This window comes from Oncorhynchus gorbuscha, linkage group LG08 (assembly GCF_021184085.1).
Source record: "Oncorhynchus gorbuscha isolate QuinsamMale2020 ecotype Even-year linkage group LG08, OgorEven_v1.0, whole genome shotgun sequence".
NCBI classification, from domain to species: domain Eukaryota; kingdom Metazoa; phylum Chordata; class Actinopteri; order Salmoniformes; family Salmonidae; genus Oncorhynchus; species Oncorhynchus gorbuscha.
Window position 1 is genome coordinate 34,313,009 of NC_060180.1, and position 72,089 is coordinate 34,385,097.

The 72,089-nt window shown below is 43.3% G+C and overlaps 1 protein-coding gene across 1 annotated transcript; it reads right to left on the reverse strand.

Moving 5' to 3' along the window:
• Nucleotides 1-8,502: 8,502 nt before the first annotated feature.
• Nucleotides 8,503-33,963, reverse strand: LOC124040839 (hepatocyte nuclear factor 6-like). Its single transcript, XM_046357938.1, has 2 exons — nt 32,887-33,963; nt 8,503-10,179 (listed from the first exon to the last, which is right to left on the reverse strand). The coding sequence occupies exons 1-2, from the start codon at nt 33,944-33,946 to the stop codon at nt 9,797-9,799; spliced, it is 1,443 nt and encodes a 480-aa protein (XP_046213894.1). The 5' UTR covers nt 33,947-33,963; the 3' UTR covers nt 8,503-9,796.
• Nucleotides 33,964-72,089: the final 38,126 nt, after the last annotated feature.

Genomic DNA, 72,089 nt, shown 5'->3' on the forward strand with positions numbered 1-72,089 from the left:
TCACGAATGTTCTTCTTTGTGATCCGGACACCTCAAACTTAGATTTGTCTGTCCATTACACTTTTTTACAATCTTCCTCTGTCCAGTGTCTGTTTTGCCCATCTTACAGTTTTTTCCAATTGCTAACACACTAAAATGACATGCACAGCACAATTATTTAAACTGACAGACAGAGAGCAAAACCTCTTCTCAAGTCTCCAAAAGTCTAAACACATGTTCTGCTTAACACACATTTTGCAATTCAAAATGACACGTTTTAAATGCACTGCACACGGTTCTCTGCATAAGATACAACAATCTGACATAAAGTCACATGTTTGCCATTTCAAAACACTGCCATTCAAAATGACACTACATGAGCTAATTGGCCAATACATGTGCCACCTGGCCAAACACTTCAATGGTTAATTGTTACCACTTCAATCAGGAAGTAAGCATTATGAAAAGACCACACACCTTTTGATTTACAACAACAATGGAAGCCGTTGCAGAGAGAGGAAGAGGGAGGGTGAGAATGAGAGGGGGAGGAACAGTGACAGGTAGGGGTAGAGGAGTTAATGGCCAAAGAAGACAACAACTTTCAAATAAAATCAGAGCAACCTTAGTTGATCATGTCATCAACCATGGGCTGACAATGTGAGAGGCTGGACAGAGAGTACAGCCCAACTTGAGCCGTTATACTGTCGTCTGTGTCATTCGGACATTTAGACTGAAGTACAGGTATGTAACCAACATTTCTTTCACACTATGTAATACACCCCATGTCATAGTGTATCAGTTGGGTGCCACCTGTTTACTTCATGAATGGCTGATGTCATACACTAACTGCACAAATTTCCTGTAGAATTTACTCTACTGTGGAGGAAATATCTTTAGGCTGCATTGTCCAAGCCCTATATATATATTTTTTTTTTTTTCTAAAGGGCTGAGAGAGGCAACCATGGTGGAGGAAGGGGCCAAATGTTCACCGGGGTACAGGAAGCTGCCATCGTAAACTTGGTTTAGGAAAATAATGGATTCAGATTATGAGAAATTCAAAGCCACATCATCCAAGACAACACCATATTCAACAACATTCAACGGGTCTGTCCACATTGGCTCGCATTCTCAAGGGAAACCAAATCAGAATGAAACAACTTTATAAGGTGCTGTTTGAGAGAAACTCTCAAAGAAACAAAGAGGTCAGATGAGCATATGTGGATGTAAGTACAATATTGACTGCAGTACACTACACGCTACACACTACACACTACATGTTTCCCAGTGTACTGGATAACACCATATTGACTGCTTTTGTTCTTTGTTTTCAGGGAGTACTGGAGATGGATGCTCATGCAATCCCACATGAGTTCATCTTTATAGATGAGGCTGGGTTCAACCTAGCAAAGACCAGAAGAAGTGGGAGAAACGTCATTGGCCACAGAGCCATTATAGATGTTCCTGGCCAACGTGGTGGGAACATCACAATGTGCGCTGCCATCTCCAATACGCATGGTGTCCTCCGTAGTCATGCCAACCTTGGACCATACAACACAGCCCATATTCTCACATTTCTGGACAGACTCCACAACATTCTCATACCACCAGAGCGTATGAATGATGCAGACCATCAAAGAACTCGGTACATTGTAGTATGGGACAATGTGAGCTTTCATCGTGCAGCCCCAGTCAAAAACTGGTTTGCTGACCACCCACCATTTCTTGTGCAATACCTCCCACCATACTTACCATTTCTGAACCCCATAGAAGAGTTATTTTCGGCATGGCGGTGGAAGGTATACGACCGGCAGCCCTGTGTGCGCAGGCCTCTTGTGCAGGCTATGGAAGAGGCATGTGATGAGATCGATGTGGGTGCGATTCAGGGATGGATAAGGCACTCAAGGCGCTTCTTCCCTCGATGTCTGGCAAGGGAAGATGCTGCCTGTGATGTGGACGAGGCGTTGTGGCCAGACCCAGCTGTGCGGCAAAATGCTGCCTAATTATTTTTCTTGCCTCTTTTTTTCTGTATATTTTTTCTGTAATTTTCTTTTTGTGAGCATATTTTTGTTCAGTCCAATGTAAATATATCTGCTGTGCATATGTTGCACTGACTTGTTTGGTGAAAAATAAAGAAATACATTTTTCAACAGCATGTGTGTGTATCTGCAAATATTTCTGTGCATCTGAAGAATTTTCGACAATTTGAACTAGTTTAGTATTATGGCAAAGCATAATAAAGATGAGAGTGCTTTTCATTATGCCCAACAGTGTGTAGTTGGTTAGAAAAAAATCTGGTAATATGAATGAAGTGTGTGCCATTTCGTGCAAACGTTTGATTTTGATAATGCTATATGTAGTTTTGGTTGCAGTGCTTCATTTTGTAGGATATATGAGGTATTTTGCTGTTTGGGGGTGTGGTTTTGTGAGTTGTGTTAAGTATTTTGATAAAACCAGCCTAGTTTGCAAAATTGTGTTTTAGCAATTGCGAAAAACTGTAATCTTTTCTTTGTATTGGCCAGTCTGAGATATGGCTTTTTCTTTGCAACTCTGCCTAGAAGGCCAGCATCCCAGAGTCTCCTCTTCACTGTTGACATTGAGACTGGTGTTTTGTGGGTACTACTTAATGAAGCTGCCAATTGAGCACTTGTGAGGCATCTGTTTCTCAAACTGGACACTCTAATGTACTTGTCCTCTTGCTCAGTTTTGCACCGGGGCCTCCCACTCCTCTTTCTATTCTGGTTAGAGCCAGTTTGCGCTGTTCTGTGAAGGGAGTAGTACACAGCGATGTGCGAGATCTTCAGTTTCTTGGCAATTTCTCACATTTCTCAGAACAAGAATAGACTGACGAGTTTCAGAAGAAAGCTCTTTGTTTCTGGCCATTTTGAGCCTGTAATCGAACCCACAAATGCTCATGCTCCAGATTCTCAACTATTCTAAAGAAGGTCAATTTTATTGCTTCTTTAATCAGAACAACAGTTTCAGCTGTGCCAACATAATTGCAAAAGGGTTTACTAATGATCAATTAGCCTTTTAAAATTATAAACTTGGATTAGCTAAGACAACGTGCCATTGGAACACAGAACGGGCCTCTGCACGCCTATATTCCATAAAAAAATCTGCCGTTTCCAGCTACAATTGTCATTTACAACATTGACAATGTCTGATCAATTGTATGTTCATTTAATGGACAAAAATGTTTGCTTTTCTTTCAAAAACAAGGACATTTTAAAGTGACCCCAAACTTTTGAACAGTAGTGTACTTTACTTTACATTTGAATCAAAGGCCAAAACAAGCCAGAAAACTCTACACATCGTCTATAAATTAGAATGTGTTGCATTGACCGAAAGCATTTTTTAATTCCTCTTTCAATTAAATGAAAATCAAAGAAAGGACTACCATACAATTGTTTGTTTATTTATTTAATTACTCAAAACACATTTTACCCATACTGTTTTTTCACTTTGGGTTTTTTCTGTTACAGTCATTACTCAGTCAGGGTCTCAACAGGCGAAAATCATGAGTAACTGCATAGGCTCTCTATGCTACTGTTGAATAGAGACGGGAGAATGGCTCTCAGGCAGTGTGTGTGTGTGTATGTGTGATTGTATGGACTATATTGGTAAATACTAGAATAGTGTGTGTGTGTGTGTGTGTGTGTGTGTGTGTGTGTGTGTGTGTGTGTGTGTGTGTGTGTGTGTGTGTGTGTGTGTGTGTGTGTGTGTGTGTGTGTGTGTGTGTGTGTGTGTGTGTGTGTGTGTGTGTGTGTGTGTGTGTGTGTGTGTGTGTGTGTGTGTGTGTGTGTGTGTGTGTGTGTGTGTGTGTGTGTGTGTGTGTTGACACAGATGTCTGCTCTCATAAGTCTTGTGGATTATAGATAGAAGGGAACATTGTGGAACATTGTGGTGTTTGCAAAAAATTCTGTGCTAAAGGGAACCAGTACATGAACATTTAAAATCAATATCTAGTCACAATACACATAAGATGTGACTAGAATTACTTCTGATCCTGGAGAAACTCAATTTCTGAGAAATTGGTGGCTAAACCTAGGGCCAATCTATCAAGTAATCAATAAACCAATCAATGAATTAAAGGGTAATATGTGTTTGTTACAGGGCTTGGTATGTGAGAGCAACACACTGGAGACTCCACACTGTAAACGTGTAAGCCCAGCACCTTATTACTTTCACATATCCAGTCCACTCCAATTCAATGTGTCAGTGCATGTGCCTGTGTGTAGTGCATGAGCTTGTGTGTATGTAGGTGTGTACATGTCTTGTGTGTATTTGGGCATTTGAAAAACATCTTCGATTAAACGTCCAGTTAACCAGTCAGATTATCCTTGGGGAGAGTCCCTGGCACCTTGACCTCTGCAGCAGAGGTCAATCCTAAAGGTTGAAGGCCGAAGGGGAGGGGCCACACACAATGGCTGTTTCACCCTGAGAGCCATTCCTCCTCCTAACCCCCCATCCTGTTCAGCAGTTCTCTGCCTGCCTTTCTCCATCTTTTCTCTCCATTTCTCTCCTCTTTATTGGAAATTGATTGTCTTCTACCATCACAATGACACTTGGTTCTGATTGATTGGCAGGTAAGGGAAGAGGGAGAGAACATTTTGTACTTGGGCTGAGAGAGCGCTGGGACTCTCCTACACTCTGGAGCCAAAATGGATGCCTTACATCATATACATGAGCCTATTTCAGTAGCCTGAGTGCCAGTCTGTTTCTGCATTAGCCAACACTTTATCTTAGCTTTGGTGAATGTAAAAACAGTCAGGCACCCAGGGCACTACTTCAGGACAGTGCTGGTTTGAGAGATACACACAGGTGCCTTCAATTCAACAACATGAAACAAGCAGTGAATACGCATAAAATAATACAGAGAAAAGACCAAAAGATCACCATCATCCCTCACTAGCACACATCAGGACAGGGTTACAAAAACAACAACAGACACAACAGACCAGGAAGAAAGATGTTGGGGAGGAGGAGACAACACATACAGTACATACACACAACACATACACAACCAGCACAAACAAAATAACAACTGAAAGGAAAGAAAGCATCACATGGCATCACCAGTTTTCTTAACTTCTCTTTTCCAGCCCCAGTCGTTCTTTCCTTTTCTCGCCCTCTCCTTTACCCGGGAGTACATTTCATCCTGCAGTTTCTATACAGCTATATAATATCCATGCATATAAGAATCGCTCGCGTCGCCCCTGACAACAGAGGTGCTCTGGTGGGTTGGTTCTCTTTTTAATATGGGGATCACTTGAACACACAGGAGACAGTTGGCTTGCAAAGCTGTAGTTTTTAAGAAAAGAAATAAGAAAATAAAAAAGGAACACTATTTGTCCACAATGTGTTATCGTTGGTTTTCAAATTAACATTTTTTTTTTACTATCCTGTATTTTTTGCCATTCTTCAGTCATATCCCCTGATGTATACTGGATGTTACCTATACACCTCCACTCTAGATTTCTTACAACCTATTTCCCTTCCCCTCACACCATTCCTTATGCCCTAGAACCCTTTCACCATCCTTCCCCTATGGCCTTAAACCCACCCTACCTCCCTTATACTTGACCCTACAACTCGTACACCCTATACTTCCCCTCTACCCATAATCCTATCTTCTTACACCACACCACCCTCACACCGTACCACAATACTTCCCTATTCTTTCCACAACTCGTCAGCTTTTACTTTCTATCTTTCCCACGTTCTTCTTTACCCATCCCTTTACTTTTAGTTACAGTCAGTCTCCCTCATAACAGGATACAGAAGAATAAATCAATAAATCAACAAACCATATCAAACAGTCAAAAGTCTTTAGTACATATTCTCCATGAATAAAAACAATTATTTTAGCAGTGACTCATGACTTTCATCGCTAATAACGTTGTTATTGTTTCACCTTTGACCTTTATATTAAAGATTTGAGGTATATTGGGATGAATTGTCTACACATGCCTGCCTAGTTGCCAAGCTAGCCGGGACAGGGGACAGGTGAAGAGGGTTAGAGCCGGGTCAGGGGACAGGTAAAGAGGGTTAGAGCCGGGTCAGGGGACAGGTAAAGAGGGTTAGAGCCGGGTCAGGGGACAGGTGAAGAGGGTTAGAGCCGGGTCAGGGGACAGGTGAAGAGGGTTAGAGCCGGGTCAGGGGACAGGTAAAGAGGGTTAGAGCCGGGTCAGGGGACTGGTGAAGAGGGTTAGAGCCGGGTCAGGGGACAGGTAAAGAGGGTTAGAGTGGAGTGCGGTGGAACACTGTATGTTTTTGGGGGTAGCTGATTGGCCATTGGTTTACCCCAATGCTAGCCAGTTAAAGAGAGATATCTGAGGGTGTGGTTTTGGATAACAGAAAGTGCAGACACATCACGTGGCACACTCACACTCCCGCTATAAATTACACAAAAATATCTCTGGTAGGAGTGTGTGTGTGTGACAAAATACAGACACACCTCCATACCTGGGGCACATTAACATCCGACTGCAAGCACACATACACACTTGCACGCACTGGCGCGCACACACACACACACATGCACAAACACAGGCTCTCTGTTGATCAAACCAACACCACCCATGTCAAATATGTCAAATATGTCTCATTCAATGACCCATGTGATCCTTTGGTTAACGTAAGAATGAATAAATAATAGGAATAATAAAATGTACAAAACAAAGTGCTTTTTGAAATCAAATGGGAGTTGATTCTAAGCTTGTGGATACCGTTCCATCCTGTATGTGCCCCCCTACACCTTAGCATGCGTTTAATGAGGTGAGTGTCTATGCACATTTGTACTTCTGTGCATGTCTGTTTGTGCATGTGTGTGTTCAGAGCAGTCCAACCCGTGGTTGAAGAAAAAAGGCACTCAACTCTGTCTGCATAGCTACCACCTCCCTGTGGTCAATATGCAATGCAACTGCTCTGTGTGCGGGTTTATGATTTACAGTTTGTGTGTGTGTGTGTGTGTGTGTGTGTGTGTGTGTGTGTGTGTGTGTGTGTGTGTGTGTGTGTGTGTGTGTGTGTGTGTGTGTGTGTGTGTGTGTGTGTGTGTGTGTGTGTGTGTGTGTGTGTGTGTGTGTGTGTGTGTGTGTGTGTGTGTGTGTGTGTGTGTGTGTGTGTGTGTGTGTGTGTGTGTTTGCGTGCATATATGTTTATGTGTTATATGTATATCTGTGTGTGTTAGGATTGAGTCCTGGGTCTGGCGTCAGACCGGCAGCTGAAGTATCTTTGGTATCCGTGGCTGTGTCACAGTCCACTCTGTTCTGTGAGGTAGCCACACTGTGTATCTATCATGTCTCAAGCTTCACTTTGGATTTGAACATAATGCTTTAAACATCCTCGCTACAAACCTACAAATCTCTCCCTGGACACCTATAGGTCTCTTCTCTGCCTCTAAGTGAGACCCATCTATATCACAGGAGGCTGCTGCGGGGAGGACGGCTCATAATTAATGGCCGGGAACGGATGGAATGACATCAAACACATGATAACCATGTGTTTGATGTATTTGAAACCATTCTACTAATTCTGCTCCAGCTATGTCCACGAGGCTGTCCTCCCCAATTAAGGTACCACCAACCTCCTGTGCTCTACACCCCCCATAGTCCCTGTTCGCATCTCCACCTTAAATATGATTATCGCCCGCTAGAAGATGCTACACAAGTGGAAGGAAAAGGAACACATTGGTTTCCATGGTAACCTGGAAAAAATATGTCTTCCTGATTCCTGCCTTTTACAGTATGTCCCCCACTAGACCTCTCCAACAGGAAACAAGAGGTTAAAGAGGAAGTGGCATTGTCATTCCATCCTCCGCCCAATTCGGTGCCCCCTCATTGGAGCTTTCAGCAGAGAGGAATGCAGGGGGCAGTCCAATTCAGGGGTCAAAGTTCAGAGGTCATAAAGAGGTCCTTCGGTAAGTCCAGCTAGGAGTACATCTACTTCATCACACAAGTATTAACAAATATGCACAGTCATTCTGTTGTGTTCCGTTGTTTCGTTTGTGAATGATCAGTCTTTTCCATGAAGATCTTATTTATTTTAATTATTATTTTTTATGTTTTATGTTTTATTAACAAGGTGCTTCTTTACATGTATTTCCAGCACTACAGAGCACAATAGTCACAAGAAAGAGAAACTTTGTGTCTATAGTACTACTTTTTACCCGCATCAATATTATAGAAAGAGGGGGAGGGGAGGGGAGGGGGGGAGGGGAGGGGAGGGGAGGGGAGGGGGGAGGGGAGGGGAGGGGAGGGGGGGAGGGGAGGGGAGGGGAGGGAGGGGAGGGGAGGGGGAGAGCATTTACAGTTCATTTTCAGTATGTTTTGGTTAGTATTGATAAGATCTATTAATCCATTCTTGTGAGATATGGAATGACCACATCTCCCCATAGAGCTCGTTCTCTATGGGAGGATCTAGAATGATTTGTTGGTTGCTATGGCACTGGCCACCCACTAGGGGGCATGGTAAGGGAAGTAGTTGCACCTGCTCTCTTTGATTATCATAAAAGGGTAAATGTCATTGGCACTCAAATTATATTGTGACGTTTGACCCTTGTGTTTGGCCACTAGAGCAGGGCAGTCCCCTCCTGTTACCTCGATAGAACACTCAATAAGGTCCAGATTTTTCCCATTTGATTGTAAACTCTTCGGTACCTGAACATACCCTCCAGTAGCTACATAGTTAACAGCCATACAAAATATGGAATCTTAGTCAAATCAAATCAAAATCAAAATATGACTATGGATGATAGTCTTTGGACATGTCCTCTGTTCCCAAAACAAAGCAGTTCAGGCTGTGTGTGTGTATGCACATGTGCATACGCGTGTGCGTGTGTGTGTGTGTGTGTCTGTCTCCCCATGTTACCTCTTCTTCATCTGCACTGACCTGAAAGTGCAAAATAGGTGAAAGCAGTGTAATGATTGTTCTCCTGGTGTTTGGCTTTCACATTTCTAGGTATTTTATATCAGTGCAGATGAAGGAAAGGAGACAGTTAGACTATTGAGATGTGTGCATGGAGTCAGATACCTCCTCACTCGCAACAGTGTGCTGAAACGACCAGCAGGTGGCACTGTTGCACTTGCATGGCAGACCAGATTGCTGCAGAGAAACCACACTCCTGGAGTGTGATTGTACAAACACATTACACACACACACAAGCACACATGCAAGTACATAGCATACACACAAACACACAGTGAAATGTGTGTTTTTCTGACTGAGCAGAAGAAGAGAGGACATGTCTGACTGTTTATCCTTGCCTGTTTTACACACATGGCCACTGCTGCTGTGCAGTCAGGTCTATTGCCATGGGGTTGTCTTTGGTGTATTTGCTTGGCCCATTAGTCAAAGACTTGAGCTTGTGGATTTATCAATCCCAAAAAAAGGGAGACACAGCTATTCTGTGGGACTATCTTATTTTTGAGCTATTTTAGACTCCTGGTCTTGTTTTTTTTTGTTGTTGGTTTTTTTTTTGGGGGGGGGGGGGCAGATTTGCTTGATTTAGAGACAGATTTGCTCAAACTTAAGGGTCTGAGGATAATTTGGGACACCAATACACCATTCCGCTCTCAGACCTGTTGGTTTCTCTTTGGTTTCTGATGGACAAAACAAAATGGAGTAAAAGGTGAGATCCATCACAAAAAGAGAACACGTTCAGACCAATGGTCATAGACACCTGATTCAATTCATCAACTATTCATCAAGACCAGGAGTTGAATCAGCTGAGCTGGACAAAAAGCCTGCACACCAGGGTCAGTGACCACTGCTTTAGATCCAAACCCCTCCATCCTCTCCCACCCCCTTCCCTTCTCTCTCATTCCTTGGAGAAGGTGGTAGCAGAGGAGGTACCCGGTTGCGCCGTGGATGAACCGGCGTTGTTGTTGTTCCCATGAGTGTGCATGTGACCGTGCCCATGCACGTTCCCATGCACACCCCCGTGCTCGTTCCCCTCAACGCCTCCGGTGGACCCCCAACGGTCGTGGCAGCGTCGCCGTGCATTCATGAAGAAATTTGAGACGGTGGAGAGCTCCAGGCCCAGCTGCTGGCTGATGGTGATCTGCATCTCCTTGGAGGGCCGGCGGTTCTCCCTAAAGATAGCCGCTAGCGTGCGGCGCTGCAGGTCGGTGAATACCAGCCGCTGTTTCTTGGGGACCAGGTTCCTTTCACGACCCTGGTCCTGCTCCTTCCGCTTACAGGCTGGAGAAGGGGAAGAAAGAAGGAAAAGAGAGGGAGAGAAGAGAGGGGGAGAGTTTAGTTTCCTCCTGTCTTTCCTGCTCTTTACAAGTGTATTTCCCCCTATACTGTTGAATTTGACACTGATTTTACTGGTAATATTGATAATACAAAAGTCTATTTCAAACAGGAACGTACTATATAAAATAGTCAAAATTGAAGGAGGGATGCAGGCAGTGTAAAGAATGGGGTGGTGGATAGATAAAGTAAAGTGGGATGGATGTATGGATGGATGGATGGATGGATGGATGGATGGATGGATGGATGATGGATGGATGATGGATGGATGGATGAAAATACATATATTTCCAGGTGGAATGATGGCGAAATGGAGGGATACAATGAAGAACTGATATAGTGAAGGGACAGGGTGTTTAGGTGATGGAGAAGTGAGAGTGATAGGGTGGGAGGATTGCGGTGCATGGTTCAGCTGTTTGTTCACCTGCACCTGCTTGCAATTGCTAATAACCTATCCGCAAATGCCCAACTATATGTGATAAAGGGAAAATCTGACCCTAACCCGCAAATATAGAAAATGCACTGTAGGCTACAGAACGTTTTGTTGACAGTGAGTGCAGGATTTTTTGTTGTTGCCTAATTTACACATGTTTCTGCTTATAATTTACTCATTTTTATTGGCTATTTCAAAAAAGCTTGGGATTATAAGGTTCTTTCTGCATTTTTGTCAACATGTAGTTATTGACATTGTCTTGGTCTGTTCAATGGTCTCTACCTATATAGTACTCTAAATACCCAAATTCATGTTGATAAGTTAAAAAGAATGCAATATAAAAATTGCTGACACCATTCAAACCAATGAGGGTTCGGAATTTTAAAGCCAGTTATTTCAGAATCATCTTTTTGCAGATAGAACCTTGTAGTCCCAAACTCTCCATTTGTTAATCATCTGTCTATAATGAGATACATACAGCATCTCTTCTGTGATTATACGTTGCCCTAGAAGACTAAATAAACCCTTGATCAACACAATAATAGCATAAGTCGATATAATCAACACTTCAATCCAGTTGACATCCCGTGAAGTTTTCTCTGTCATCCACGCTTCTTTCGCGGAGTAAAGTTCTTTAGGCACCGGGGAGAAAATGCAATAACAAAAAAAACGGGAATGATTTTCTGTGCAAAATTTCAAAATGACATCAGTTTCACCAGTTGTATTAAAATAAATAGAAAGCTGTGAAAGAGACCCAACATGTTTCATATAATATTTTAGATTGGCTTGGATGCATATTTCATGTGGTTGAAATACTATCAGCTTTTATGATGCTGGTAAAGATAGAGCCCCAGCAGATGGTCCCTAACTGTGCAATTGCATTCTCTGAAGATGCTGAAATAAATAAATAATATTTGTCCACTCCTGTTCCCAGTGTCAAAATGTACATTTAGTGTATCATTTTACTGCAAGTAATACTTACGTCGGCAGGAGTTAATATTAAGGCAATGTAAGAGGTTATAGAACTACAATCGGTGTCCAGATTTCAGTTTCCATTTAAACAATCTGAACTGTAGGCTACAGTTCCCTTGAAGTGCCTTAGGCCTATTTGAAGTCCCCATCTTGTGTGACTGTAAAATGTGTAAAGCGCCTTATAATTATCACACATAACATCGCCAGCACTGCTATCCTCCTCTTTTTCCACTTCACCACATCTTTCCAAAACATTTGGGCAGGGCGGTCTGTCCACCCATCACTATGGGTGGACAGACAGATGACAATAAACTGGGGATGGGAGGAGGGGTGTTGAGTTAATTATCCAATGTAGACATGATGTGATTTTGAGAGAGACATGAGTGGGATGTGAAGGGGGCAAGGAAACTGATTTTTCAGCTTAACTGAACTAACTAATGTGTGTGTGTGTGTGTGTGTGTGTGTGTGTGTGTGTGTGTGTGTGTGTGTGTGTGTGTGTGTGTGTGTGTGTGTGTGTGTGTGTGTGTGTGTGTGTGTGTGTGTGTGTGTGTGTGTGTGTGTGTGTGTGTGTGTGTGTGTGTGTGTGTGTGTGTGTGTGTGTGTGTGTGTGTGTGTGTGTGTGTGTGTGTGTGTGTGTGTGTGTGTGTGTGTGTGTGTGTTTGTTTAGGGTTAGGTTAAGGTTTACGGTTATGGGTTAGGGAAAATTGGATTTTGAATGGGAATCAATCGTTTGGTCCCCACAAGGACAAGGACGTGTGTGTGGTATAAATTGAAGATCGTGAAAGAAGACAAATCTCAACACTTTTAATTGAATTATCACGAATCAGAGTAATCTATACAGCTTTTTCTTTTCGCATTATCACTGAGGTATGCAGGTAAAGTAACGGGTGTAGCAGCAGACTTTCTTCGCGATTTAGCCTACAAAGGTTAGTTGGCAGTGAAACCTGCATGTCATTGATAATTGCATTTTTAGTTTATTTCTATTGGTAATCACTGTAGTTTCGCCTACACCATGAGATGTTGGAACTGGACCATACTGTTTGCCTTTGCTGTGGTCGGCATTTTGTTCCTCTTTAAGCTGCATTGGTAGCTTTTGGAGCGGTGTAGTAGAGAGTATTGTATTGCTTTGTCGGGTGCAATACTAGACATAGGGTTTTCTGAGCCGTTCTGTGCTGCTGGTCTAAAAGCTGCAATGATCGATTTTCCGCGGTTTTCTCCTGAACACGTGGTCCAGTAATCAGGCTTCCCTTCCCCACCCAATTGATCCGTATTGATCTGCGAGCCCGGGTGTGTGCGCGCGCATGTGCGCCCGTGTGTGGGCGTGTGCACGCGCGCGCGTCCCACTCAAGGACGGGAGTGAGAACCTGAGCGAGCATGGGGACGGACTGCCAGTTGTGGACGGACTGCCAGAACCACTACAATACTTAAGTTAAATACAATACTGTAGAATATAATACATGACTAGAATAAAAGTGGACGGTGTATGATTGCTATCCCCATGAGCCATGGATGAGGCATGCAATGATTTAAATCCAGACCTACGACAGGCTTGGATGAGGCATGCAATGATTTAAATCCAGACCTACGACAGGCTTGGATGAGGCATGCAATGATTTAAATCCAGACCTACGACAGGCTTGGATGAGGCATGCAATGATTTAAATCCAGACCTATGATAGGTTTGAATTCGCCATGCCAAAAGGTTTTTCTCCAGGTGCATGAAACAATGAGGATATTTCCTGCGACATTTTCTACGAGAACCTATTACCAAATGCTCAATAAACATTATGTTTCTTTCATTTGATTACATTGTGAAAGATGTCTTCAATGATCACACCTTTTATATTATTATAGAAATGTGATGTTCAGTTCATTTTAATGGGCAATGCATGTGTATTGCCTAATGTGAATATAGTGTGATAGTGTAATTTTAGAGTACTCTAGCATTTGAAACATGTATCTAAAATGTTGTTGGAATAACTGATTGATATAATTGTGTTGTGTTTTGGTGATTAAACCAATGTACTCATTATATTTCACAGTAAATTTATATTTAGGATCAGTAACCAGGTTTCCATCCAACGTTTTTATGCGAGTAAAGTAGGTACATGTCGGATAAAACATTTAATGACAGTGCTGATGGAAACAGAACATTTTGTCGAAACATTCCAAATGTCAAAACAAAATAAGCTAGAGAAGGTGTGATCTTTTTGTGTGGGTAAAAGGCTATTGATATAATAACCATCATATCGAAATAACTTTGGAGTCAGTCACACAATGACATGTGTGTGGTCCTCCCACTACTATTTTATCAGCCTATATATTAAATGAATGATGATGAACTTTACAGGGTGGTGAAAGTGCATGGTAATGAGCTTGATGCTCCTTTCCAATAATTATCCAGGGTTTTATTCTATTCATTAATATCAAGGGTCATAACGCACAGTCTTTTATCCCTAACAAGTCAATCTGATAGAAATATTTCTGGTGGGAAAATGCGCATGTTGTTTTTATGCGGATTTGGATGTATACAATTGGATGTATACAAACACAATTAATGCACAATGGAAGGTTTTGAATGTAAGACTGGTTGCATTACAAGTGTTTCCAGTTTGGAGTTTAAAGAGTTTTGAAAAGTCATCACATTCTTGTGAAAATATTACCAAAGCTGTGGAACAACACAAAGGAATGCCTTTCCTCCTCTCACAATGTGTGTGTGCGCCTGCGTGCATGAGTGTGTGTGCGAGTAATGATCTCTGCAAAGTTGAGGTGCTGTGTGAAAATTATGGATGACTGAACGGCAAATTTAGACAACACCACTAAACAAATATGACTGTGTGGAGTTGATCAATGTGTGTGTGTGTGTGTGTGTGTGTGTGTGTGTGTGTGTGTGTGTGTGTGTGTGTGTGTGTGTGTGTGTGTGTGTGTGTGTGTGTGTGTGTGTGTGTGTGTGTGTGTGTGTGTGTGTGTGTGTGTGTGTGTGTGTGTGTGTGTGTGCGCTGAAACAGTGGCATGAATTGCAGATCATAAAAGAACACTAATCTCAACACTTTTAATTAAAAAATGACGAATCAGAGCAATTTATATTGCTTTTGCTTTTAACATAATCATTGAGGTGTATACAGGTAAAGTAACAGGTGTGGCAGCAGACTTTCTTTGGTTGGTCGACAGTGAAAGCTGCATGTTCGTGTGTGTGTGTGTGTGTGTGTGTGTGTGTGTGTGTGTGTGTGTGTGTGTGTGTGTGTGTGTGTGTGTGTGTGTGTGTGTGCGTGCGTGCGTGCGTGCGTGCGTGCGTGCGTGCGTGCGTGCGTGCGTGTGTGCGTGTGTGTGCGTGCGTGCGTGTGTGTGTGCGCTGAAACAGTGGCATGAATTGCAGATCATAAAAGAAGACTAATCTCAACACTTTTAATTTAAAAAATACGAATCAGAGCAATTTATATTGCTTTTGCTTTTAACATAATCATTGAGGTGTATACAGGTAAAGTAACAGGTGTAGCAGCAGACTTTCTTTGGTTGGTCGACAGTGAAAGCTGCATGTTCGTGTGTGTGTGTGTGTGTGTGTGTGTGTGTGTGTGTGTGTGTGTGTGTGTGTGTGTGTGTGTGTGTGTGTGTGTGTGTGTGTGTGTGTGTGTGTGTGTGTGTGTGTGTGTGTGTGTGTGTGTGTGTGTGTGTGTGTGTGTGTGTGTGTGTGTGTGTGTGTGTGTTTGTGAATGATTTGACTGATTTGGTCATGCGGTTGATGTGTGTGTATAGCCCTATACTGTACAGCTTTTCCTTTTCAACAATTTGACTTCAGATTCCGACGTTTGTCCAAGTTTGTCCAATATGTAAAATTCAGAGGTTTTCCCAAACATCAAATTTCAACGGTTCAGTTTGGGATAGGGTTACGGTTACAACAGAAAGAACTGTTTAAGTTGAGGTAGTCATTCCGAAGGATTAAGTGTTAAGGTTTGGGATAGGGTTACGACATTGCTAAATTGTAATTAAATTGCCTTACTTTGAAAGGTCTCCCTAATCTTAACTAAGTTGCGCACACATGATATATAATTTTTTCTATTGTGTTATTGACTGTACGTTTGTTTATTTCATGTGTTGTTGTTTGTGTCGCACTGCTTTGCTTTATCTTGGCGAGTTCGCAGTTGTAAATGAGAACTTGTTAAATACCTGGTTAAATAAAGGTTAAATAAAAGATCCATAAAAAAGGGTTACACCAGAAAGATAGTTTAGTTATTCATTCTGAATGGTTAAGGTCAGGGTTATGGTTTGGATAGGCTAATACTTTTATTTAAAAAGTATATAAACGCATGGCTTGCACTGGAATTTAACATCCGACCCTCGGGTCCGGAGCTCGTGGACTACTTGATGGTAGTGCTCACCATTTTCCCTGGTGGCAGGGTCCCTAGTGGCAACGTCCTGGGTATCTGGACGGAAGGCAATTGCCTTGGATCTTGAGCAACCTGACTGATACTGTATGTGTGTGGTCTGTGTTTTTGTCTCTGAAAGCAAAGCATGTTAACCCTCATACATCACCATTACTCCAAATGTCTTGCAATTTATTTTCTGAAATGTATTTTCCATTCAATCTCATATACAGCACATTCAGAGTATTCAGAACCCTTTACTTGTTTCACATTTTGTTGCATTATAACCTTATTCTAAAATGTATTAAATAGATTTTTCATCAATCTACACACACTACCCCACAATGACAAAGCAAAAACAGTTTCTTAGACATTTGAGCAAATTTATTTAAAAAATATTTTAAAAAAGAAATATTCCATTTACATAAGTATTCAGACCCTTTACTCAGTACTTTGTTGAAGCACCTTTGCCTCAATTACAGCTTCAAGTCTTCTTGGGTATGACGCTACAAGCTTGGCACACCTGTATTTGGGGAGTTTCTCTAATTTTTCTCTGCAGATCCTCTCAAGCTCTGTCAGGTTGAATGGGGAGTGTCGCTGCACAGCTATTTTCAGGTCTCTCCAGAGATGTTCGATTGGGTTCAAGTCTTGGCTCTGGCTGGGCCATTCAAGGACATCCATAGACTTGTACTGAAGCCACTCCTGGGTAGTTTTGGCTGTGTGCTTAGGGTCATTGTCCTGTTGGAAGGTGAACCTTCACCCCAGTCTGAGGTCCTGAGCACTCTGCAGCAAGGTTTCATCAAGGATCTCTCTGTACTTTGCTCTGTTCATCTTCCCTTGATCCTAACAAGTTTCCCAGTCCCTGCCGCTGAAAAACAACCCCACCGCATGATGCTGTCACCACCATGCTTCACCGTATGGATGGTGATAGGTTTCCTCCAGACGTGACGATTGGCATTCAGGCCAAAGAGTTCAATCTTAGTTTCATCAGACCAGAGCATATTGTTTGTCATGGTCTGAGAGTCCTTTGGGTGTCTTTTGGCAAACTCCAACCGTCCTGTCATGTGCCTTTTACTTAGGAATGGCTTCCGTCTGGCCACTTTACAATAAAGGCCTGATTGGTGGAGTGTTGCATAGATGTTTGTCCTGCTGGAAAGTTCTCCCATCTCCACAGAGGAACTCTTCCTTCTGTGTGACCATCGGGTTCTTGGTCACCTCGAAGGCCCTTCTCCCCTGATTGCTCAGTTTGGCCGGGCAGCCAGCTGTAGGAAGAGTCCTAGTGGTTCCAAACTTCTTCCATTTAAGAATGATGGAGGCCACTGTGTTCTTGGGGACCTTCAATGATGCAGAAATTTTTTGGTACCCTTCCCCAGATTTGTACTTCGACACAATCCTGTCTCAGAGCTCTACAGACAATTCCTTCAACCCCATGGCTTAGATTTTGCTCTGACATGCATTGTCAACTGTGGGACCTTATATAGACAGGTGTGTGCCTTTCCAAATCATGTCCAATTAATTTAATTTACCACAAGTGGACTCCGATCAAGTTGTAGAAACATCTCAAGGATGATCACTGGAAATAGGATGCACCCGAGCTCAATTTCGAGTCTCATAGCATAGGGTCTGAATACATATGTAAATAAGGTTATTTCTATTTTTTATTTTAATACATTGGTATAAAAATAAAAAATAAAAATAAAATGTGTTTTCAGTTTGTCATTATCAGGTATTGTGTGTAGATTGATGAAAGAATATTCTTTTTTAAATCAATTTTAGAATAATGCACATAACAAAATGTGGAAAAAGTGTCTGAATACTTTCCGAATGCACTGTATGATATCTCTCAGGTTTGTTTGTTCTCCGCAGCCCTATAGGTTAGTAATTACTTAACTAATTGTGTCTCTCCAAGTCTTCAGTTTGGCATTAACAACTGCTGACGGACCCACACATACACATCACACTTCACACTTCAACTCTATAGTGTTCCCCTTTCCTCCCTTTCCTCACCCTTTCCCCCCTAAAAGAAAAGCCGCAGAAGTCCATCCACTCCGGTCTGCTTCGTCAGTTAGCTCCCCTTGTTGTTCTCAATTGTTTTCATTTGTCCTCAGATTGATAGTCCCCATATTGATTGATCTACGCTTCAAAACCATTCCATGGAACGTTTATTCAATTCGTTCAGGCTCGGCCATGCCAAGCTCTCCCCAGGCTTTCTAAGTGACGTTCCAACCCAACTCAATACTGACTAATGTAATGACTGAATACTAGTGCTAATATACTGATACTTCAATACGTAATTCCTGTTTTCAAACAACTGCTGCTACCGGCCATTTTACAATGCCAACACCACTCTCCCCTTCCTTTCTCTCCCATTAGCTCAACCAATAACATCGCAAACACTTGTGCAGCAGACCCCAGGGTGCAGTGTAGGCCTACATTGGAAATCTTCTGTAGAATAAGTTAACACATACTTATAATGGTCAATATAATATATTATGTTTGAATTCAAAATTAATATATTAATATATCATGTTAATATTACTAAAACGAACAAAGGACTGGGAGGATTACATATTATTATATTGGCCCTACAGATGCAGGCTATATTATCCAGAGATACTTACATCTCTCGGGTTAGGCCTAATTCTAATCAACCCAACTTAATCATGCACCATTCAAACCGCGATCTGTAACTTTCAATTCCAGTCAAAGGTGCTCTCTGCTTTTAGTTTTGGTATGACTGCCAATGGGTTATTAGAATCTGTTCTAACCAGGCCGAAAATTAAACTCCAGGGTTACCAAGGCATTCAAATAACTTAGATTTTATATATCCATAAAGACCCACACTGAAGACATACTCTTCCCTACCAATGCATTATCAGTTGTTTGTGAAAATAGCAAAAGAAATAAAGTTTGGCCTCCCTTTACTCATCATAATCATCACCTTTACATGTACACGTGATGTCACACACTTAAAGGGTAGGTAACATAAACGTAACCACATGTAACATATGGACTTGCATTAGTATACACATCATAAATCCCAATGCAAAGTTATACCTCACTTTTCTATTTTTTGAGTTATTACATAAAACTGATCAGAATTCCGAAAAATACGGAGGTCATGTTGGAAAATGTTTTTCCGGGGTGTGATGTAATATGGAGGACCCTGCAAGCCAGCCTACTCCCTGTTAATGTAAACTCCAGCAGAAATAACTTCAAATGTAAAACTTCTAATGAAACCAAATCGTTTGCACTCATGATTACTAGTTTCAATTTAATTTTCAGCCAATGTACAAGCAAATATTTAATGAATGTATTATTGTTACAAATCAACTTACAAGGTTGCGATCCAACTAGCCTGCTAATATTAGCCCAACTAGCCTGCTAATGATACATTAGCACTGAATGAGTCAGCCAGCTGCTATCAACATCTAGCTCACAGCTACATTAAAGTAATCAAAAGTTTTGGAAATACATAACGCTATCCAACCAGTTATCAAAGATTGTTAGCTATAGCCAGCTCATGTTAGCTATTTAGCCAACTAGCTATTAGCCTAGCCACCCTAGCCAACCACCATGGTTATGGTTGGCAACATAGAGCCCAACTACTGGAGACCTGCTAGAACACAACTAACACAACTAAAACATAACCGCAGATTAAAAGCAAAGAGCAAGCAGAGACCATCCGATGGTAAAACTTTCAAAAGAGTGCAATCTGAGTTAGCTCCCAAAGCAAGGGGAAGGTGGGTGCTTCACTGGGCCGAAATCCAACATAGATAGATTTCAGATATCAGTTAGCTAGCGCGCTAGTGCTGAGCCAAGGTGGGAAATGTTACAAAACTCCCACAGCCTTCACAGAAAACTTCACAGAAAACATGCCAAAAAGTTGACAAAACAAAAAAAGGAGAACAGATGAGTTAGATGAGTTACTACACAATTGTTGTTCTCAACTTGCCTACCTGGTTAAATAAAGGTGAAATAAAATAAATAAAATTAGATCAAGCAGATATGATTTTCTCTTTCATTTTGAGCCCACGGCAAGAAAGCATCAGAGCCTGCCATGCCAATGGGTTTCCACTAGATAACACATCCACAATGTCCGGAATAGCGTTAAGTGTGGCTAACATTAACCAGCTTGAGCTAGCTTCCAGGCTAGCATACAAACTCGGTAGCGCAGAATAGATCCTCCATATGTAGTTGAGAAATAGAAGTTATATGGAAATAAGTTAATAAATACGTAACAACCCAAAACATAAGTGTGTTTGTACTTATAGGTAACCAGATCGTGACTACACCTAAGTTACTAAGTCTTTGACCACACTATGTTGTTAAAATGGTAAGTAAAAACTCAAGCTTCTTACCCTTTAAAGATGAGAAGGGTAGCAGGTAGTTGGTCGAATTGTACATCCTTACTGTGAGCTATAACTCTTGACAGTGTGCAGGATATGACAGAGATGTGAGAGGTAGATGGGGCATAGTTATCCAGGGCTCAGAGTGTAAGATAGTAACATAGGGCTTAGGGCATTGAGAGATGGTTACCTTATAGGGATTTCCTTTGGGCTTGGTATCATATGAGGGACATACTGTAATTTAGGATGCAGGAGGCCCAAGGGTAGGCCTACATTTAAAAAAAACATGCAAATATCGATGTTTTTGTGAAATAAAAACCCTCCATGTTCCGAGCACAGTTTTGGAGAGAGTAACTAGATTTGTATAGGTTTATACAATAGCAATTGTATAAATTGTAAGCTCATCTTAAACATTTGCATAATAGGCCTGAAAGAAGATCCAAAAAGGCATGTGCAAACTGCAAATATATTGACCGAAACGTTGGTGAGCAAGTGATTATGTATAAGCAGCAGGGGTGGAACAAGTACCCAATTGTCATACTTGAGTAAAAGTAAAGATACCTTATTAGAAAAAGTCAAGTAAAAGTCAAAGTCACCCAGTAAAATTATACTTGAGTAAAAGTCTAAAAGTATTTGGTTTAAAATATGCTGTAAGTATCAAAAGTAAATGTAGTTGCTCAAATGTACTTAGGTATCGAAAGTCAAAGTCAAATAATAAATCATATCAAAGTCCTTATATTAAGCAAACCAGATACCACCATTTTATTATTTTTTAAATTACAGATAGACAGGGGCACACTCATTCAGACATCATTTACAAACAAAGCATGTGTGTTTAGTGAGTCTGCCAGATCGGAGGCAGTAGGGATGACCAGGGATGTTCTGTTGATGTTCTGTTGTGCGTGAACTGGACTATTTTCCTGTTCTGTTAAGCATTCAAAATGTACAGAGTACTTCTGTGTGTCAAGGTAAATGTAAATGTACAAAGTACAACATTTTCTTAAGGAATGTAGTGAAGTAAATGTAAAAGTTGTCAAAAATAGAAATAGGAAAGTAATGTACAGATACCCCAGACAATTACTTTAGTTTTACTTTAAAGTATGGATACTTAAGTACTTTACAACACTGATAAACAGGTCCAGGCATATTTATTGTTTTAGGTGTGATTGTTGAAATTTGTATTTGATTAAAATGACTGTTCGCCTACTTTTTGAAGTGTGCATTATATCTCAGCCAGGTCACCCATGGTTCAAGTCAGTATTCAACGTCCATCAATGTCTGAAGACATCGGGAGATGAAGTGGAAACTGGCCACTAGGGGACAAATGAGCGCTGTGAACTTCAAGACTGTTTCAGTTTTGCTTAGGCGTTGTGGATGGGCATGGCGGATGGGCGTAAGCATCTGCCTCTGTTGCCAAACGTTGGTGCCCAAGGTTGCATGTTGGAATCGAATAATAAAAAGTTGGTTTCGAGAAAAAAATGTAACGCCTATCCTAAACCTTAACCCTTACCTTAACCATTCACAGTTAATGCCTAATCTTAAGATTTAGGAGTTAATGCCCAAACTTAACCCTAACCTTTAAATTGTGGAGCTCCGAGTGGTGCAGCGGTCTAAGGCATTGCATCTCAGTGCTGGAGGCGTCACTACAGACACCCTGGTTCAAATCCAGGCTGTATCACAACCGGCCATGATATCCAACAACATTGAAATTTGACATTTGAGAAATATGGATGAACATCTAATTCTGAGGTGAGACTGTGAGAGCTTGTTGTATATTTTGCCCTATCTGCTTTAAAAAGCAACTGCTGTCATGGCAGAATCAGAATCCTTTAGGTAACATTTATAAATAAGATGTTTTATAAATTTTTATACTTGAAGTATGCTTATGTGGGAAAGATTACTTGGGCCCAGAGAGGGGAGAGGTCGGGTTAGTCTTATCTGTGAATGTGTCTAACTATTCCTAAACCATGTGAAGGGATGGTGTGATTAATGGGGAACCAGTTAGGTTGGCTCCACAATGTCTGTGTGCCAGTCACTCCTCTCTGTAAGCCAGTCCAGTAGGGGGTTATTTGATATATGCAATTTAAAAAAGGTAATGTTTTTGGTTCTAAGTGGTACCAAGAATGAGATAAGAGCTTTGTTTAGGAGACCAAACTGAACGATAATTTATAGCTAATGCTATAAATTATGGGATACTCTTTTTTCTGGTAAAAGGTTATTTATATAATGTTCCTAAGATCTGTTATTCGTCATGTGAGTTTTGATGGGTGTGTATTGGCTATAAATGATACTAAGGACTGTTTTGTAAGCACTCTCAGAGAAATCCGTTTTTGACACAGAATTGATCTGAGAGTCACAGGGCTATGGTGAAGCTCATATAATTAAAGATGGACTTTATGATAACTCTGACTTGTGTGTGGTTTGCTTTCTCATGATTTGGTAATACAGGAAATTTCCACGACACTGCCCCTAAAAAACAACTTCTCATTTAGAGAACAGCCTATGTGGCATCGATTCAGAAACATTTATTCTACTGTCAAAATTGACTACAAAGTTTAAATAGGATAATTTTGGTTATAAAGTCAGTCTCGTCCAAAACTGAGCTATGTGAGACTTGTGGTCATGACTGCATCACAACGTAAATAAAGGTTGGGTTTGTTTCAATCCTGCCCACATGCCCGCAGCTGGCAGCACACAAGTAATAATTCATTCAAAGTGCAGATAAACACGACCTGATTTTAATGCCTGTGGTAAATTTGGAATAGAAACTACTCACACTTATTTCACATTTTGATGTGTTCCAACCTGAATTCAAAATGTATTAAAAAATAATAATTCTCACCCATCTACACACAATACCCCATAATGAAATTTTTGCAAATGTATTGAAAATGAAATACAGAAATATCTCATTTAAATAAGTATTCACACCCGAGTCAATACTTTGCAGAAGCAGCTTTGGCAGCGATTACAGCTGAGAGAATTTCTGGGATGGTCTCTAAAAGCTTTCCACACCTGGATTGTGCAACATTTGCCCCATATTCTTTTCAAAATTCTTCAAGCTCTGTCGAAATGGATGTTGATCATTGTTAAACCAAAATGTTCAGGTCTTGCCAAAGATTTTCAAGCAGATTTAAGTCAAAACTGTAACTCGGCCACTCAGGAACATTCACTGTCTTCTTCGTAAGCAGATTTCTTCGGAAGTTGATTTGGCCTTGTGTTTTAGGTTATTGTCCTGCTGAAAGGTGGATTCGTCTCCCAGTGTCTGGTGGAAAGCAGACTGAACCAGGTTTTCCTCTTGGATTTTTCCTGTGCTTCACTCCATTCCATTAATTTTTTTTTATCCTGGAAACATCCCCAGTTCTTTAAGAATTACAAGCATACCCATAATGTGATGCAGCCACCCCCATGCTTGAACATATAGAGAGTGGTACTCAGTAATGGGTTTTATTGGATTAGCCCCAAACATAACACTTTGTATTAAGGAATAAATGTGAATTGCTTGGACAATTTGTTTGCAGTATTACTGTAGTGCCTTGTTGCAAACAGGATGTATGTGTGAGGTACAGAGGTGATGTAGTCTTTCAGAAATCATTTTAAGCACTATTATTACCCACAGAGTGAGTCCATGCAACTTATTATGTGATGTGTTAAGCACATTTTTACTCCTGAACTTATAACACAACAAAATGTGGAAAAAGTCATGGGATGTGAAAACTTTCTGTGCAATTTATTGAAGGGCCCTAAAGAGTCCCGGAGATAGGCTATCCAAAAGTCAAACCAACTTTGCCACTGTTCTTTTCAACTTAAGCCATTTGATAAAATTCTCACTACAAAAAGAATGGGCAGTATATGGGGCATTAAACAGTAGACTGGTGCAGACTCTGCAACATGGAAACAGAATCAATAGAGCATCTCTTTTGGTGCTGTCCATCTATGGCTTGTTTTTGGAGTCAGGTCCAGGAATGGTTTTTGGGTCATAATATCGGGGTGTGAATGAACCTGCAAACTGTATTGTTGGGGGATTTGAAGGACCACAGTCAGTCAATAGGAAATATCATTGTACTCTTTGGTAAACATTTTAATTTTGGGGGCAATTTTGGCAGAAATGTTGCAGATGGGGAGGTTCAAGTCCCTAGTGAGACACCATGGGAGAATGGAGGGATGTATTGCAAGAGGAAATGGTAGAATGCCAATTTACTGGGAAAGATGGGGTGATCTGTGGCTGGAATTAACGAGTGTTGGGATAAATGCACAGTATAAATGTTTGAGGTCCTCCAATCAGGGGTGAGGGTAGGGATGCATTTAGTTATGTATGTTTTGTGTTTAGTTATGTATGTTTTGTGTTTTGGTTTCACACTGTGACTGGTGTGTGTGCTGGTCCTGATTATTATTGGTGCGCTCGCTTCCATGCCCACCTGGGAGTCAGGCAGAGCTTAGTCCTTCCCGCCCTTGGAAAATCCCTTTGGGCTTTGGGTCAGGGGCTTAGCTCTGCAGGCTTCTCGGGGTGGGTGGGTGGGAGCAAGCGTACCCACTGACCAGAGCACCCGCTCATGGGAGAGGCCATTTGTATAGTCTTTGTATTGTATTGTTTTTGTTTTAATAAATGCAATTGAAAATATATATTTATATATATTTGTCACTGTCACACAAAAGCCAGCTGAAGCTAATTGGAGACACCCACATCAAACCACACCCTGAAACCAGCCTAGGTTTGAATTCAGACATAGCCACAACCATTTCATAATGAACCTACTCTAAAACAAGGCCAAATCAGGAAGTTCAGTCGCCCTTTACAGTAAGTGTGTGTCTCTCTCTTGCTGTGTGTGTGTGTGTGTGTGTGTGTGTGTGTGTGTGTGTGTGTGTGTGTGTGTGTGTGTGTGTGTGTGTGTGTGTGTGTGTGTGTGTGTGTGTGTGTGTGTGTGTGTGTGTGTGTGTGTGTGTGTGTGTGTGTGTGTGTGTGTGTGTGTGTGTGCGTTTCATAACTGACCGCACCATGCTGCTATAGTGGTGTGCCCCTGAGCCTGGGCGTGCCTGGGACCGAGGCAGGGGCGGAATGACGTGATCGCGTTTTGCGTGCGGTGAGATGAGCCCTCTCCCTTACCGGCCGGACTACTGCAGGCGAGAAACAGTTTATGTCAATCAATCACTGTCGGTCACACCTCTGGGATCTACGCTCATTGGTTGTCTTGATTAGAGCCCATATATTGCTGTAAAGTCAACGGTTGGATTTCCACAAAGACATGCAATAGCAACTGTACAGCCGTCACAAAATATTACATTAGAAGCTGCCGTAATTAATAGAAAATTATTTGATTTCGAATATGAAATCCTGTGCTTTCTAATGAAGTCTACAAGCCAAGCATTATTGCAATTGAATTATCTTCTACTTGCTACACCACCATGCATTCACATTTTAGCCAACATTGGCTGTTCAATGCAGATGTTTTTTGCAAACTATAATAATGCATGTTTGGAAAAATAATTCACAATAATTCTAAATATATTCACAATTTAAAGAGCCTACTTCCTGTAGCCATTTGGTATAGGCATAGTATTCCCTGCTTATAAATTAAAAGAGACACTTCTGCTGTTTACTCGATAGGACAATACGGTTTCTGAATAGTTTAGTCTGCTGTTTATTAGTCTGTTATGTCATTTAAAAGCAGTTTATTCAAAGCAGTTTATTCGTATGGTGTTTATATGGTTTTTATAAGCTATGGGTTTGAAAAGGATATGCCTAAATATATTGCATATAGGTCACGGGTTCTGAATGCTAAATTAATTTGGCTATTGGGTTCAAATCAGGGCTTTTAGAGCCCCGAAAATTATTTCGTTTTTTCTCCAAATTATGGAAAACGTTTAAATAATAATAATTTGGAGGGAGAAAAATTCATAAATGAATAAAATTAGTGAAACAGAGAAATCGGTGATGCGTATTTATTCATACAAATGTTCATGAAAAGAGGGAAAAGTTAGTGACGTGACTATGCGGATTCGTGTCATTAAAAATACACTCAGAAATTGTATGGATTAATCCTATCATGCAGGATTGAAGTATTTACATCATAGTTGTTCCATTTATTTTTTTGTACATTTTAGTCGAATAATTGAATCCTTAAACCGGTTATATTATGCGAAAGCAATGTTGCTGTTGCCGTTGTATTTTGTTTTCGTCTTCGATTGCATTTAATTGAAGTTGTGTGAATTAAGTGTTATGATTGTACATTCTAAACCTGAGAGAAGGTGTCAACCCCACTGAAGATATTAACACACACACACACACGCACACACACACACACACAGGTTTCAAGTTTCAAGTAGCCTAGTGATTGCACTGCAGGGTTTACAAAACTGAAATGGGGAATTTGGGGAATATGGACTGGCTAAGTCAGCTTGCCAGTTTTTGAAGGGGTACAATGTTGCCACCAAATAGAAATGGTTTTATTTCGATTAATCACTTAATTTATTTTTGATGAAATCCTGTGCTTTCTAATGAAATCTACAAGCTCCAGTGAGAATGCAAATACGAATGCTGTTGTCCTTTGATGCTAACTCTGTTCAGAACCACAAACAACGCCTCGCCAGCCTACAGAACTTTTACCCAGAACTATGGACAACGCTCAAAGGTGCGAGCGCACAAAAAAATACTAAACCTTGCGTGCGCCAGTTTTCGCATAAAGATTGGTATTTATAAAATGTGAGCTTGACGCAAGAGTGTGCATTTCTCAGGCCATGTGTATGCTTGTACAACTTCTAGTGGTCCATCGATTTTTTTTTTTTGCAAGCAAATATTGTTATTTTGAGGGAAATGGAGATGATTGATGCACGGGAATTATAATAATTGTAAGGGTAATAAAAACATTCCAAAGTAGGCCTAATTATAAAACAGGTGCATTGTTGGTAATGAGATCACATAGCAGCATGTAGTCTAATGTGTTTCTTCTACATTTAGGCCTACATTTTAGTCGCTTAGCAGATGCTCTTACCCATAGCTCATTTAATAGCCAAGCATGCTCGAAAGTAATTTAGACTGGTAGCCCATTTAAACATATTTGGTATTCGTAGGCTATAGTATTGCTGTGCGATAGTAGCGGGATATCACAGACTATTTAAATTCAGCGCCCATATATACAATGGCAGGATAAACAAAATACTGAACAACATTTCATATTTTCCTTAGAAGTGTGTAGTATGCGCGGCCAGTGTTTGGCACTTGCTAAAGGCGGAATGCCTTTTTAGTTTGAAAATGGTGCAACTCAATATTAGGAAGGTGTTCGTAATGTTTGGTAGACTCAGTGTATAGTATGGCTCTGATTTATGTAACGTGCGACAGTATGATAAATCCCATTAATTTGTTGAGCACCAAACGAAAATTCTAGAATCTCCATGTATGCCAGAATTGAGTGAGAAATGTACTCTGAGGCCCCAGTCGCCCGAACAGTCTACCACAAACAGCGCGCATAGGCACTCTGAACACTCCCCCGTACCACGGACAGCGCCTCATAGGCACACAGAACACTCTTCATAACCACGGACAGCACCTCATAGGCATACCGAATACTCTTCAGAACCCCAGACAGCGCCTCACTTGCCGAGAGAAGTATGCACAGAATAACCCTTGACAGCGCCTTTCCAGCCGAACCCTTACAGCTGAGCGTGTCATTCGACCTCCATCAGAACATTATTGACCTAATCTATTCAGGTTTACTTTAATTCTCAACCTCTTCATATTCTGTGTTTGTCCACGTTTTTTCTGAATAGAACTGATCCTACCCAGTCTTTCACAACATTTTATTAGGCTACGTAATTGGACAGCATTTAGCTTTTATTTTATTTTTGTATCTAAAATTCTCAAATTAATTCCTCTATTAAACCCCAAATGTGAATATGAGACGTGTATATGTCATGCAAATATTGACTTATTGGCCTTTATATAGGCTACATGCATTGTTTTTAGTCTACTGTATGGAGGTTAATGCATTGATGTAGTGTGGTATGCTCTGTGGTCCAGTGCATGCAGGGTGTTACTAAACAAGTGGTGTTTGTTTGGTGGTAGTAGGGAAGACCATTGATGGGAGAGCCTGTGATGCAGAGGGGGCGGGGGGCTGAGGAGGAGTTGGGACAGACCTGCTCGGTTGGTGCTGCTGGTGCAGTGCCAGAGATGGAGGGAGGGAGGGAGGGAGGGAGGGAGGGAGGGAGGGAGGGAGGGAGGGAGGGAGGGAGGGAGGGAGGGAGGGAGGGAGGGAGGGAGGGAGGGAGGGAGGGAGGGAGGGAGGGAGGGAGGGAGGGAGGGAGGGAGGGAGGGAGGGAGGGAGGGAGGGAGGGAAAATCGATTCTGATTCAGAGGGAGTCAGATAAGCCTGAACAATGTATAGTGCAGACACACTCTATAACCCAATCACACACACCACACACACACACACACACACACACACACACACACACACACACACACACACACACACACACACACACACACACACACACACACACACACACACACACACACACACACACACACACACACACACACACACACACACACAGTGAAATGTGCTTGCATGCCCACATAAAGATGCATTACATACCCCATAAACCATAACAACCTTTAAAAATCTAATGACATCACAACCTTGGATTGCATTGAGGTCGATTTGCTGACATAAGCAGAAACAGATCATTACTATGGCTGACTACATACACTAGAATCCCCCTGTTAAAAAACACTGCCTTCGTCTTGTGAGGGTTATTTCTATGTAGATCTTCCTTCTTGGCCAGGCAGCCTTTCTACAAGAGATTCTTTATCATAAAAGGACCTTCAGGTTTCAATAAAAGTTCAATTAGAAAGTGTTTGAATATTAGTACGCCGTCGGAGTTAACAACACATTTAAACAGTGCATTCCCAAGTAACCCAGTTATTTTACTGTCTGAGATGTGATTTTGTTATTTTCCTACAGGTGTAAAAACCGCATGTTGTACACACTTTTGTTTGTAGCTACCACACATATGTTGGGTTGTGGTTGACGCTGCGTGTTGTTAACCACACATTTGACTTTGCTTACCCAGAAACAAATCTGTTACAAGGGCTACACCACTCATCCTTCCCTCTCTCTTCTCTTCCCATTTTCTTTCTACTCTCCTCCATCTCCCTCTCCCTCATTCTTATCAATTATTAAAGTCTCTATTGATCCTTTCTCTACCCTACCTCTATCTGCCTGTTGACACAAAGCCCAAACTCACCAACCCTCAATCAACACCTGCTCTCCCAGCTGGCTGTGTTAGGGTATGGGCGCCCCCACAACACAGAGACTTTGTATCTAGTGTTATTCCAAAAACGTATCTCTATCAATCCATTCTGTAGATCACATTTCTAATAATAACAACAACACAATTCTGAGCAGTGAACCCCTATTAATATAATCAAGCAACATCTGATGTCACGAAACAGAAACCTGGGGCCAGCTTCTGAATAAATGTTCCCAGCTGTCCGTTCAGAACCACAGCAGTCTGAATCATCAGGGCCAAGGATAGCTGCCTAACTGGCTCTATATATCCCCCCAAAAAACACTGCCTTTGTCTTGCAAGGGCTATTTCTATGTCGATCTGCCTTCTTGGCCAGGTTTCCTTTTTACTCAATTATATGAGTTGGGACTAGGCTGGAGCAAAAGCATGCCAACCCTGTAGCTCTCTAGGACCATGATTTGTGACCACTAACTGACACAGTCGCAGAGAAAGAATGAACCACAAAGGCAACTGCTTGTACACCATTGGCCGAATCCTAACTTAATATCAGTGGGCAAAAGTCAAATTCACATGTACAGACAGAATACTGCTAGATGGATTTGCAACTATTCCTACTCGCAATTATTTGCCCATTTTGTCATATTTTATCAGGTGGTTCTCCTTCTATCCTCCAGCTTTATCCCTCAACTCTTTGTCCTGCAGTGTGTGGGTTTCCAATCCACTGAAGCAGCCAGTCCAGTGCTAGCGGCATTGGCAATCATAATGGATTATAGGTTGCATTTTTGTGCAGAGGAGGGAGAGACAAAAGGAGAGAGAGAGAGCGAGAGCGAGCGAGAGAGACAAAGAGGGAGAGAAAGTGAGACAGGGGGAGAGAGAGAGAGGAAAGAGAGAGTGGGGGTTGGGAATTGGAAGCAGCTTTATTGATCTCCTATCTGCGAAGCCAGGCAAACAAGGAAAGGACAGAGCTACACTATGAATGGCCCTCCACACTGTTATGGCTGCTGGCTACAGCTATCTGTCTTGCGTTTTCACTATTTATTAAATATGCTTCCTATAAGGAAAAGGTTGCACCTGTATCCGGTCTATGGCTGTACAAGTTCAGACAGCTCTAACACTGCTTGTGATCACAACACCATGTATACAGTGTGACAGTGCAGAGGAATCAGTTATTGACTGTAACACTTGGGGAAATCATATCACGATCTGGTGGTGTCAACACCATCTCCAACAACCTGCTAGAAGCTCCAACACCTTACCAAAGTCTGTCCTACGGACCCCTGAGCTAGCCTGCTGATCCAGTCTGAGCTTCAAAACGTTTTTGTGTTGGTTCAATGGCTTTACAAATGTGTATGGTTTGATAGCGAGATTGGTGAGATCAGCATTTCCACTTAACACATGCTTGCTGACACATACACACACATACACACACATACACACGCACAAAGGCTTACGCACACACTTTTCACGAGTCTGTAACTCACCAGCCATTCAGATGTACCTGAATTAATTGAAAACTGTGGTCTGGGAGGGGCACTAAAGTCAACCCCTCTGGCCGCTATTGACAAGGGAATTTACACACGCCTACACATTGGTCAGAGTGATTTTTATTTGACAGATTAGAACAGTGAAAAGCCACAGATGTAAAGTGATCACATAGCCTGTACGTTTTGTGTGGTTTTGTTGTTTCAAACTGCCTGTTTTTGAGTAAATTGAAAAAGACATTCGAAAATATTAAAGCAATGGCCATAAACGGAAATTCCTAGTAATTTCTTAAATATAATGTCTGGACTATTCTGAAATTGTATAGGATGAGGACGATAGGGGAAGCCCATTTACTCATTGGTGTGGACTGAACATGAAGGTTTTTGCCTCAAAACACCCCCTCCTGTTTTACACTAAAAATATACATCTTCTCTGAAATACGATAACCATTTGGAAAAACAACTTTCCCTATAAATGTGGATTATTTATTGATTAAATTATTGTATTTTTTGTCTTACACTCATTTCGAATGTCTCTTGTTTTTAAACTATTGATTGGACAGTGATTAAAATGTAAAACCATAATCTGATAAATTAATCAAACCAATTAACTGCAGAGAGAAAATCTAATAAAAAATCAAATGGACGCGTTTGTGGCCTTTATTTCGATGATTTGGGGTTGGCTGGAGGGCCTGTATGCCTACTAGTATTGCCAAAAGCAAGAAATGTCATTTGAACGAAAATACTTTGTATTTTACTTGAGTAGTAGATGTGTTTCTATGCCCAAGGGATGAGCCCCATAGCATTTTAGATATGGCATGAACTAAAACCCGCGTCATCGAAGCAGAGGGAAGCCAGTTGTAGACTGACAACCCATATGTAGTCTAATTTTAGACCGTTAAGGGTCAAAATGAAAAGCCGGCGCTGCCGTGTGGTTGGCTGTCTTTCAGGTCGGATTCGAATATTGATTCGGGTGCCACATTTTAAAGGGTAGAGTGGGACGTAGCGTATTGATCAGCAGCCAGAGGTCACGCGCCGCTGACGCGCTCTCCTCCCGCGCGACTAGTTTATATGCCTCCATGTTCAAGCTGGTGGAGCACACGGGACCCATGAGAGCGAGTGACTGTGTGAGTTACATGTTTGGAACATATGGGATTCACTAGAGAGACCCACGATGGACAGGGTGACATGTTTTAGACACACACACACCCGGCCTGGCGCGTTAGTGAGCACACATTCCCCCTATCTCGAGGACCTTGTGGACATAATACACCCAGAGTCTCATATTATCCTTATATGACAATGCCCGGGTCCTCTCAGTGATTATATTTGGCTTTATGGGTACAAAAACCCTGTTAACATTAGGCTGAGGTGTAAGACAGTGCATGCAGCTGGTTTCTCTTGCAACGTGTCACAACAACATATGGTGACATGGATACCATGCAATCACTTTTACTGTAACGCAGATATCTCTCTAAAACGGTGATTTAAAGAGAGAAAGATTCGCTCTGAAGTTCTCCTGAAAAACCGTTTAGGCTACTTGGTCTCGTGAGTAACTTTGCTCGCAACCGTTTTACACTGACCGCTGTCCATGGTGCTGAATCGTTTGGAAGTTGAGGTTTTGTCTGATAAAGTTCGTTAAGTCTTTAGCATAAAACAAGTTATGTGTATAGAATAGCAAATGTATTATATAAGCCTATACAGAAAGCGAGAACGTATGCTTTTAATAAGCGCAAAACGTCAATTGGTTACGATTGACTGTTCAATACGAAGCCCACACGACATAGGCAGTGAGACCAGGTGCATCTTACCAGCCAACCGAAGGGCAGACATCCGCTGAAACTCGGGCTCCTGGAGCCACTTCCACATCCTCCGGAACGTCTCTCTGCCAGACTTGAGTTTACTCCACGGCTTGGGGTTCCGCAGGAGATCTGAGAGGGTTCCTTGGGACCGACATAGGATCCTCTGTGCGAAAATCGCCTGGGGGATGGAGTAGCGCTTCAGCTCCGCTGTTATCCGCAGAGCCACCTCCTTAGTGTTGATCTCCTCCGCCTGCCCGCCTGACCCTCCTCCCTGGCCGGCCCCAGCACCGTGCCTCTCCCGCTCGGCCAGCATCGCTGCCCCATTGGCCTGGGAGTGGAGGTGGCTGTGCGTATGGTGCATCCCGTTGAGGTTGGAGATCATGCCGTGTCCATGGCCACCTAAACTTCTGGCAATGTGCTCCTCGCTCCGAGACAGCATAGTGGCGTGGGACTCGAAGCCTGTCACGGGAGAGAGCATCTTGGCATCATTGGAGAGGTGAGCACTTGGACCGTAGGCTGAGAGCGTCTGCTGGGAGTTGTGCAAAGAGCCAAGGCCGTTGGACAGCGGGGAGAGGGACCCATGGCCCATGCTGGACATATCTTTGGGGTAGTGGCAGTATAGGTTGCCCATAGACGCCAGCCCCCGGTGGTCATCCCTCATTAACGTGAAGCTCCCGCTGACATTCCCCGCAGAGAGTCGCTGTTGGGCGGCTGCGTGGTGGTGGGAGTGTGGGTGGTGGAACTTGTCGGAGACGGTGGATATGGGAGGTAGGTGCTGGAGAGGTGTCAGGGTGGTGTAGGTGTTGCTCAGGCTCATCCCGGACTCGCACATGCTCATGGCCGGGTGAAGGTGGCCGGAGAGCGACGAGGGGTCTGTCCGGTAGTCCCCGGTACCATCCAGTATCGAGGTCATGCTGGACACCATCGCCGACCGGCCGTGCGCGTGAGAAACTAGGTTCCGGTGAGAAGGGGCGGAGGACTGCCGAGCGTGTGAGGAGCTCATCAGGTCCCCTGTCTGTGAGTGCGAGACGCCGTGAAGGTTGCCAAGGTTTTCCATTGTGACTTCCATCGCTGAAAGAATATATCTTTCCCGATCCCACCTCCCTCCCCTCCCTCTCTCTCCCTCTCTCGCGCCTTTCACTCACACACACAAACAGACAGAGGCGCGCGCTCACTCTCCTCCCTCTCGCTTTCCTGGAGCGATAATATTACCAAACAATATTACCAAATATTACCGAATTTTTCTCCAGTCAATCCAACATGATCCAACAATTTATCTTGATCCAAAGTGGTTAAATATCGAGTATAGTCCTCGTCCACGTTACATGTGTTGGTGTCCTGTGTTATAGACGACCGTAGGCTATATCTCATCCCTTGTCCAACAGCGCTTCCACTGAAAACTGGCTGAGCCGGGTGTCAGTGTGTATGTGAGCGCGCCCCCTGTGTATTTAGAAATGCGCCGGTTACGCGCATGATAGTCGTGTGGGATTCACAGACAGACCACACTGTGGTGGTGTGTGAGGAGTATATAAGGACTTCAAGGCATGCACCTGTGTGTGTGTGTGAGAGAGTGAGAGAGAGAGATTTAAATGTAAAAGTAACAATATATCTCTCTGAGTACTTCACTGCAGTATATGCACAATTACATTTGATGCACTCCACACACAAGTGCCCCTTCTAAATAAACTTTGTTTCCCACGGAGTGAATGGTTTGGCATTTATGCGCTTAGTGATAAACCTGATCAATGTATTGATTGACAGAGATTAATGACGTGGCCTGGCCCAGTTAGGGGTGGAGGGATGGAGAGGTCACAAAGTTAGGATCCTAAAGCCGTGCATGGCGATGGTAAGGAAAAAGAGAGGATGGTCTTCTGTTCTGAATCGTTTCCCTCTAATCTCCAGCCAGCATTCTGAGGTTCACTCGGCTGGTACGTAGCTATTTGTTCGTCACAAAAGACAGCATGGACATGTGAACGTAGACTTAATAAACAAGTTGGTTCTTCTATTTTTTTAAAAGAAGCTTTTTTATAGTTCTGATCTCGCGCAAAAGCACGTTTATATTGTTTTCAGATATTTTCAGAACTTGTGACCGTAAGATTCCATTCTACTAACCTTCTTTAATTTATCAGGACAGACTGGAAAATAATCAAATGTATATAATAATACAAATAATAATCATAATACTTGTTTATAGCATTTGCGAATGCAACATAACAATTGCTTTATAATTGCTTGTATTTGGGAATTTCATTTTAACCGTCCGGTTTCAGATGGTATTTTCATGATTTACAAAGGCATACATTCTGGTTACATATTTTACGGTAAAATGTGATGTGTGATTTAAAGTGTGGCAGATGGACACTGAACCAAATATAGATAGGCCTATCAGTTCCAATGGACTTTACTTATTTTGTACGTGTTGTATTTTTTGGTTGTGACAAGAACTACGTACGCCCTAGTAGACAAAATGCATATGACTACGGCACAAATACTGTAAATAACTTTTTTTTGTGCAGAATTTAGAGAAATGATACGCATATAAGGTTGCAACTATGTAAGATTGTCTCTTTGACAAAAAAATAATTTAGTTTAATAATCCTGTTCATGAATTAGATCACTTTTGATTGCACGATAGCTGCACACTTCTCTCATGTGACCATGGGCCTTCTGAAAATATATTGAATCTTTAATTTAGATGGGATAAAATGAAGTTTTATTTGAACAGTAAATCTCAAAGGAATTTGTTAGAAACACTTCATATGTACAATTGAACAACACACCCATTTTGATATCAACAAATGGTAGCTGTTGAGCGAAGATTTCCGGAGATCAAGACATCAGATTTTCCAGCTGCGAGTTTTACGGGCACCTGTTGTCAGTGTTGTCTGGCTGGTAAGATGGAACTAACCGATTTAATGTTATGTCAGGAAAACCCTTGTGTGTGGAAAATAGATAGAAAAGTCAACCAGAAGTTTGAGCATCTGTGTTATCTAGGCAATGCATAAATGTTTGGGCCTTAAAAAAAATATTTGAATTCCTTTTGATGAATATTATGACAGGCCTCCTTATTTATAAAGATCTTCCGTTAAAAAAATGTAATCTTTAATAGAATATATTTAGTTTAGATTTTATTTAGGCTAATGTATATTTTTAGAAGTCGCGAATAATACAGTGATTTTAGAGTCAACCTGTTGTTTTGAAAGGTAAAAAAATAAATGTGTATTCTATTTATAATATTATCCATATTATATCGTATTAAACATCATTTGGAATCATTATTCGTTTTGTAATAGGAGACTCAAGTTACTGATAAATACAACTGATTCACCGTTATTTTTTTAACCACACAAATCTTCATCCTTATGGGTAGTACTGGTACTTAATTATTTAAAAACAATTCAATTGATTTACTCATTCGATTTATTGACCAAATTCATACACTTCTCAATGTTCGGCATGGTTATTTCCACACAAAAAAAACAGTAAGTAAGCCTAATCCCTCGTCTTTGACATTAATTTTGTGTTCATAGTTTATTTTTATTGTTCATAGTCTAATTCCCGGAAACGGAAGTCTGTAGGTGTGTAGGGCTAGGTTGGTTGCTCTATTTATTTTGATAGGCCTACATCCGTATGATATCGAGATATTGCCTCTCACACCTTATATTTAGGCCTATAGTTATAACACAATAAATTAGCAATAATTGCGCTCTAGGTCTTGGTGGTGTCTGAAATATAAAAAACGGACTTCCACATGTTTACCCTACCGTTTCTGCTCTTCGTCATAACAGGGATTGCTATTGGAGTGCAACGACCGACGGACTGTGGGCAGAATACTGAACAGCGTGGCCTACGTCTTATCGATGTAATTGGTAATCAATACCCAGTGAATAGAAATCCAAAGGTTGTTAAATGGATCTGTTTAGGTAAACAACTCATTTGAAGTTGCTAGATTCGTTGAATAATGTGTTTAGGTTGTCTACCTAAAACTGCTGTAGGCTAAATTTGGCCGTGTGACAATAACATTGTCAAATTAATTTTGAGTTGGTTATTACAAAATGCTGATTTCATGAATTATCCTATAGGTTTATTGTTGCTTTTTATGCAACCCACAGGCTAATTGTTGGTCAAACTTTAATAGAAATATTGAGGCCTAAGCTACCCTTTTAATTATTGTGACAGACATTGGATAGGTGCAGTGTTCATTATTCGTTGAGATATGTATGTGGATGTGAGAAGGGGCCTGTACCGTTCACATAGTTAACGAAAAACCGATTTATTGGGGGGTTTCTCCAACTCGACAAAGTTAACCGTTTTTTTAATCGAATTATTTGTTCAAATGGCTTTGAACGAGATAGTTCAGGGCCTCGTTTCCAATAGCCTTCAATAATAAGATCATCGTTAGAAGCTTCTTACGATGTACAGTATCTTTAGTACAGTAATCAAGGTGTTTCCCAGAGCCTTTGTTAGTAATATGGCTCTTAATAGCCTTCGTACATCTACGAGTGACCCAGAGCACTTGTAGAGGAGCCAAAGTGCACAGTTAGATATTTTTTCCCACTCTGCGTCACTTTATTTACAGAAGATATCCGCTAAACATAGCTTCGAGATGTCTGCTTGTGATCTGATCTGTCTGATTGTGACTGCCGATACCTTCAGAACGAAGTTGCAAAAATATTTGCAATTGTTACAAACAAGTGAAGGTAAAAATTATGTTTCAAATGAAAACCCAGATGACTGAATTCCAATATGCATGGGCCTATATAGGCTATTTCAATCATATTTCAATCAATGTTATGTTCAATCAACCGAGTTCTATTTTACAACTAGGCTACTGTCTGTAATTTTTGCCTCAACTTGTGTTTCATGATGTGTAAAAAAATGAATCTGTGATTTAGTGCATTATTATTGGGTAAGCATATTTAAGCTCCATCGAAAGCCCATTTGTAGCCATAGGTACTAACATCTCTCTGGGATCTGATCCATCACTAGTATGTGGAACAATTATAATGTTGAGGTCAAATTTGATTGGAGAAAGCTGATCCAAGAGAACGCTGCTTTTCTTGTGATCCCACCAGTATTGACACATGGTCTAACATGCACTTAGCTAACATTCTCTCCAGGGGCATAGGCATGGATTGGCATGGGTGGGCGCAGGTCCACCAATCAGATTGAGCAAAACATTTGAATAATTATGCTCTACTTTTCAGTGCTCCAAACATTTACATCCAAACGGGACATTATTTGTCTTTTTACCTAAGCACAGTACTTGACTTGGGCAGGAGCTCACCGGAATTGACTACCGGCACCTCACACTTTCTTCTGCTTGAGATCCTGCTCCTCCTATAGAATATTATCTCAAAAGTACTGAGGAGTTCCTGCACCTAAATATAAAATGTACCGGTACCAAACATGAGTACTGGCACCTATTTCAGTCCAAGTCAAGCACTGGCCTAAACACACACCATCAGATAGAATTCAAAGCAGGCAGTAGGGAGGCGGTGTAAAAATGTAATGCAATTCTTGGTAAACCCCAGACACTGTTGTGTGTGTGAAAATCCCAGGAGGCCGGCCGTTTCTGAGATACTGGAAACGCCGAGATTGGCACCGACGATCATACCACACTCAAAGTTGCTTAGGTCACTCGTTTTTGCCCGTTCTAATGTTCAATCGAACAGTAACTGAATGTCACAATGCCTGTCTGCCTGCTTTATATAGCAAGCCACGGCCATGTGACTCACTGTCTGTAGGAGCAAACCATTTTTGTTTTTTTAATAAACTGGCCAATAAGTGGAAATTGACAGCAATAATGATAATAACAATAATAATACATTTTATTTGGAAGATGCCTTTCAGGACACTGAAGGACATCTCACATAAAATCTAGTGCTGTACATAAAATCAATTTAATTTACGCCTATGTAATACATTTAAAATCAAATCAAATGTTATTGGTCACATACACATGGTTAGCAGCTGTTAATGCGAGTGTAGCAAAATGTTTGTGCTTCTACATTACATTACATTTAAGTCATTTAGCAGACGCTCTTATCCAGAGCGACTTACAAATTGGTGCATTCACCTTATGACATCCAGTGGAACAGTCACTTTACAATAGTGCATCTAAATCTTAAAGGGGGGATACTTATCCTATCCTAGGTATTCCTTAAAGAGGTGGGGTTTCAGGTGTCTCCGGAAGGTGGTGATTGACTCCGCTGTCCTGGCGTCGTGAGGGAGTTTGTTCCACCATTGGGGGCCAGAGCAGCGAACAGTTTTGACTGGGCTGAGCGGGAGCTGTACTTCTTCCTCAGTGGTAGGGAGGCGAGCAGGCCAGAGGTGGATGAACGCAGTGCCCTTGTTTGGGTGTAGGGCCTGATCAGAGCCTGGAGGTACTGAGGTGCCGTTCCCCTCACAACTCCGTAGGCAAGCACCATGGTCTTGTAGCGGATGCGAGCTTCAACTGGAAGCCAGTGGAGAGAACGGAGGAGCGGGGTGACGTGAGAGAACTTGGGAAGGTTGAACACCAGACGGGCTGCGGCGTTCTGGATGAGTTGAAGGGGTTTAATGGCACAGGCAGGGAGCCCAGCCAACAGCGAGTTGCAGTAATCCAGACGGGAGATGACAAGTGCCTGGATTAGGACCTGCGCCGCTTCCTGTGTGAGGCAGGGTCGTACTCTGCGGATGTTGTAGAGCATGAACCTGCAGGAACGGGCCACCGCCTTGATGTTGGTTGAGAACGACAGGGTGTTGTCCAGGATCACACCAAGGTTCTTAGCGCTCTGGGAGGAGGACACAATGGAGTTGTCAACCGTGATGGCGAGATCATGGAACGGGCAGTCCTTCCCCGGGAGGAAGAGCAGCTCCGTCTTGCCGAGGTTCAGCTTGAGGTGGTGATCCGTCATCCACACTGATATGTCTGCCAGACATGCAGAGATGCGATTCGCCACCTGGTCATCAGAAGGGGGAAAGGAGAAGATTAGTTGTGTGTCGTCTGCATAGCAATGATAGGAGAGACCATGTGAGGTTATGACAGAGCCAAGTGACTTGGTGTATAGCGAGAATAGGAGAGGGCCTAGAACAGAGCCCTGGGGGACACCAGTGGTGAGAGCGCGTGGTGAGGAGACAGATTCTCGCCACGCCACCTGGTAGGAGCAACCTGTCAGGTAGGACGCAATCCAAGCGTGGGCCGCGCCGGAGATGCCCAACTCGGAGAGGGTGGAGAGGAGGATCTGATGGTTCACAGTATCGAAGGCAGCCGATAGATCTAGAAGGATGAGAGCAGAGGAGAGAGAGTTAGGTTTAGCAGTGTGGAGCGCCTCCGTGATACAGAGGAGAGCTGTCTCAGTTGAATGACTAGTCTTGAAACCTGACTGATTTGGATCAAGAAGGTCATTCAGAGAGAGATAGCGGGAGAGCTGGCCAAGGACGGCACGTTCAAGAGTTTTGGAGAGAAAAGAAAGAAGGGATACTGGTCTGTAATTGTTGACATCGGAGGGATCGAGTGTAGGTTTTTTCAGAAGGGGTGCAACTCTCGCTCTCTTGAAGACGGAAGGGACGTAGCCAGCGGTCAGTGATGAGTTGATGAGCGAGGTGAGGTAAGGGAGAAGGTCTCCGGAAATGGTCTGGAGAAGAGGGGAGGGGATAGGGTCAAGCGGGCAGGTTGTTGGGCAGCCGGCCGTCACAAGACGCGAGATTTCATCTGGAGAGAGAGGGAGAAAGAGGTCAGAGCACAGGGTAGGGCAGTGTGAGCAGAACCAGCGGTGTCGTTTGACTTAGCAAACGAGGATCGGATGTCGTCGACCTTCTTTTCAAAATGGTTGACGAAGTCGTCTGCAGAGAGGAAGGAGGGGGGGGGAGGGGGAGGAGGATTCAGGAGGGAGGAGAAGGTGGCAAAGAGCTTCCTAGGGTTAGAGGCAGATGCTTGGAATTTAGCGTAGTAGAAAGTGGCTTTAGCAGCAGAGACAGAGGAGGAAAATGTAGAGAGGAGGGAGTGAAAGGATGCCAGGTCCGCAGGGAGGCGAGTTTTCCTCCATTTCTGCTCAGCTGCCCGGAGCCCTGTTCTGTGAGCTCGCAATGAGTCATCGAGCCACGGAGCGGGAGGGGAGGACCGAGCCGGCCTGGAGGATAGGGGACATAGAGAGTCAAAGGATGCAGAGAGGGAGGAGAGGAGGGTTGAGGAGGCAGAATCAGGAGATAGGTTGGAGAAGGTTTGAGCGGAGGGAAGAGATGATAGGATGGAAGAGGAGAGAGTAGCGGGGGAGAGAGAGCGAAGGTTGGGACGGCGCGATACCATCCGAGTAGGGGCAGTGTGGGAGGTGTTGGATGAGAGCGAGAGGGAAAAGGATACAAGGTAGTGGTCGGAGACTTGGAGGGGAGTTGCAATGAGGTTAGTGGAAGAACAGCATTCTAGTTCCGACAGTGCAGTAATATTGTCAGAGTAGTGTGTATAGGTGGCAGGGAAGTCAGGCACAGGAAAATCAAACTTAATGGAATGGAGTTGTTTAATAACTTGAAAACAAACATAACTCCAAAACCATGAATACAATAAAACAAAGTGGGTACGAGGACATGTCGCGCACCAATACAAACAACACGAATACTGAACAACGAACAATCTCTGACAAAGACATAAGGGGAAACAGAGGGTTAAATACACAACAGGTAATGAATGGGATTGAAACCAGGTGTGTAGGAAGACAAGACAAAACCAATGGAAAATGAAAAATGGCAGTGGCTCGGGTGGTTGTTGTCCTTAATGATCTTTTTGGCCTTCCTGTGACATCTGGTGCTGTAGGTGTCCTGGATGGCAGGTAGTTTGCCCACAGTTATGCTTTGGGCTAGAAGACCGGTGACGTCGACTGCCGAGCACCGCCCGAACAAGGAGAGGCATCGACTTCAGTAGAAGTCGTGACAAATATCTAACAAGTAATCTAACAAATTCACAACGACTACCTTATACATACAAATGTAAAGGAATTAATAAGAATATGTACATATAAATATATGGATGAGCGATGGCCGTGCAGCATAGGCAAGATGCAGTAGATGGTATCAAACAGTATATACATGAGATGAGTAATGTAGGATATGTAGACATTATTTAATGTTACATTATTTAATCTGACTTGTGATACTTTTATTAAATCAATTTATTACATTTATTAAAGTGGCCAGAGATTTGAGTCTATATGTTGGCAGCAGTCACTCTATGTTAGTGATGGCTGTTTACCAGTCTGATGGCCTTGAGATAGAAGCTGTTTTTGCAGTCTCTCGGTCCCAGCTTTGATGCATGTACTGACCTTGCTTTCTGGATGATAACAGGGTGAACAGGCAGTGGTTGATAACAGGGTGAACAGGCAGGTGGTTGTTGTCCTTGATGATCTTTTTGGCCTTCCTGTGACATCTGGTGCTGTAGGTGTCCTGGAGGGCAGGTAGTTTGCCCACAGTTATGCTTTGTGCAGACCGCACTAACCCCTGGAGAGCCCTGCGGTTGTGGGCGGAGCAGTTGCCGTACGAGGCGTTGATACAGCCCGACAGGATGCTCTCGATTGTGCATCTGTAAAAGTTTGTGAGTGTTTTAGGTGACAAGCCAAATTTCTTCAGCCTCCTGAGGTTGTGGCGGCAGGTAGCCTAGTGGTTAGAGCGTTGGGCCAGTAACAGAAAGATTGCTCGATCAAATCCCCGAGCCGACAAGGTAAAAATTGACCGTTCTGCTCCTGAACAAGGCAGTAAACCCACTGTTCCTAGGCCGTCATTGTAAATAAGAATTTGTTCTTAACTGGCATGCCTAGTTAAATAAAAAAATAAAAAGAGGTGCTGTTGCACCTTCTTCACCACGCTGTCTGTGTGGGTGGACCATTTCAGTTTGTCTGTGATCTGTACACCCAGGAACTTAAAACTTTCCACCTTCTCCACTACTGTCCCATCGATGTGGATAGGGGGGATGCTCCCTTTGCTGTTTCCTGAAGTCCACCATCATCTCCTTTGTTTTGTTGACGTTGAGTGAGAAGTTATTTTCCTGAAACCACACTCCGAGGGCCCTCAACTCCTCCCTTTAGGCTGTCTCGTCTTTGTTGGTAATCAAGCCTACCACTGTAGTGTCATCTGCAAACTTGATGATTGAGTTGGAGGCGTGCATGGCCCCGCAGTCATGGGTTAACAGAGAGTACAGGAGAGGGCTGAGAACGCACCCTTGTGGGGCCCCAGTGTTGAGGATCAGCGCGGTGGAGATGTGGTGAAGTTAGGAAACAACCTGGGGGCGGCCCGTCAGAAAGTATAGGACCCAGTTGCACGGGGCGGGGTCGAGACCCAGGGTCTCGAGCTTAATGGCGAGTTTGCAGGGTACTATGGTGTTAAATGCTGAGCTGTAGTCAATGAACAGCATTCTTACATAGGTATTCCTCTTGTTGAGATGGAATAGGGCAGTGTGCAGTGTGATGGCGATTGCATCGTCTGTGGACTTATTGGGGCACTTAGCAAATTGGAGTGGGTCTAGGGTATAAGGTAGGGTGGAGGTGATATGATCCTTGACTAGTCTCTGAAAGCACTTCATGATGACAGAAGTGAGTGCTTTGGGGCGATAGTCATTTAGTTCAGGTACATTAGCTTTTTTTGTGAACAGGAACAATGGTTGCCTTCTTGAAGCATGTGGGCACAGCAGACTGGGATATGACTTGTATTTGAATTATGCTTGATTATTTACTGGAGAAAAACAAAAACAATTTGTAAAAAACAATCAGCTGATCAATTTCAAAATAATGGGCGGGTTCTGGCACGTCACTTCGCACTAATACCATTGCAGTAAACAGTAGCTATCTCTGTGTAGGCTAGGCTACACTGTGTAGGATACTCACTGTTAGCTAGCTAAGACTCACTAACCAACTTGGCTAGCAAAAACAAGTAAAATGGCCAAACAAAGCTCACTGTTCAATTTTTCCAAGAAACCGACGTTGGAGCATTCACCAAATTATTTCATATCAGTGATTTCCCAATAAGGGCCTCCAGTCCCCCTATATATCAATCACTGATTGCATTGATCTAATTGAGGGCCTTAAAAACAATTTAAGTACATTCAGAGACACTGGTTTTATTCAACACTTTTAGAAATCATGAAACACCCTTCTTCACTTAAGACTCGCACTCTCTCCCTCCCTCCGCTGAGACACGACCATCAGTCAAACAAATTATTTCAATTTATGCTCCAATGTGCCTCACTAGTAATGGGCTACAACTGGCCTATTACTAGTGTTATCATATAGCTTGAGACTCAAGTTGTTAAATATAAAGGACTCGCAAAATATAAAGGACCCGCAAAACACCAGTCTCAACGTCAACAGTGAAGAGGCAACTCAGCAGAATTCCCGTCCAGTGACTGTGTTCTTTGCCCATCTTAATCTTTTCTTTTTATTGGCCGGTCTGAGATATGTCATTTTCTTTGCAACTCTGCCTAGAAGGCCAGCATCCCAGGGTTACCTCTTCACCGTTGACGTTGAGACTGTTTCTGTACTCAAACTAGACACTCCAATGTATTTGTCCTCTTGCTCAGTTGTGCACCGGGGCCTCCCACTCCTCTTTCTATTCTGGTTAGGCCCAGATTGCGCTGTTCTGTGAAGGGAGTAGTACACAGCGTTGTATGAGATCTTCAGTTTCGTGACAATTTCTCACATGGAATAGCCTTCATTTCTCAGAACAAGAATAGACATGAGTTTTAGAAGAAAGCTCTTTGTTTCTGGCCATTTTGAGCCTGTAATTGAACCCACAAATGCTGATACTCCAGATTCTCAACTATTCTAAAGAAGGCCAGATTTGTTTCTTCTTTAATCAGAACAACAGTTTTCAGCTGTGCTAACATAATTGCAAAAGGGTTTTCTAATGATCAATTAACCATTTAAAATGATAAACTTGGATTAGCCAACACAACCTGCCATTGGAACACAGGAGTGATGGTAGCTGATAATGGGCCTCTGTACCCCTATGTAGATATTCCATTAAAAGAATCAGCTGTTTCCAGCTACAATAGTCATTTACAACATTAACAATGTCTACACTGTATTTGGTATCAATTTGATGTTATTTTAATGGAAAAAATATGGAAAGATGAGACTCTCAAGAACAAGATGGTGTTCTCCGTTTTGGGTCTTGTCTGAAGTCGGTACAGCCGATCTGCCAACTTCTGTCTGTAATGTTCGTTGGGCTACACACTAACTGTGCTAAGATGACACTCTCAAGAACATGTACATGTCGGTTGTTTTCCTCTAGGACGCCCACAGGCCTCAAAAGACTCGCCTGAAGGTCCCCCAGTACCAGTCGAAAAAACTAATGGAAGTACACTACATGGCCAAAAGTATGAGAACACCTGCTCGTTGAACATCGCATTCCAAAATCATGGGCATTAATATGGAGTTGGTACCCACCTTTGCTGCTAAAACAGCCTCCACTCTTCTGGGAAGGCTTCCACTAGATGTCGGAACATTACTGCGGGGACTTGCTTTCATTCAGCCACAAGTGCATTAGTTGGGTCGGGCACTGATGTTGGGCGATTAGGCCTGGCTCGTAGTCGGCAATCCAATTCATTACAAAGGTGTTCGAGGAGGTTGAGGTCAGGGCTCTGTGCAGAACAGTCAAGTTCTTCTACACCAATCTCAACCAACCATTTCTGTAAGGACCTCTCTTTGTCATGCTGAAACAGGAAAGATCCTTCCCCAAACTGTTGCCACAAAGTTGGAAGCACAGAATCATCTAGAATGTCATGGTCGACTGTAGTGTTAAGATTTCCCTTCAATAGAAGGGGCCTAGCCCGAACCATGAAAAACAGCCCAAGACAATTATTCCTTCTCCACCAAACTTTACAGTTGGCACTATGCATTGGGGCAGGTAGTATTCTCCTGGCATCCGCCAAACCCAGATTCTTCCGTCGGACTGCCAGATGGTGAGGTGTGATTCACCACTCCAGAGAACAGATTTTCACTGCTCCAGTCCAATGGTGGCGAGCTTTACACCACTCCAGCCAACTCTTGGCATTGCGCATGATGATTTCAGGCTTGTGTGCTGTTGCTTGGCCATGGAAACCCATTTCATGAAGCTCCCGATAAATAGTTTGTGTGCTGAAGTTGCTTCCAGGAACTCGGTAGTGAGTGTTGCAACCGAGGACAGACCATTTTTACGCACTACGCACTTCAGCACTCAGTGGTCTCATTCTGTGAGTTTTTGTGGCCTACCAATTCACGACTTCACAATAACAGCACTTACAGTTGACTGGGGCAGCTCTAGCAGAGCAGAAATTTTATGAATTGACTTGTTGGAAAGGTGGCATCCTATGATGGTGGCACGTTGAAAGTCACTGAGCTCTTCAGTTAGGTTATTCTACTGCCAATTTTTGGCTATGGAGATTGCATGGCTGTGTGCTTTATTTTACATACCTTTCAGCAATGGGTGTGGCTGAAATTGCCTGAAATAACATACTTTTGTATATATAGTGTATATAAGGAGACTGTTTAGTCACAAAAATAAGGGGTTAAACACAATGTTTCCAGATCTTTCTCATATCTCTCAGAAGAAACTCCCTTTAGATTTTTTTTGGGGGGGGACTATCTGTGAGTCTGTTATTCAATGCGTTTGTATGGGCTAATAGCAGTAACAGTTTTTCATCTAAATATTTTTTTAACTTTTTATACTTCAAGGGGTCTTAAAATTCTAAATCAAATAGCAAAATTATCCTTGCTATTACCTTTTTCCCCATCATTATTTTATCTCATCCTCAGCAAATGACCAAATATTAGAAAAAATCATGAGAACAATAGGACAATTCAGAACTGTATGTGCACGTGAACTATTTTGGCAGAAGGATTTCAATTGTATTGAATGAATGAGGATTTTGGGAGAGGGAGGGAGGGGGTATGAGAAGGGAGACTTCGTATCTTTGAACCAGCACTTCAGTATTGCTTGTCATGTCATGATCATAATTTCCTGTTGTCCTCATTAAATTGAATCAAAAAAAAATCCCCCATTTTGTCCTTACTTCATCCATCTTTGTATTCAATGATTTATTGATCTAGGCCCGGTTTCCCGATAGCAACGGGATTTAGGCTTACGAGAGTAATGATGCATCTTTCCTAACCGCCGAAGATGTTACATGTGTTTCCCAAAACATCACGCAGAGAGAAAGTGCGTCGTTGAGGCATGTGTTGCTACTGATAGGATCGAAAGAAAGGCAGCGCTGCTCTCGGATCAGCTTTCTCCATTCAATTATTCCACAATACTGACGATTGATCAGCTCCTAGGGTAGAGGAACGCTTTCCATTTGACCTGTATGTATGTCATGTCATTGGTTGCCGGTTCAATAGGTTTCTCTGTAATTTTGTTCAAAGTTGAGATCCTGTAGAGGACAGGATTCTCTGTAAAAAAAATGGAAATATATCCTATGGAATAAATAACAGTCCACACGAACAATCAATAAATATATATACCCACTTTAGAATACAGCATACTGGAGCATACATGAAGTATCTGGCGTTGATATGAATAATATCTACTTTATTTACTGAAAATACACTGGCATAAAACTCCCACAACCTTTAGCTCCACTGAGGCACTGGTTGCTAAGTAACAGAGGGAGAGATGGATTGAGACGGAATAGTCGATCGATTCTTCAGGGAGGTGTGTGTGCGCGCTTATGATTGTGTGCGCATGCTTGTGTGTGCGGGCTTGTGAGCATGCACTCATACACATGTGCACGTGTATATGAATATACAGTAAGGACTGGGATGGGGGTATGGGGTGAGGAAAGGACGATCTTCTATTCCTCCAACCATATTGTTCCCAGACAGATAGATATATACTGAGCAGATCACAACATGCCCATTCCAATGCCCAACCATACCAATTATTTGATCCCGATGGGGATATCGACTAAGTCGTTTTATTCCTATAGGTCACAGGTCATCCTCCATCTCTCCAGAGGCTTATCTGATTAGCTGTGTCTAGTTTAGGGAATATGGGAATATCTTATCTTCTCCATACAGAGGCATGGCCTAACCAGTCAGATATACAGTATCTTTACACTCCCAGCACTGCAAAGCCCAACAGGGATACATTGATCCTCCAACATCACCTGAAAATATAACCCTGTTCATACCTTTGAGTCTCACGGACCAATGAAAAGTCCTATCGTTAGATAATTGAACAGCCCCTGGCCAATAGGAGAGAGGAATGTTGACACAACTGGAGCATATGTTGAGTGAAATACAGTCCCAATAGTCACAGGGAAGGTGAAAACAATGTGGATGCTTTCTGTGGCAGGAATTTACTTTCACCATTCCGTCACATCAGTGCAGGTTAATTAAAAGAGAGGAAGCCTAGGGTAGGCTACTGAGATAGCCTACCCTAGAGCATGGTTAGGCTAGTAAGATAAAATAGGATGACTACAGTATGTGCGGTGCTGCATATTTAGGAAATTACTGCAAATACATGTAAGTCATACGAATACAGTAAAATTTCTATAAAGTGCTGAATATTTCCAATATTTCCAATACATAACATTATGTAAACAAACAAAATGTATGTTTTTTTTCGCCCAATTCCTCACACTAATCTAACATGCCTGCTCCACCAACCATTTCCCCTGGTCGGCTACTACGAGAGGTAGAAAAATATGTCTGTTTCATACGCCTATCGATTTTGCCCACAAACAAAGACAGAATGAGAGAAACGGAGAGAGGGATGTATGAAGTGAGGGAGGAGGGGGATAGAGAATGCTTGCATTTTTATTTGATTAGATAATGCATGGCCAGTTGGCCCCAGATGTGTGTTGGGCATATACAATATCTGTACTGTAAGTCTTGTGAAGGTATACATACTGTAGATACTGCCTTCCTCTTCAGTATGAGGTTGGTTTTGACACTCGGCATATATCAATGCACAAAAATCCCTCAGCATTTGATCCGAGAGCTTATAACAATGAATATGGTTGTGTAGGTATTTCCGACTGTGTGTTATGGAGAGGGAGAAATGGAGAAGGAGAGGGAGGTGGACAGAGAGAGAGCGATGAACATAGACAGAGATGGGGAGAGAGATACAGAGAGTTGGAGAAAGAGAGAGTTGGGCTGGTGTTAAGGTGATTAGTCTGGTGGGCTGGCGATAGAGAGAGTTGATCAATAACCTATTGATCTCAGCTGGCGAGTGTCAGGGGGATAGTGGGAATGAGAGGGGGATAGGGAGGGGGTGGGCCCTGGGTTGACTTTTTAAAATCCTTTACTCTGCCGATGACAAATAACCCTCTGAATTGGAAGGGAGCTGGGAAATGCTCATATTTCTGCTCTGTCTGAAATCCCATATAAAGGCACACCCAAATGCATGCATGGATGCAGCAGGCGCAAACACACACACACACCACGTGCTTTCCAGGCTACTCATGTATGTATGGGTCTGAATAAAATCGTTTTAAACTAGGAAAAGGAGAGAGAGAGAGAGAGAGAGAGAGAGAGAGTGTGTGAGAGAGATAGAGAGTGAGAGATATATGCCTTTGTTTGTTGAAGTAAATATGGTTAGTTGGTGGCACAGGTGTTTTGGCCTCTTTGCAGATCCAGTAGCTAAAATCATTTCTGTCATGAAGAGAGGGGAAAGCTATTGAATTATACGCAGAGCAGGTGCTTAACAAAGCACAGCATCACAGGATTCCTATAGACCCTAATATTCACTGGACCCAACCCTGTCAAATACCTGGTCAAATACTCCAAAGTCTGTCAGAGTCCATCTCTGAGGTATTGAAAGATAGATTGTGTATCAGATTGAAAGACAATAGGAGACCAAAAGAAAGGCTGTATTTGGGTATGCATTTAGCTTGTATTAGGGACTGGAGAGAGTGTATATGAGTAGACAACCTGGACTCAGCGGTATACATAACATAGTAAATGTAAATCCGTGACTCTCCAATTAGTATGATATGTTACGTTTCGTACGTAATGTATTCATTTTTGGATGTCCATCATCTATTTCATATGATACGTTACGAATTGAAATTCTTACAATACGTAAAAAATTTGTCAAATGTGATATGTTACGAATTCCAATTTGTTGTGGCTAACATTAGCTAGGCTAGGGGTTAGAGGTTAAGCTTAGAGGTTAAGGTTAGGATTAGGAGTTAGGTTAAAGGGTTAAGGGTAGATTTAGGGGAAGTAGTTGCAAAGTAGCGAAAAATTAGTAAGTATTAGAAAAGTTTCTAATTATAGAAAATGCTAACATTGTCCATGATGAGATTCAAACAAGTAACTTTTGGTTTGCTAGACATCCACATTGTATGCCTACCCATCCACCCCACGTTAATTTTTGCCTTAAGTAACCTTCTTTCTGTCTTATGTAGCCATAGCAAACTCAACAGATCATAATAATTTGAGTGTCCCGGAATTACGTTTACTATGTTACTTCTAGTCTATGAGACCAGGCTGGAGATGAGGGTGGTGTGTGTGAGAAGGGAAATGATATATGATTACAGGTGCAATGTTTATTATGTTGATACATTGAATGTAGAAAAAACAGCTAATTTTGATAATCAAACTATGGGACCATTTACATTGTGTGCAAGTATTTCTCTTCTTTTCCAATGAAAAGCCAATAGTCCCACCCCTCTCCCACAGCCCAGCCTGACCAGCCCAGACCCTTGACAGCCCAGAGTAGGTTTCTTACAGTGGAGGCTGCTGAGGGGAGGACGGCTCATAATAATGGCTGGAATGGAGTAAATGCTACTGTACTATTCCACTAAGTCCACTCCAGCCATTACCACGAGCCGCTTCTCCCCAATTAAGGTGTCACCAGCCTCCTGTGGTTTCTTGGTATTCTAAACAGATAGATAAGAAGATCAGGCAAAACTATTCATAACAAACAGATAGGAGGGGAGTTATATCATAAATCAATCAACCCAGGGAAGCAAAGATGACACCGGGGAGAGAGAGGAGGTTAGCTGCAAGGTTTGTCGCTCCCCAGTGTAATCTAGACCATGTGGTTGGGGTCAGAGTTGAGGGGTTAAGGGTCAGGGGGTATTGTAAAAAATACCTCTGAACCCTGGAGATGGATGTCGAGGGGATGGGGAGGGGAGGGGATGGTTATCGAGTAACCCATCAATGTTAATTGTCAGGCCCCCTGGACCGGAAGTGTTTTTACTAGCCTGGTACCTAAAAGGTCAGTGGAGGACATGGTTGTATTACTGCAGTAAAATAAGAAAGCACTTCTCCCCAATAAATCACTGTTCTCCGACATCCTCGCCCTGAAGAAGCCCGGAGATTTGATGGCTCAGAATGATGGATTTGACATGCATTTTAGCCCAGTGTTCACTTGGCCATTATCGTTAGGGATTCTGCTGAGTTCAGGCATTTCTCAAACAATGGGAGTATGTTTCTCAGACCATCCATTTGATACTTGACAAATGGGATTGAAGAGAGAATAGATTAATGTACTTTTCATCTTAACTGTTAAAAAAGTGAATACTGCCTGCAGTGTTTCCTCAATCTCTCTCTCTCAAGCCTCTTATTATATTCCCTGTGTTTCATTTAATCTCTCTCATCCTTCTTTCATTTCTCTTTCAGCCTTCTTCCCTTTCTCTGTCCTTGTCTAACGACAACTCTATTTCCTCCCCCTTCTCCCTGCATACATCCACCCCTCAGGCTCGTAACGCCTCTGCTCGGAGCTCGTCCGTGGGGCTGTATGCATCACCATGCTGCCTGTAAGATTAAAATGTTGATATTGACAAGCCATCTGCTCAGGGGGCATAAATCATCAGGAAGAAGGAAGGAAGAGGGGCTGGGATGATATCACACTGCTTTATATGGTCAGACAGGATTTCCTTTAGGTAGTAGGCTACTATGGTACCACACGTACCTGACTGTCTTGGGTTGCTAGATGTACAGTTTTTTTGTTCTGGCTCAACTGTAACAAACATGATTCAAACGAGAGACGTTTTCTGAATTGAGGAATATTATCAGTGAATCCCAGAACTGTGCACACACTGCATTCCTTTAGGACCTGAGTTGCCCACACTGCACCTGTAACCATAGTGGGTTATTCATTCACCAGGTAATCATTGAATAAAAACCTTGTATGATCACAATAGAAAAATATTTTCACAAGACACACAGACCCAAAACAGACACGTTCAACAGAAGTGCTGCAGTTGTTGAATTTACCATTCCCATAAACATTATACATACCGACTTACCCACTACACCTTAGCCCTGTAAAGTGGATAAGGTGTTATGGACAGTATACGAGTGGCCAATTGGTCAATACTGCAATTATATCGATGAGGCTATCGACAGGGCAAATGAGAGCCAATCAGTGAAGTGCTTTAACTGCTCCTCTGGCCAGTGTTGACCCCCTGACTCTTGCTGATGACCCTCAAGCCAAAGGTCACCTCTCCAGGGCTCAAAGGGCATCGCTATGGCGCTGAACAGAGTGCCGTCGCCATGGTTACCCACCTGTCCATTCAGGGATTGAAGGGGGGTATATGGGTATAGAGATAAATGACCTAGAGTGGGTTGCCATGTGAAACAAGTGATGACTAACTGGACTAGACTGGACTATAGCTCCCCCCAAAGGTTATAAACATACAGTTGAAGTCAGACGTTTACATACACTTAGATTGGAGTCATTAAAAGTCCTTTTTCAACCACTCCACATATGTCTTGTTAACAAACTATAGTTTTGGCAAGTCGGTTAGGACATCTACATTGTGCATGACACAAGTAATTTTTCCAACAATTGTTTACAGACAGATTATTTCACTTATAATTCACTGTATCACAATTCCAGTGGGTCAGAAGTTTACATACACTAAGTTGACTGTGCCTTTAAACAGCTCGGAAAATTCCAGAAAATTATGTCATGGCTTTAGAAGCTTCTGATAGGTTAATTGACATCATCTGAGTCATTTGGAGGTATACCTGTGGATGTATTTTAAGGCCTACCTTCAAACTCAGTGCCTCTTTGCTTGACATCATGGGAAAATCAAAAGTCTGGTTCATCCGTGTGAGCAATTTTCCAACACCTGAAGGTACCACGTTCATCTGTACAAACAATAATACACAAGTATAAACACCATGGGACAACGCAGCCGTCATACCGCTCAGGAAGGAGACGCATTCTGTTTCCTAGAGATTAAGTACTTTGGTGCGAAAAGTGCAAATCAATCCCAGAACAACAGCAAAGGACCTTGTGAGGATGCTGGAGGACGCAGGTACAAAAGTATCTATATTCACAGTAAAACAAGTCCTATATCGACGTAACCTGAAAGGCCACTCAGCAAGGAAGAAGCTATTGCTCCAAAACCGCCATAAAAAAGCCAAACTATGATTTGTAACTGCATATTGGGACAAAGTTCGTACTTTTTGGAAAAATGTCCTCTGGTCTGATGAAACAAAAATAGAACTGTTTGGAATTGTTAAAAACTGAGTTTAAATGTAGTTGGCTAAGGTGTATGTAAACTTCCGATTTCAACTGTATAAGCATATCACATTGCATTATGGAACTGTATAATAAAGAAGGCAGGCATTAAAGGACATAATATATTGTGAATACATTATAGCTCCTGGGCCTTCAGAGTTTGCTTGATGAAAAACAAACAGCTGGTTTCCAACATGGAGGTTTTGACCATGATATTTAACAATATGAGAAGTTTTTGGCTTCTATAGGCTAATGAGCTTGATGAAATTGGTTATGTTTCTGGATGTTTACAACGGAAATCATTATGGTGCAGACACTTTGTTTATAATGTACTTCCGCCATCTAGTGGTTTCTAACGACACATTGAACAATGCTGCTGAACATAGGCAACAATTTTACTTAATTTTTACAAATATTTTAACATGAACTTGTGATTCTAATCACTCATTAATATTATCACGGTGAATACATCAAAACAATGAAATAACACATATGGAATCATGTAGTAACCAAAAAAGTGTTAAACAAAACAAAATATATTTTATATTTGAGATTCTTCAAAGTAGTCAATGTAGATGACAGCGTTGCACACTCTCTCAACCAGATTCATGAGGTAGTCACATGGAATGCATTTCAACTAACATGTGTGCCTTCTTAAAAGTTCATCTGTGGAATTTCTTTCCTTAATACATGTGAGCCAATCAGTTGTGTAGGGGTAGGGTTGGTATACAGAAGATAGCCATGTGGTAAAATACCAAGCCATGTGGTAAAATACCAAGTCCATATTATGGCAAGAACAGCTCAAATAAGCAAAGAGAAACGAGAGTCCATCATTACTTTAAGACATGAAGGTCAGTCAGTCCGGAAAATTTGAGTGCAATCACAAAAACATCAAGCACTACGATGAAACTGACTCTCATGAGGACCACCACAGGAAAGGAAGACCCAGAGATACCTCTGCTGCAGAGGATAAGTTCATTAGAGTTACCAGCCTCAAGAAATTGCAGCCCAAATAAATGCTTCAGAGTTCAAGTAACAGACACATCTCAACGTTAACTGTTCAGAGGAAACTGTGTAAATCAGGCATTCATGGCCGATTTGCTGCAAAGAAACCACTACTAAAGGACACCAATAAGAAGAAAATACTTTCTTGGGCCAAGGAACATGAGCAATGGACATTAGACCGGTGGAAATCTGTCCTTTGGTCTGATGAGTCAAAATTTGAGATTTTTGGTTCCAACCGCCATGTCTTTGTGAGACGCAGAGTAGGTGAATGGATGATCTCTGCATGTGCGGTTCCCACCATGAAGCATGGAGGAGGAGGTGTGATGGTGTGGGGGTGCTTTGCTGGTGACACTGATTCATTTAGAATTAATGGCACACTTAACGAGCATGGCTACCACAGCATTCTGCAGCGATATACTATCCCATCTGTTTTGCATGTAGTGGGACTATCATATCAGGGCTATTTGACCAAGAAGGGGAGTGATGAAGTGCTGCATCAAATCACCCTACCTCAACCCAGTTGAAATGGTTTGGGATGAGTTGGGCTGCAGAGTAAAGCAAAAACAGCCAACTGGTACTCAGGAGATGTGGGAAATCCTTGAAGACTGTTGGAAAAGCATTCCAGGTGAAGCTGATTGAGAGAACGCCAAGAGTGTGCAAAGCTATTATCAAGGCAAAGGGTGGCTACTTTGAAGAATCTCAAATGTAAAATATATTTAAAACATTTTAACACTTTTTTGGTTACTACATGATTCCATGTGTTATTTCATAGTATTGATGTCTTCACTATTATTCCACAATGTACAAAATAGTACAAATAAAGACAACCCCATGAATGAGTAGGTGTGTCCAAACGTTTGACTGGTACTGTAAATAAATATATAAATTTCCCCAAAAATATATGGGGGATTGGAAATAATGCAGAAAATCACATTGATGGAAGCTACAATCTGCAATATTAAAGCTGATATTAACAGCTGATATTAACATTTTGACATTGTCAAAAAAAATATTGCCTACAGAAGTTCTCAGATTGATGTGTGTTGTTCGTTCGAAGTGCCATCTACCTTAGCGGGCGGTATCTGCATTCACTATGAATTCTGGACTTTGTGGTTCACTATGAGCAAACAAATACACAGGAAGTCGAAACTTCAATTCTTCCAGTGAAATTAAAATGTGCTAGTTCTAGCTTGTGATTTGGATAATTGTAATGTTTATGATGAAAAAGTAATGTTGTTAATATACAGTTGAAGTCAGAAATGTACATACACCTTAACCAAATACATTTAAGCTCAGTTTTTCACAATTTAATCCTAATAAAAATTCCCTGCCTTAGGTCAGTTAGGATCACAACCTTATTTAAGAATGTGAAATGTCAAAATAATAGTAGAGAGAATGATTTCAGTGGGTCTGACCCACATTCACAGTGGGTCAGAAGTTTACATACACTCAATTTGCTCGCACATGCTTTTTCAGTTCTGCCCAAATTTTTTTATATGGGATTGAGGTCAGGGCTTTGTGATGGCCACTCCACTACCTTGACTTTGTTGTCCTTAAGCCATTTTTCCACAACTTTGGAAGTATGTTTGGGGTCATTGTCCAATTGGAAGACCCATTTGCAACCAAGCATTAACTACCTGACTGATGTCTTGAGAGGTTGCTTCAATATATCCACATCATTTTCTTACCTCATGATGCCATCTATTTTGTGAAGTGCACCAGACCCTCCTGAAGCAAAGTAGCCCCACAACATGATGCTGCCACTCCCGTGCTTCTCGGTTGGGATGGTGTTCTTCGGCTTGCAAGCATCCCCCTTTTTCCTCCAAACATAATGATGGTCATTATTGCCAAACAGTTCTATTTTTGTTTCATCAGACCAGAGGACATTTCTCCAAAAAGTACGAACTTTGTCCCCATGTGCAGTTGCAAACTGTAGTCTGGCTTTTTTTATGGCGGTTTGGAGCAGTGGCTTCAGGTTATGTCGATATAGGACTCAATTTACTGTACCGGTTTCCTCCAGCATCTTCACAAGATCCTTTGCTGTTGTTCTGGGATTGATTTGCACTTTCCGCACCAAAGTACGTTCGTCTCTAGGAGGCAGAACGAGACTCCTTCCTGAGCGGTATGACGGCTTCGTGGTCTCATGGTGTTTATACTTGCGTACCATTGTTTGTACAGATGAACATGGTACCATCAGGTGTTTGGAAATTGCTCCCAATGATGAACCAGACTTGTGGAGGTCTACAATTTTTTCTGAGGTCTTGGCTGATTTCTTTTGATTTTCCCATGACGTCAAGCAAAGAGGCACTGAGTTTGAAGGTAGGCTTTGGAATACATCCACAGGTACACCCCCAATTGACTCAAATTATGTCAATTAGCCTATTAGAAGTATCTAAAGCCATGACAGGATTTTCTGGAATTATCCAAGCTGTTTAAAGGCACAGTCAAGTTAGTGTATGTAAACTTCTGACCCACTGAAATTGTGATACAGTGAATTAGTTTTAATGACTCCAATCTAAGTGTATGTAAACTTCCGACTTGTATGTAAAAAAACATGAAAAATATTGTAAAACATATTGAAGCTAAAAGACAGACAGTAAGTACTGATATGAATAGGAAAATATTTTTTAATTTGCCGAAGGAAAAAATTCCCAAAACAATATTTCTACGTTGTACATAACAGCTAGCTTTGACTAAATTGCATTCCTTAAATGGGCAATTCAACCCTCTGGTAGAGCATATTTTTCGAAAGTTCCTAAAATTATAAAACAACCACAATTTCATCATTCCAAACTAACGTTTTATAGGTCAACAATAGGACAGTCTTTCCCATTTTATACACAATTAGTACAACAAAAATTGTGATTAATATTCGGTTTTGCTAATGTTAATTTCCTGGTTTTAAACATCTTTGAATGTGTGTTTAAAAAATACAGGAGTCCAATAATGAAAACCACATGATAATTTACTAAAAGGCGTTGGTTGAGATGATAAAATATGTCAAACAAAAATAATATGTTTAATTTAATTTAAAATTGGTTGTCAAAATTTGCTCAACCACCCTGTTGAGCTGCCTGTTAAATGGGTTAAGGAATCATTATGTATCATTAATTAAAATGATAATTGAACTGGTAGAGAGGTTTGCTTAGATAACCTTTGCAGAGTTTTTTTTACATAGAATTAGGCATAATGATTATGACCTGGAGTTTGCCAATCATATTTGTCAAAACAGGAGATAAACAAACGCAGCAATGAAGGAAGACACTTGAAGTACCTTCAGATATGGCATTTTATGATCATATTGCATAATTATTTCATTGAAATATTATATGGAAGTTTTTTGAGTACAGTCTATGTAAGCAAGCTGTTAAATGCAGTGTATTCAAGGGTGTGGCCAACATACAGGAGGTCGGGAAAGATGAATGACTCCCACACATGTCAAATGCCGACTTTCAGCTGCTGAGGAATTCGCCAGAGTTCGAGACAATTTGTTACATAACGTTAGTGAATCTTTTAAGTTGGTAACGCTAAGTTATTTTGATAACTAGTAATAGTAAGCTAATGGTAGGCACCCATGTTGTGTAATGTTACCTTATATTCTATGTCAGAATGGCAAGCTATTCTCTGTACTCTGTTAAACACATTGTCACATCACTTTTTATACTTCAAGGTTCTCTCTCCCTGTCTCTCTCTCTCTCTTTGTGTGTGTTTGGCTACTTCTGGCAGATGCGGCTTGTTGTATCAAGGGCAAACAGATCCACAGATCATTGACTACAGCTTAGTGTTCAACACCATAGTACCCTCAAAGCTTATCACTAAGCTAAGGAACCTAAACACCTCCCTCTGCAACTGGATCCTGGACTTCCTGACGGGTCGCCCCCAGGTGGTGAGGGTAGGTAGCAACACATCTGCCACACTGATCCTCAACACTGGAGCTCCCCAGGGGTGCGTGCTCAGTCCCCTCCTGTACTCCCTGTTCACCCACGACTGCATGGCCAGGCACGAGTCCAACACCATCATTAAGTTTGCAGACGACACAACAGTGGTAGGTCTGTTCACAGACAACGACGAGACAGCCAATAGGGAGGAGGTCAGAGACCTGGCCAGGTGGTGCCAGAATAACAACCTATCCCTTAATGTAACCAAGACTAAGGAGATGATTGTGGACTACAGGAAAAGGTGCACAGAGCACGTCCCCATTCTCATCGATGGGTCTGTAGTGGAGCAGGTTGAGAGCTTCAAATTCATTGGTGTCCACATCAACAACAAACTAGAATGGTCCAAACACACCAAGACAGTCGCGAAGAGGGCACAACAAAGTCGTGACCGCAAAGCACTTCAGAGGGTAGTGCGTACGGCCCAATACATCACTGGGGCAAAGCTGCCTGCTATCCAGGACCTCTACACCAGGCGCTGTCAGAGGAAGGCCCTAAAAATGTTCAAAGACCCCAGCCACCCCAGTCATAGACTGTTCTCTCTACTTCCACATGGCAAGCGGTACCGGAGTGCCAAGGCTAGGACAAAAAGGCTTCTCAACAGTTTATACCCCCAAGCCATAAGACTTCTGAACAGGTAACCAATGGTTACCCAGACTATTTACATTGTGTGCCCCCCCAACCCCTCTTTTACGCTGCTGCTACTCTCTGTTTATCTTATATGCATAGTCACTTTCACCACACATCCATGTACATACTACCTCAATTGGCCCGACCAACCAGTGCTCCCGCACATTGGCTAACTGGGCTATCTGCATTGTGTACCACCTCCCGCCAACCCCTCCTTTTACGCTACTGCTACTCTCTGTTCATCATATATGCAGTCACTTTAACCATACCTACATGTATATACGACCTCAATAAACCTGACTAACCAGTGTCTGTATATAGCCTTGCTACTCTTATTTTCAAATGTATTGTTTTTGTTGTTTTATTTCTTTACTTACACACACACACACACACATACCTTTTTTTCCCGCACTACTGATTAGAGCCTGTAAGTAAGCATTTCACTGTAAGGTGAACCTGTTCACCTGTTTTATTTGAAACATGTAAGGTCCATGTGAAGGCTTGTGCTTTTGGAGAACATGATCAAAGATTAGAGGAAAAATACAAAAAATTGTAAGTAGCCTAAAATGTGTACATCCTCACTTGCCTTGCCTATGATATGACTGAGCAAACCAGACATAAATGAAAGTGGAACATATAACATTTATCATTGAAATTGTATTTAAGAACAGAAGTTTGTCAACATAATTTACCCATTTAAGACCAGATCAACTTTGTCAGTGTCGTGATCAAGGTTACACTTAATTAGATGTGCAGTTTACACAAAGACACATCTGTACATGGTAAGCTTGTTCGAGCTGCAGGTACATCTCCATTTTACACATTTACACATTACACATTTTCTCGCAGGAGCAGTGCACAAGCTCCAAGATGCCAGCTGGAGCTGGAGGGAGTGTCATCCAGTCGATCACCAAGAAGTCTCCCTCAATCTTCTAGCTGTGGGCCACTGGGGGATGTCTGGCTAGCTCTGTAGGCTCCTCCAGTGTATGACTGCTTAGTTGTTTGCCCGTTTTTGTTTGGTGATAGACCCCTGTCTGAGCACTTTCTGTTGCTGAACATCTGACATCTTGTATGATATACATCACTTTTTGATCACACATGAAAGCTTCTATGGCTTCATATACAGTGCATCCAGAAAGTATTCAGATCCCTTGACTTTTTCCACATTTGGTTACGTGACAGCTTTATTATAAAATTGATTAAAAAAATGTTTTAACTCATAAATCTATACACAGTACCCCATCATGACAAAGCAACACTCAGGGTCGTTGTCTTGTTGGAAGGTGAACCTTCGCCCCAGTCTGAGGTTCTGGAGCAGGTTTTTCATCAAAGATCTTTCTGTACTTTGCTCCGTTCAGCTTTCCTTCGATCCTGACTAGTCTCCCAGTCCCTGCCGCTGAAAAACATATTCATATACACCATCGAACACCTGATTGAGCTGTTATTTGACCGAATGCTGCAGTTTTGTCAGTGGTGTAAAGTACTTAAGTAAAAATATTTTAAAGTACTCCTTAAGTCATTTTTGGAGGTATCTGTACTTTACTTTAGTATTTATATTTCTGACAACTTTTACTTTTACTTCACTACGTTCGTAAAGAAAATTATGTATTTTTTTTTTACTCCATACATTTTCCCTGACACCCAAAAGTACTCGTGACATTTCATATGCTTAGCAGGACAGGAAAAGGGTTCAATTCACATACTTCTCAAGAGAACATCCCTGGTCATCCCTACTGCCTCTGATCTGATGGACTCACTAAACACAAATGCTTTGTTTGTAAATTATGTCTGTGTGTTGGAGTATGCCTCTGGCTATATAAACAAATATATATATATATATATATGGTGCTATCTGGTTTGCTTTATAAAGGAATTTGAAATGATTTATACTTTAATTTTTGATACTTAAGAAAATAAAACCAAATACTTTTAGACTTTTACTCAAGTAGTATTTTACTGAGTGACTTTCTATTAATTAAGGTGTCTTTACTTTTACTCAAGTATGACTATTGAGTACTTTTCTCACCACTGAGTTTTGGTTCCTGACTCAAATGGAATACCCTGCCATCTCCCTCTGAGCATTAATGCCGCGTTCAAAACTACTGGGAACTCAAAACTGGGAACTCAGAAATCTCAGACTTCTGAATTCCGACTTAGGGCGTTCAAGACAACTGGGAAAAATAGTTTTGAATGGTCATCCAACTCGGAATTCCAACTCTAGAACTCGGGCCTCTTTCTAGATCTCTGACTTTCTGACCTAAAGATCACTGAGGTCATGATTTGGCCATATACCTTTCCAAGTTCCAAGTTGTCTTTAAAACACCATGGGCCTCCTGGGTGGCGCAGTGGTTAAGGGCGCTGTACTGTGCCACCAGAGACTCTGGGTTCGCACCCAGGCTCTGTTGTAACCGGCCGTGACCGAGAGGTCCGTGGGGCGGGAGGGCTTGGCCGGTAGGGATATCCTTGTCTCATCGCGCACCAGCGACCCCTGTGGCGAGCCGGGCGCAGTGCATGCTAACCAAGGTTGCCAGGTGCACTGTGTTTCCTCCGACACAGTGCACGGCTGACTTCCGGGTTGGATGCGCGCTGTGTTAAGAAACAGTGCGGCTTGGTTGGGTTGTGTGACTTTCAACCTTTGTCTCTCCCAAGCCCGTACGGGAGTTGCAGCAACAAGATAGTAGCTACGAACAATTGGATACCACAAAATTGGGGAGAAAAAGGGGTAGAAATTCAAAAACAAAACCACCATAAAACTCATGATAGGCTATAGTGGTGCGCAGGTCATCTGTTTGTTCACCAGCACCCACCCGCAATTGCTAATAACTCATCCACAAATGCCCAATTGTATGTCATAAAGTGAAAATCACTACACTGCCAGGTCTCTGACCTCCTCCCTATAAGCTGTCTCGTCGTTGCTGTGTCGTCAGCAAACTTAATGATGGTGTTGGAGTCGTGCTTGGCCACACAGTCGTGGGGAGTACAGGAGGGGACTAAGCACTCACTCCTTAGTGGCCCCCGTGTTGAGGATCACCTGGTAAGGGTAGGCAACAAGTCCAGGATCCAGTTGCAAAGGGAGGTCTTTTAGCTTAGTGATGAGCTTTGTGGCACTATGGTGTTGAACGCTGAGCTGTAGTCAATGAACAGCATTCTCACATTCTTTTGTCCAGGTGGGAAAGGGCAATGTGAAGTGCGATTTAGATTGCGTCATCTGATTTGTTGGAGCGGTATGCGAATTGGAGCGGGTCTAGGGTTTTATGGGATGATGTTCTTGATGTGAGCCAAGACCAGCCTTTCAAAGCACTTCATGGCTACTGACGTGAGTGCTATGGGGCGGTAGTCATTTAGGCAGTGTCACACCCTGACCATAGTTTGATTTGTATGTTTCTATGTTTTGGTTGGTCAGGGTGTGAGCTGAGTGGGCATTCTATGTTACATGTCTAGTTTGTCTAGTTCTATGTTTGGCCTGATATGGTTCTCAATCAGAGGCAGGTGTTAGTCATTGTCTCTGATTGGGAACCATATTTAGGTAGCCTGTTTGGAGGTTGGGTTTTGTGGGTGATTGTTCCTGTCTCTGTGTTTGCAACAGATAGGGCTGTTTTGGTTTTTTCACATTTCTTGTTTTTGTTAGTTTATTCATGTATAGTGTCTTTATAAATTAAACATGAATAACCACCACGCTGCGTTTTGGTCCGCCCTTACAGAATCACCCACCACAACAGGACCAAGCGGCGTGGTGAAAGGCAGCAGGACCAACAGCAGCAGCATGAGAAGCAGCAGCAGCAGCAGCAGCAGCAGCAGCAGCAGCAGCAGCAGCAGCAGCAGCAGTGGGAGAGGCTGCACTATTTGGATAAATGGACTTGGGAGGAGATCCTTGATGGGAAAGGACCTTGGGTACAGCCTGGAGAATATCGCCACCCCAAACAAGAGCTGGAGTCGGCGAAGGCGGAGTGGCGCTGGTATGAGGAGGCAGCACGGCGGCGTGGATGGAAGCCCGAGAGTCAGCCCCAAAAATGTATTGGGGGTGGCACACAGGAAGTGTGGCGAAAGCCAGGTAGGAGACCTGCGCCAACTTCCTGTGCTTACCGGGGGGCTGGAGAAACCGGGCAGGCACCGTGTTATGCTGTGAAGCGCACGGTGTCACCAGTGCGGGTGCATAGCCCGGTGCGGTACATTCCAGCTCCGCGTATCGGCCGGGCTAGAATGGGGATCGAGCCAAGTGCCATGAAGCCGGCTCTACGCATCTGGTCTCCAGTGCGTCTCCTTGGGCCAGCTTACATGGCACCAGCCTTGCGCATGGTGTCCCCGGTTCGCCTGCATAGCCCAGTGCGGGCTATTCCACCTCGCCGCACTCATCCTTACAGGTGCTCCCGCCTGTCAAGCGCAGCTGGAGTCTCCCGCCTGTCCAGCGCTGCCGGAGCCTTCCTCTTCTCCAGCGCTGCCGGAGTCTCCTGCCTCTCCGGCGCTGCCAGTTCGCCTGCATAGCCCAGTGCAGGCTATTCCACCTCGCCGCACTGGCAGGGCGACCGGGAGCATGCAACCAGGTAGGGTTGGGCAGGCTCGGTGCTCAAGAGCTCCAGTGCGCCTGCACGGTCCGGTCTATCCGTCACCACCTCCACGCACCAGCCCTCCGGTGGCAGCCCCCCGCACCAGGCTGTCTCTCCGGCTCATCCTTACAGGTGCTCCCGCCTGTCAAGCGCTGCCGGAGTCTCCCGCCTGTCCAGCGCTGCCGGAGCCTTCCTCCTCTCCAGCGCTGCCGGAGTCTCCTGCCTCTCCGGCGCTGCCGGAGCCTTCCTCCTCTCGGTGCTGCCGGAGCCTCCCGCCTGTCCAGCGCTGCCGGAGCCTCCCGCCTGTCCGGCGCTGCCGGAGTCTGAAGAGCCCCTCAGCCCAGAGGCGCCAGAGCCCCTCAGCCAAGAGGCGCCAGAGCCCCTCTGTCCCGAGCAGCTGTCTCTCTGTCCCGAGCAGCTGCACCTCTGTCCCGAGCAACTGCACCTCTGTCCCGAGTAGCTGCACCTCTGTCCCGAGCAGCTGCATCTCTGTCACGAGGAGCTGCACCTCTGTCCCGAGCAGCTGCACCTCTGTCCCGAGCTGCCCCTCAGTCCAGTGGGGTCATTAAGTAGGGTCGCCGTGGTTCGGAGGCCTCGGAAGCAGACAAGGTGGGGGACTAAGACTATGGTGAAGTGGGGGCCACGTCAAGCACCAGAGCCGCCACCGCGGACAGATGCCCACCCAGACCCTCCCCAATAGGTTCAGGTTTTGGGCCGGAGTCCGCACCTTGGGGGGGGGGGGGTGTACTGTCACACCCTGACCATAGTTTGTTTTGGTTGGTCAGGGTGTGAGCTGAGTGGGCATTCTATGTTACATGTCTAGTTTGTCTATTTCTATGTTTGGCCTGATATGGTTCTCAATCAGAGGCAGGTGTTAGTCATTGTCTCTGATTGAGAACCATATTTAGGTAGCCTGTTTGGTGTTGGGTTTTGTGGGTGATTGTTCCTGTCTCTGTGTTTGCACCAGATAGGGCTGTTTTGTTTTTTTCACATTTCTTGTTTTTGTTAGTTTATTCATGTATAGTGTCTTTATAAATTAAACATGAATAACCACCACGCTGTGTTTTGGTCCGCCTCTCCTTCACCACAAGAAAACCCTTACAGGCAGATTACCTTTGCTATGTTGGGCACAGGTACTCTGATGGTCTGCTTGAAACATTTAGGTATTACAGACTCGGTCAGGTAGAGTTTGAAAAGGTCTTGCTCACGTCTATGGAGAGAGTGATCACACAGTCATCCGGAACAGCTGGTGCTCTCATGAATGCTTCAGTGTTGCTTGCCTCGAAGCGAGCATAAAAGGCAGTGGGAGTTGATGTGTGATAATGCATGGAAGGTCCTCCTCTCTACCTCCATCTTTTTCCTAGTAGTTCTTCTGATCGGATCTTTCTTTAGTGGTCAGCTCTCTGACAGGTAGGTTCATTCACGTTTGGCACAGATCTAGGATCAGATCTAGGATTTATTGCATGGAGATAGTCTTGCTACAGAGACTGGTTACCTCCCACAATGTAACCAATGTTCCATTCCGAGACTAGCATGGGGATGTAAATTGACCTAAGACTAACACAAACATCAACATGCAACAGTCTGCACACGCCTCTACACAAAGGGAGCCTAAACCTACCCAACCACTCTGAATGAGAAGCCAAGAGATTTGTTTTGCATGCAGGAACAGTCATATATGCTTTTTTATGTGTAGTTCAACAGGAAGCATAAACCGATATTATGATATGTGTCACGTTCTGACCTTTATGTCCTTTCTTTTGTATTTATTTAGTATGGTCAGGGCGTGAGTAGGGTGGGCAGTCTATGTTTGTTTTTCTAGGTTTTGGGTATTTCTATGTTTCGGCCTAGTATGGTTCTCAATCAGAGGCAGGTGTCATTAGTTGTCTCTGATTGAGAATCATACTTAGGTAGCCTGGGTTTCACTGTGTGTTTGTGGGTGATTGTTCCTGTCTCTGTGTTTGCACCAGATAGGACTGTTTTTGGTTTTCCACATTTATTGTTTTGTTAGTTATTTCATGTCTTGTTCCTTTATTAAAGAACATGAATAACCACCACGCTGCATTTTGGTCCGCTTCTCCTTCACCACAGGAAAACCCTTACAGAATCACCCACCACAACAGGACCAAGCGGCGTGGTAACGAGCAGGAGCAGCAGCAGCAGTGGGAGAGGCTGCACTACTTGGAGAATATGGACTATACTACTTGGGAGGAAATAGACAGGTGGGCGGTCGACCCAGGGAGAGTGCCGGAGCCCGCCTGGGAGTCGATGGAGCAGTGTGCGGAAGGTTACAGGAGAATGAGGTTGGCGATTCAAGCACGGCGGCGCGGACGGAAGCCCGAGAGTCAGACCCAAAAATGTATTGGGGGGGGCACAGGCGGAGTGTTGCAGAGTCAGGAGTCAGACCTGAGCCAACTCCCCCCGTTTATCGTGAGGAGCCAAAGAGGAGCTCAGAACCAGAGCTGGTGTTGGAGGTGAGCGAAGCAGAGACTGTGAAGGAGTTAATGGGGAAATTGGAGTAGAGAGATATGAGGGAGTTGCTGGTTTGGTGCATGAGGCATGACATTCGCCCGATGGAGCGTGTCAGGGATTTAATGGCACCTGGGTCAGCTCTCCATACTCATCCTGAGGTGCGTGCTAGGGGTCTGGTGAAGACTGTGCCAGCCTCACGCACCAGGCCTCCTGTGCATCTCCCTAGCCTTGCACGTCCTGTGCCATCTCAGCACTACAGTGCTCCTAGCAGTGCTAACCGTGGCGGGCGTGGTGCTGGTCAGGCACCGTGTTATGCAGTGGTTCGCACGGTGTCCCCAGTACGTGTGCTTAGCCCGGTGCGCTACATCCCAGCTTCCCACATCTGCCGGGCTGGGGTGAAGATCCAGCAAGGGCGGTTGGTGCCAGCCCTGCTCTCAAGATCTCCAGTACGCCTTCACGGTCCGGTCCATCCAATGCCACCTCCACACACCAGCCCTCCGGTGGAAGCTCCCCGCACCAGGCTTCCTGTGCGTGTCCTCGGCCCAGTACCACCAGTGCCAGCACCACGCATCAGGCCTACAGTGCGCCTCGCCTGTCCAGTGCTGCCGGAGTCTCCCGCCTGTCCGGCGCTGCTGCCGGAGTCTCCCGCCTGTCTGGCGCTGCTGCCGGAGTCTCCCGCTTGTCCGGCGCTGCTGCCGGAGTCTCCCGCCTGTCCGGCACTGCTGCCGGAGTCTGAGGCGCCAGAGCCCCTCATTCCAGAAGCGCCAGAGCCCCTCAGTCCAGCACTGCCAGAGCCTTCCTCTCCAGCGCCGTCTGAGCTACCCGTCTGCCCAGCGCCGCCAGTGCCGCCAGTCTGCCCAGCTCCGCCGGTGCCACCAGTCTGCCCAGCGCCGCCAGTGCCGCCAGTCTGCCCAGCGCCGCCAGTCAGCCCAGAGTCGCCAGAGCCCCTCAGCCCAGAGGCGCCAGAGCCCCTCAGCCCAGAGGCGCCAGAGCTGCCGTCCCTCTGTCCCGAGCAGCTGCCCCTCTGTCCCGAGCAGCTGTGCAACAGAGTCAGGGTATATGCAGCAGTTTGGGCCGTCTGGCTCGTTGTGAACTGTGTGAAGACTATTTCTTCCTAACAAAGACAACCTACTGCCAAACGGGATGATTTAACAAAAGCGCATTTGCGAAAAAAGCACAATTGTTGCACGAATGTACCTAACCATAAACATCAATGTCTTTCTTAAAATCAATACACAGAAGTATATATTTTTAAACCTGCATATTTAGATGAAATAAATTCATGTTAGCAGGCAATATTAAACTAGGGAAATTGTGTCACTTCTCTTGCGTTCAATGCACGCAGAGTCAGGGTATATGCAACAGTTTGGACCATCTGGCTCCTTGCGAACTAATTTGCCAGAATTCTATGTAATTATGACATAACATTGAGGTTTGTGCAATGTAACAGCAATATGTAGACTTATTGATGCCACCCGTTAGATAAAATACGGAACGGTTCCATATTTCACTGAAAATAAACATTTTGTTTTTGAAATGATAGTTTCCGGATTTTACTATGAATGACCTAAGGCTCGTATTTCTATGTGTTATTATATTATAATTAAGTCTATGATTTGATAGAGCAATCTGACTGAGCGGTGGTAGGTAGCAGCAGGCTCGTAAGCATTCATTCAAACAGAACTTTACTGCGTTTGCCAGCAGCTCTTCACAATGCTTGAAGCATTGCGCTGTTTATGACTTTAAGCCTATCAACTCCCGAGATTAGGCTATAGTGCCTATTAGAACATCCAATAGTCAAAGGTATATGAAATACAAATGGTATAGAGAGAAATAGTCCTATAACTACAACCTAAAACTTCCTACCTTGGAATATTGAAGACTCATGTTAAAAGGAACAACCGGCTTTCATATGTTCTCATGTTCTAAGCAAGGAACTTAAACGTTAGCTTTTTTACATGGCATATATTGCACTTTTACTTTCCTCTCCAACACTTTTTTTGCATTATTTAAACCAAATTGAACATGTTTCATTATTTATTTGAGACTAAATTCATTTATTGAGTTATTATATTAAGTTAAAATAAGTGTTCATTGTTCATTCAGTATTGTTGTAATTGTCATTATTACATATATATATAAAAATCATCCGATTTAATCTGTATCGGCTTTTTTTGGTCCTCCAATCATCTGTATTGGTATCGGCGTTGAAAACTCATAATCGGTTGACCTCTAAACCACACAGGAGGATTCCTTTTCACGTGAGAAAAAAAGTTGAACGGGAGCTTGACACACTACAAAGTGAAGACATCATTGAAAAAATCAGCGGGCCAACGCCATGAGTATCCCCAATCGTGGTCACACCAAAACCCAATTCGATACAGACACAAACTTTATCTGTCGTCATGTGCCTTCCGAACACAGCAATACAACGTGAACGACACATCACACCAACAGTTGATGACCTCATCCATGATCTGAATGGAGCAGTGGTGTTCTCCAAGCTAGATCTTAATGCTGGATACCACCAGCTTGAGTTACATCCAGACTCAAGGTATAGCACAACCTTCACTATATATTCTGGCCTCTGGAGATACACCAGGCTGAAATTTGGCATAAATTCAGCTGCCGAGATATTTCAAAATGCAATACAGCAAGTGCTGCAAGGCTTTCCCCACGTGAGAAACATGAGCGATGACATCCTAGTCTACGGTAGATCTCAAGATGAACAGAGAGAGAAATCTCATGCTGAACAGAAAAAAGAAAAAATGTGAATAGAGCAAAACAACACTTGAGTTTTACGGCTATGTTTTCTCAGAGAAAGGTATTTCGGCAGGTCCAAAGAAAATCAAAGCCATACAGAATCTGCCAGCACCTCAAAATGCCTCGGAAGTTCGCAATCTACTGGGCATGATACAATACTGCTCGCAACAACTGCACAGCCTCTTTGTGAGCTCCCAAGAAAAGATCACACCTGGTCATGGGGAACAAAGCACTAGTCTGCGATGGAAAAATTCAAATTCAGCACTAGATGGCAGCCTACTTTAACCCAGCCAACAGGTCGACACTGTTAGTTGACAATAGCCCAGTTGGTTTAGGTGCTGTTATGCAGGTGAATGAGGACCCAAAAGCGATTTAGCGAAAACAGAGTCTTTATTCCAGTAAAACTCAAGACGAAAACAAAACATGAAAAAACTTAAATCCACTCGTAGTGATGAGGACAGACTGGAGACTCGACCATTGACTGCAGGTTGCCTCGGGAAGGCACCGACCGTAGCAGACTAAGACACCTGCTACACGCAGCATCTGAAGGAGACAAGACACGACAGGGCGAGACAATGACACAGCACAGCGAACATCATACAAGGATCCGACAGGACAGAAACGGAAAACAAGGGGAGAAATAGGGACTCTAATCAGAGGACACAATAGGGGACAGGTGTGAAAAGACTAAATGAGTGAGTTAGGAGAATGAGGAACAGCTGGGAGCAGGAACGGAACGATAGAGAGAGAGGAGAGAGAGGGAGGGGGAGAGAGAGGGATAGAAAAAGGGAACGAACCTAATAAGACCAGCAGGGGGAAACGAACAGAAGGGAAAGCATAATGACAAGACAATATAAGACAAAACATGACAGTACCCCCCCCACTCACCGAGCGCCTCCTGGCGCACTCGAGGAGGAATCCTGGCGGCAACGGAGGAAATCATCAATCAGCGAACGGTCCAGCACGTCCCGAGATGGAACCCAACTTCTCTCCTCAGGACCGTAACCCTCCCAATCCACTAAGTATTGGTGACCACGTCCCCGAGAACGCATGTCCATGATCCTACGTACCTTGTAAATAGGTGCGCCCTCGACAAGGACGGGGGGGGGGGAGAGACGAACGGGGGTGCGAAGAAAGGGCTTGACACAGGAGACATGGAAGACAGGATGGACGCGACGATGATGTCGCGGAAGAAGCAGTCGCACAGCGACAGGATTGACGACCTGGGAGACACGGAACGGACCAATGAACCGCGGAGTCAACTTACGAGAAGCTGTCGTAAGGGGAAGGTTACGAGTGGAAAGCCACACTCTCTGGCCGCAACAATACCTAGGACTCTTAATCCTACGTTTATTGGCGGCTCTCACAGTCTGCGCCCTGTAACGGCAAAGTGCAGACCTCACCCTCCTCCAGGTGCACTCACAACGTTGGACAAACGCCTGAGCGGAGGGAATGCTGGACTCGGCGAGCTGGGACGAGAACAGAGGAGGCTGGTAACCCAGACTACTCTGAAACGGAGATAGCCCGGTAGCAGACGAAGGAAGCGAGTTGTGAGCGTATTCTGCCCAGGGGAGCTGTTCTGCCCAAGACGCAGGGTTTCTAAAAGAAAGGCTGCGTAGTATGCGACCAATCGTCTGATTGGCCCTTTCTGCTTGACCGTTAGACTGGGGATGAAAACCGGAAGAGAGACTGACGGAAGCACCAATCAAACGACAGAACTCCCTCCAAAACTGTGACGTGAATTGCGGACCTCTGTCTGAAACGGCGTCTAACGGGAGGCCATGAATTCTGAACACATTCTCGATGATGATTTGTGCCGTCTCCTTAGTGGAAGGAAGCTTAGCGAGGGGAATGAAATGTGCCGCCTTAGAGAACCTATCGACAACCGTAAGAATCACAGTCTTCCCCGCAGACGAAGGAAGACCGGTAATGAAGTCTAAGGCGATGTGAGACCATGGTCGAGAAGGAATGGGAAGCGGTCTGAGATGACCGGCAGGAGGAGAGTTACCTGACTTAGTCTGCACGCAGTCCGAACAAGCAGCCACGAAACGGCGCGTGTCACGCTCCTGAGTCGGCCACCAAAAGCGCTGGCGAATAGAAGCAAGAGTACCTCGAATGCCGGGATGGCCAGCTAACTTGGCAGAGTGAGCCCACTGAAGAACAGCCAGACGAGTAGAAACAGGAACGAAAAGAAGGTTACTAGGACAAGCGCGCGGCGACGCAGTGTGAGTGAGTGCTTGCTTAACCTGTCTCTCAATTCCCCAGACTGTCAACCCGACAACACGCCCATAAGGAAGAATCTCCTCGGGATCAGTAGAAGCCACAGAAGAACTAAAGAGACGGGATAAGGCATCAGGCTTGGTGTTCTTATTACCCGGGCGATAAGAAATCACAAACTCGAAACGAGCGAAAAACAACGCCCAACGAGCTTGACGTGCATTAAGTCGTTTGGCAGAACGGATGTACTCAAGGTTCTTATGGTCAGTCCAAACGACAAAGGAACGGTCGCCCCCTCCAACCACTGTCGCCATTCGCCAAGAGCTAAACGGATGGCGAGCATTTCGCGGTTACCCACATCATAGTTGCGTTCCGATGGCGACAGGCGATGAGAAAAATAAGCGCAAGGATGAACCTTATCGTCAGACTGGAAGTGCTGGGATAGAATGGCTCCCACGCCCACCTCTGAAGCGTCAACCTCGACAATGAATTGTTTAGTGACGTCAGGAGTAACGAGGATAGGAGCGGACGTAAAACGCTTCTTGAGGAGATCAAAAGCTCCCTGGGCGGAACCGGACCACTTAAAGCACGTCTTGACAGAAGTAAGAGCTGTGAGAGGGGCAGCAACTTGACCAAAATTACGAATGAAACGCCGATAGAAATTAGCGAAACCTAGAAAACGCTGCAACTCGACACGTGACCTTGGAACGGGCCAATCACTGACAGCCTGGACCTTAGCGGGATCCATCTGAATACCTTCAGCGGAAATAACAGAACCGAGAAAAGTGACGGAGGAGACATGAATGGCGCACTTCTCAGCCTTCACGTAGAGACAATTCTCTAAAAGGCGCTGGAGTACACGTCGAACGTGCTGAACATGAATCTCGAGTGACGGTGAAAAAATCAGAATATCGTCAAGGTAGACAAAAACAAAGATGTTCAGCATGTCTCTCAGTACATCATTAACTAATGCCTGAAAAACAGCTGGAGCATTAGCGAGACCAAACGGCAGAACCCGGTACTCAAAATGCCCTAACGGAGTGTTAAACGCCGTTTTCCACTCGTCCCCCTCTCTGATGCGCACGAGATGGTAAGCATTACGAAGGTCTAACTTAGTAAAGAACCTGGCTCCCTGCAGAATCTCGAAGGCTGATGACATAAGGGGAAGCGGATAACGATTCTTAACCGTTATGTCATTCAGCCCTCGATAATCCACGCAGGG

What these genes read in the sequence shown, in the direction of transcription:
- LOC124040839 (XM_046357938.1), bottom strand. Translation starts at nt 33,946, where the DNA reads ATGGAAGTCACAATGGAAAACCTTGGCAACCTTCACGGCGTCTCGCAC. An exon ending in GTCTGCCCTTCGGTTGGCTG is followed by an intron (nt 10,180 to 32,886) that starts GTAAGATGCACC and finishes CCCCTTCTCCAG; the next exon opens with CCTGTAAGCGGAAGGAGCAG.